Below are 61,347 nucleotides of genomic sequence, written 5' to 3'. Positions count from 1 at the left end.
GTAATTTGTGTCGGATTTGAACTCATGTGTAATTTGTAATGGATTTGAACTCTTTCTATGTCTTATGTTTCATGTGTAATGAATCGGATGTCTTAATGAACTCTTATGTCTAATGTTAAAAGTGTAAATGAACTCTATGTCTTATGTTAGAAGTGTAAAGAAAGATGAACATGTCTTTCTCGTTTGCTGGTAGTAAAAATAACCAAAATATCACAGGCTACTCAAGACTCACATGCTATTTACATGGGTTGTTTGTTTGTTATTATCACAAGATGTACTATAGTATCACAAGATATACTCAAGAGTCACATGGGTTGTTTGTTTCTTCCACAAGAAAACAAGATGCCATCACAAGATATATACTTCAAATATCACAAGATACATTTTTTAGTTTCTATAAATACTTCATCATCTTCTCTCATAACATATATTCAAATCATCACTCGTATGCTCACTTTAAATACATTTTCTTTCTTTTAAAATTTTAAATGGCTTCTTCTTCCCATTATCATTACCACAAAGATGATGATGATGATTTTGATAACATATTTGATGATTTTTTGGAAAATCCTGATCTTTTTCCAGAACCAAAAGAGCGAAAAAAACATTTTCGAGCTGTTGTTTCACCAAGTCGTACATATTCGTCAACTGTATCAGCTCCACCATCATACGCCAATTGACGAATTGTTGCGGTACATTTCTGGAGCGGAGATAGACTCGACCGTCCGACTGCATCTTCTGTTGGTCGAAAATACTCTACTTCTGTAGAGAGACGATTGACAATACTCAAGAACAATAGTTTGTTCATTCGAAACCGTCGCCGGAATAAATTGTGAGAGTATGTTGGATGGTCAGCACTCCAAGGTTTCAAGAACTCAACACTACAAAGCGTTGAAGCTCCCTCAAAAAGAAGCAGAACTTCAAACTTGCAGCTGTAACTGAGAAGATACAGTTTCTCTAATTGAGATATTATTTTTTGTATTTATTTTTTCTTCAATTTCTCGGTTTCTCTCGATAAAAATACGTTTTTTTGCTCTTTTGGTTCTGGAAAAAGATCAGGGTTTTCCAAAAAATCATCAAATATGTTATCAAAATCCTCATCATCATCTTTGTGGTAATGATAATGGGAAGAAGAAACCATTTAAAATTTTAAATGAAAGCAAATGTATTTAAAGTGAGCATACGAGTGATGATTTGAATATATGTTATGAGAGAAGATGATGAAGTATTTATAGAAACTAAAAAATGTATCTTGTGATATTTGAAGTATACATCTTGTTTTCTTGTGGAAGAAACAAACAACCCATGTGACTCTTGAGTACATCTTTTGATACTATAGTACATCTTGTCATACTAACAAACAAACAACTCATGTAAATAGCATGTGAGTCTTGAGTAGCCTGTGATATTTTGGTTATTTTTACTACCAGGAAACGAGAAAGACATGTTCATCTTTCATTACACTTCTAACATAAGACATAAGAGTTCATTTACACCTTTAACATTAGACATAAGAGTTCATTAAGACATCCGATTCATTACACATGAAACATAAGACATAGAAAGAGTTCAAATCCATTACAAATTACACATGAGTTCAAATCCGACACAAATTACTCATGAGTTAACATGAGTTCAAATTACACAAAGCCGAGAAAGACTTCAAAGAGTTCAAAGCCGAGAAAGAGTACAAATCCATTACAAATTACACATGAAACTAAAACCATAACTCATTTGATTTACTTAAACATGAGAAGCATTCCTATTAAAACTAATACGATAACCAGTACACCAACCAAGTATTCAAAGCCATTGGTAAACCTTGATTTCTTCTTAGCTAACTCACACACCATCTTCTCTACCGTATCCAGTTTCTGCTGAGTCTCATAGTCACTCAACAAGGCTAGAGCTTCTACCTTTTCAGCCAATTGAAGCGTGTGTATATCCATGGATCTCATCTCCTCCATAACCGCCACATCCCACCATTTTCATACATGGCACTCTCCATCATCAACATTATCACAAGTGTAATATTTTCTTCCCGGATCATTTCTAGTGTAAGATGTGGCTAGAACAGGTTGACTACCACAATAGCATGTCTGCGGAAATTCAAACTCAACCTTGGGTTGAGGAGGATACTGAACCGGCTCACCATAATTGTACCTTATCTCAGCTTGGTCTCGACGTATAAGATCTTCTGTCTCGCTGTAGATACTGTCAGCTGTCTCCCCACCATACTCCTCTGATTCAGAAAGCTGGCTATAGCTATAGTCATGTCCCATGTTCAGCTACTAGTAACAACTATTGGAGTTCAAGTGAAAGTGAATTACCTTGTACTTTCGACGAAATGGTTCTTCTTCTTTGACTTGTTAATTATCCGGGTTATTGAGGGCCAAACGAACCTCACCTAATAGCAGACTCACAATCAAACGAAAAAACAGATATCAGTTTCATCAAATAAGTAATGATTTTGCAGAAAAGCTAATTAGGACATTATTGTTTCAGAAATACTGGGCCAGGAGCTTATTCTTCACAATTTCTTCAGCCTCACTGAGTTGATTTTTTTTTGCAAGGAGAGCGTCTAGTATGGCTAGCTTAGACAGCTTTTCCTTCATCGTTAAATCCTCCTTCTTCATTTCCCAAATGCTCTTATACTCATCAACAGTCTTCCCTTGAGTTGTATTCCTTCTTGCTTTTGCAGCCTTGATACCTTCAGGGCGGGTCTCATTATCACCAACATTGACAGATGCTTGGGAACCTTCGACACAATCTTTTCTCTTTGAACTCCCACTAGCCTTAGGAGGGTTAAGGTTAAGCCATTTCTGGTCATACCTCAACACACACCATGCATGCTCAAGGTTAAACTTGATCTTGTGATCAGAGTAGAAGATGTCGTGAGCCACCTTGAGAACATCATTGTCGTTTTGACCACTGCAATTTGTCTCTCTGCGGCTGCATATGCGCGACAGAACTTGTTGGTTAGATCATTTATTGTGTGCCACCGCTGCTTCAAATGTTTATGCTCCATCTTTGCACCACCGTCTGTACCATGAGGACTTGCAGCGAAGTATTCACCAACTCTTTTCCAGAAGTTCTGTAACTTTTGTTCATTGCCGACAATAGCATTCTTGGATGTGTTAAGCCAGGCACTGATTAGCACCTCATCATCAGCTGGTGTCCATTTCTGTCTCTTCCCACGCTCCGCGGGTGTGTCTTCAGGTGGAGTTGGAGCCTCAGACTGTTGTGAACTGAAAGGAGGGATTTCTGATACTCCAGAATGAAAACTCTCATAAGGAAAGTTTCCATTGAGAACACTTTCGTGTTCACTGTTAAGAAGACCTAAATAGCCAGAAAACTGGCTATATGGAATCCTTGAAGCCATAGCACTAAGAAGAGAGAAGGGATTATAGAAGAGAAAGGGAAATTGTTTCGGGTTTTACGAGAGAAGAGAGAAAGAAGATGATGGAGATTGAAGGATAGCTTGAGGGATGGTTGGTGTTTAATAGGAACTGTAATAAGTAGCAACCATAATGACCTAACCATAAACTACAAAAGTCAAATCAGAGTTATTACACATCTCGTCAATCATACTATACGATTCAATTCACTTACTTTCCATTAAAATAAAACAGGATTTGGTTGCAAACAAACTAGATTATCATCTCACTACATCAAATAAGACAGGATTTGGTTGCAAACAAACTAAACTATACATACAAGATTACATCTATGAAATTAGAGTTCATGCCTATCAAAGTCTAATCAGAGTTACTACACATTTACACAACCAACCTTTACAAGTGCATGAAGTTACACAACCAACCATGCCTACCAAAGTCTAATCAGAGTTCATGCCTACTCGTTTTCAAACCGACTTATCAATTCATTAAGTGGAGCTACTAGTAACAACTATTGGAGTTCAAGTGAAAGTGAATTACCTTGTACTTTCGACTAAATGGTTGTTCTTCTTTGACTTGTTAATTATCCGGGTTATTGAGAGCCAAACGAACCTCACCTAATAGCAGACTCACAATCAAATGAAAAAACAGATATCAGTTTCATCAAATAAGTAATGATTTTGTAAACAATATACCACAAATAATCACACAGAACAATATATTTTACAACTTCACCATACTCTCTCACAGACTAGAAAGTCGATAATATATTTTCAAAATCCTAAGCTACACTAGTTTTCACTATATTTTACACAAACACCAAACAGATAATCAGACACGGCAATCATAACCAAATATCAACACACATCACAAAGACGATTCAAAATTTTGAAAACCCTATATTTACAACGACAAAAAAATCCTCATCCAAGGAAGTAGATCGACAACGACAACAAAATAGATACAAATACTCAATACGGTGGAGGAACACATACCTTCTTCCCCTTCGTATTCAGTAAAACGCTGTCGGTGAGACAACAGATCCTCTGTATTGCGTTCGAAATCAAGGAGAGGAGAACCGTCGAGACCGAAGCGCCGTCGAGACCGAAGCGCCGTCGAGACCGAAGCGCCGTCGAGACAGAAGCCCCAGCGAGAGAGAAGCGACGTCGCGAGAGAATCGCCGTGGAGTGAGATCCGCCGTCGAGAGTGACAACAGATCCTCTGTACTGCTTTCGAAATCAAGGAGAGGAGAACCGTTGAGACCGAAGCGCCGACGAGACAGAAGCCCTGGCGAGTGAGAAGCGACGTCACGAGAGAATCGCCGTGGAGAGAGATCCGTCGTCGAGAGAGAATCGCACTGTCAATTGCCTTCTCAATCGCCCTCGCGAGATAACCGACACACACAAACTGAAAGACAGATTCAATTCTATTTTGCCCTAAAAATCATCGGCCATTCCCAACCTGACACGTGCCTCCTAAGGACGACCACCAGCACATCTTAACTAAGAAACATCCCAAATATAATTCGGTCTTTTTGATTTTCTTTTCGACCCAATAATGTTAAGGACGCGGTACTTAGACCGCGATAATATTGCTCTAAGAGCTGGTTCTTAGCCGAAAAATGTAAAAAAAAAACAAAAAAATATTAAATCATGAGTTAAGAACCCCAAATTAAGAACCCGGATTAGAGCTTCGTCAACGTCGGCGGGTAAATTAGTAAAAAGATCCAACATTTCCGACGTCAAAATACAATATCATCCAGCTCGATCGCAACATCTTCGACCCCATGTAGCAACATAATTCAGCAACTATTTTCTTTCTGTTTTGATTTTTCATAGCTCATATTGCTTGAATTAATAGATTTGATGCGAGATTGTAAGTTCAAATGATAGAACTTGAAGATAGAAAATTATCAAACAGGTTTTATCTAGGCCGGATCTGGGCCAAGCCCATTGAAACATTGGTCTTAGACCCCTAAAAATTTTAGAGAATTTTTATATGGGTAAAAGCCTCCAAATCATCACAATTTTTTTTTTTTATAAATGTTCTTAAGAAATGTTTAAGGCCTCCATATTTTCAGATCCGGCCCTGTTTATTACTTATATTATAAAGACATGAAAACATAATTCATGTCGATACATCATGCTTATACATCTTACTCATATCATACTCTATTATTGTTTTGGTTGAAGCCATATTTGAATTTCGGTAAGCATATTGCTTATAATTTACTTAAGTAAACATAAATTATTTACGAAAAACACTAAACAGTATAAAGTACCAAATAATTAACAATGAAACATATATTGTATGTTTTATTAAGGTAGGGCATAAACGATAGCTAATACCAACACAACATAAAACGAATACAACTGCGCAGTTGTATTCGTTTTATGTTGTGTTGGTATTAGCTATCGAGCATGCTCGTATAAAACTATATATAAAAACTTGAGATTTAGGAGACTAGCAGGCAGACGAATCAAACTAGTTTATGGAATTAAAAAAGAGTATAACATATTCAGAAAAAAAGTCTAATCAACGCAAATAAACGCAAAGTATGAAAACTGTCTCTCCTACAACAGCCTAATACTCTGAAAGTACTCCGAAAAAACCATTGTTCTCATACGCCGACCATGCTTGAACTCATCGCTTCCCTTTACATCAACCTTAATTTTTCTCAAACCATTCGTGTTGGGATTGTAAAGTATAACACTAAAGTCATGCGAATAGTACCTTGGTGCCAAAATAAACTCACCCGTGTGAGTAGAGCCATATATGCTTAACTTAGATAAAAATTTCCAAGATTCAATACTAAAACTTTTCTTCAACCATCCAGGTTCTCGAGCAGCCTGATCTATAACCCACACATTAAAGGTATCTCCGCTGGTGTTAGTAGTGGTTATGGCTACTTTCCCCTCATAGTTTATCAGAGTGCAATCCTCACCTAGACGTGACATGTCTGAGGATAGCCTAGTAAGAAGATCCCACTTTTCATACCTCAAATCGAATTTCATCAAGCACAAGTCAGCGCCTGTTTTAGCAACAAAGTAAACAACACCATCTATGCACACATAAGCGTTACAGCAATAACGGTGTGGAATGCTACATTCTATTGTTCTCCATGAAGACTGTTCATCAGCTCCCAATGTGAGTACTTGATATTCATATCGTGAATGGGGTTTAATACCGTCAGGCGATTTTTTCGTCATGCATAATATTTTGTACTCATCATTAACTGTATCATACCCGAACAAACTTTTGGAGACGCTCATGATGTTTTTGACCTTTGGTAAAGCTATGGACTTACCGGTACTAGGGTTACATATGAGTTTCTTTTCGCCATATCCAAGCCTCATCAAGCCGTTAGCATAATGAGGAAGGCAGGGAAAGCATTCAGGATCTTCACGGGGGCATTTAACACGTGACAGAAAAGTCGTTGATGACGAAGACGACGAGAAGAAGAAGTAGCAATATTGGCGTTGACATGGTTTAGTTCGACCAATGAAACAGACTAGGAGACGAGGCTGAGACGAACAAGACCTGGTCTCGAATGATTTGATGAAATCTCTATTGGTGATGAGATTTGCCCATGACTTGGATACTAGAAGAAACCTAGCTACCGATTTCGCAGGCAATCTCCTGATAATCTCCATCACTAGGTGTTGAGGGATTTCATCAGAGTTACTCTTTCTACACTTCTTCAATTTCTTCTTTTTGCTGCATGTGACCATCATGATTGTTCCCAAACCCTAAATGTCCGTCTCTCTGTCTACTCGTAGTAAAACTATAAATAGGGAGCCAATCGTTTTGAAAGAAACCCTAAACATGCCCACAGTATTGTTAATGGGCTTGCCCATCTAACCCAAGTAGACGAGAGATAACCGATTGAAAATATTATTTCTTAATTCTTATAAATGTTTTGCCAGAAAACATTTGTTTCTAAAAATTATATTTTATATTTCAGTTGCATTTTATAATTATGATAAAATATATCTTCAAAATCGTTCCTTAATTTTTTTACTTTTAAAATTTTTCTTAAATAAATACTCCATTTGTTTCATTATAAGTGTCATTTTGGGTTTGTGTACACAGATTAAGAAAACAATTAATTTTGTATATTTTCTATATAAAACACAATTAACTATACACCTAACTATATTTTAACTAATAGAAAAATAAATTTCTGAATAAAATTAATAAATTTTGCATCGAAAGTCGAAAACAACACTTATTTTGTAACGAAAAAAATTTTCTACAATGACACTTAATATGAAAAAGATAAGTATATTTTTAGAGAAATAAAACTTTAATACATATAGACACATTTTTAACTACATAATAGTCAAAAAAACTTTAATTTAAATAATATCATAACTTTATGAAAATATTGCAAAAATTAAAATTAATAAAACTAATTTTCAAGTTTCATGAACAAAAAATGTCAGTTTTAAAATAAAATTTGGATATATTAAAAATATGCTTAATAAGAAAATTTCTATAAAAAAAGAGGAACACATTAGAAATAAACATATCTCAATTATAAAATTCTCTGGTTAAATAAATAGGAGGAGAGTATCTGTAATGGGAAAAGCTTTTTATTAATGAAACAAAGAAAACATAAATAGCACTACAAATCCACCACTGGTTTATAAATAAACTAGTGGACATGAGAAGGTAATGATAATGATAAGTGCCAACAACTAAAATCCGAAACCGAAAAGTAGAAAAGATAACTTGAGCTAAAGAAATAAAAAGTAACCAAAACTGTGGCGGTTTCTTTAATTAGTTTGCTCAAGCTTTGCCGTTAGCTGCAGCAGCAGCTGGTGGGTTAAGCTCATCCCAAGCCTCAATCCATGTCACCATGGCATCTGCAAGCTTGTCAAAGTACGGGTCTAAGGAGCTCAGCTTCTCCTTGACCATCTTAGAGAGCTCAATGTAGCACTGCTGAACAGTGGTTGCTTCCTTAGATAGCTTTGCGTTCTGGAAGAAAGGAATAATCTCCTCCTGCCAGAAGATTCCCTTATATTCCTTCTTCAGGTTCACAAACGGGTTGCTCGCTTTGCTGTGGTAAATGTATGGCAAACCGGTCTTCACTCCCAACCCCAAGTGGTCACAGATCACCTTGATGCACCAACCAGCCCACATACCGTCGTAGCGACCAATAGGCTGACCATCACCCATGAGACCAAAGAACATAGCAGGTCCAATCAAATCACGGTCGAAAGCCAAGTTCATACCGCACATTGGGAAAAGCGTTCCCTTTGGGATGGTCATGACAGCATCCACATACCTAGTGTTCCTCTCCTTAGGCTTGACGAGTTGGGTGGGGGCATCGTAATCAGGGATGTTGAGCCAGAGACCATGGGAAACAGCAGTGGTTACACCTTCACGAAGACTGAAAGGGTATCCACGGACGAAGTCAGCGCCTTCACGGTAAGGATCGTACAAGGTGTTGAAGAACAATGGAGTCGATGGGCAGAGAAGATTCTTGATGTGTTGCTCAAGTGCGTTCACTGCTTTCCCAGATGGATCCTTCGCAACCTATATACAATACACACACATCAATGAAAATGCATGAACGAGACAAGTGGCTAAAAATACATATCTAGCCATTAGTTTTCCACAATACCTCAAAAAAAAAAAAACAGAACGTGAGAAAATAAAAAGTTTCAGACACACAGATCATACCGACAACAATGTAGTCAACTCATCAGAGATCATGTTTGGTAATACATTTGGAAACAGATGAAGATTTATCAATGGGATACAATAAAACAATGTTCTAAAAAAATTGGTCTAGTCAGCTTCAGACGAATCAGTCATAGCCAAAACGATGAATTATGCGATTTAAATCGGTTTAAACCGTTCTATATCGGTTAAAAACAATTTAACTCCATTTATAATAATATCTAGATATATTAAATCAAACAACAGTGTTAGTTCAAATCCAAAAATTGGTCTATTTTTTTTTTTTTTGTATATATAAATGTTTATAAGTCATTAAAATAATTTAATAATTAAACAAAAAAACAAAAATATATAATATAAATGTAAAAAATATAAAAATAAATCAATATTTTGTTAACTCAATTAACCAACTGGCTGTAGCTACATTGCAACAAAACAATGAATTGCACAATCTACCTAACTAATCAGACAAGGACCATCGACTTAAACCTGAGATCCGTCACGTTTAGTGAATCAATTACTTAGATCTACCACACAAAGATTCGAAAACTTACGAAGCAATCATCATCAATGGTGAAGATATACTTCTTCTTAGACACCATGTACCCAAAGCACCGACAAGCAGAGTCCTTGAACGAGATGCAAGAGGCTTTCGGTCCGAGGATTCGGTTAATGTCGTTCCTGTTGTAGAGCTCGTAGTCGTAGCCTTCGGGAACGTGAATCTTCTTCGTTGGATCTCCGTCCTGGACGATGATGAGATGGTACGGCTGGAGAAACGGCCTCCACATCTCGAGGAAATCGAGGTTACGGATGGTGGGAATGACGATGTCGAGCTCGTCTTTCAGCAGCGGCGTCGGGTTCACCTGGAGTCCGACGGTGTTCGCCGGGTCAACCATGATTAAGATGAGATCGGATCGCGTCGGTGGATTTTAGATGTGTTTTGTTTTTATCTTTTGAGGTTTTGAAACTATAGAGTGAATGAAACTGGTGCATGTGATTTATACAGATCTATTCGACACGTGTTGGATTGAGACTCGTTTCGTAGTGTCCCAGTCATAAAAGCGGTAGGGCTGTAAAAAAGTTTCTGTTCCGTCTTTTGATGACCTTTACAGTTCGGTTTTGTAATAATCTTGGTAATTAAGTTTTTTTTTTGGTCAACAATATTGGTATTATTATAATATGATTTTTAGATATTTTTATAAATTATTTATAGATAATTACTAAGCTAATATGTTATGATATCAAGAACAATTAGAAGAGAATATGAGAAATTTTATTTCCTAGTTGACAAAAAGGTTAATTATCAGATTTCAAGGGTGAATGATATATATGTGTGTTTAATCCATTGTAATTTAGATGTTCAAAAAAAAAATCCATTGTAATTTAGTGTTAAATCACAATTTTTAGGTTTCTAAACTGAAATTAATTTTCAATATATTGTCAACTTCTAAAATTAATTAAGGCTAGTACAAAATTTGGTTTCATTTTTCCTTCATTTAATTTCAGATTTAAATTGTTGTTTCCGTTTAATTTGGGTTTTAATATTTACAAACTTATTGTCGAAAATTAAAACGGTGAAGGGTCGTGAAACATTTAATATAAGAGAAATAACTTAGGATAGCATTAAAAAAAATTTGTGTCACAAATATAGACTCCAAGGATCAAAATGACCAAAATGTTTCATTAAAAAGGTAAATATACACTTATACCCCTAGGGTTAATTAATCCAAACTTTAGTGTTTAGAATTAAGGGTGGAGATTTGGGATTGAGGTTTAAAAATTTTATAAAATAAAAAATAAATATTAAAAATTTGAAAATAAAAATTTTAAAAATAGTTTCAAAAATATTTTCGAAATACAAAAAGAAAATTTGAAAAAAAAATAAAAAAAATTCAAAACAAAATTCAAAACAAAAATTATAAAAAATTTTGAATTTGAAAACATATAATCTAAAACTATAAAAAAAATTATTTTTTTATTATTTTTTATTTTTATTTTATTTATATATATATATATGGTATTATGATCATTTTACTTATTAAATGAAACATTTTGGTCATTTTTTTCTTGTGTTCTATTTTTGTGACTAAAACTTAAAAATTATCTATTTAGGAGAATTGCCGTTAATATAATGCATTGAAAAGTTGAACTACATTTACATTTGCTACCAAATTAATTCGTATGTAGTATACTTTGTTTAGAATTACACGGTAGACCGTTTGCGCTGATCAAATGAACGTAGCTCTAAGAAGCTGAACAGTAAATATTCTTTGTTGACTTTAATGTAATGACTGTATTTAGGTTGCAAAGAAGGTTTCAATCTTATAACACATGTACACAACTAAGAACAACTAATATGAAAATGTAAACTGACAACTTTATAAATGCTCTGTTTTACTTTGCATAACTGCATGCGGGGCGAGTCTGGGAATATATATGGTAGCGTGCCATCTTAAATTGTTCAACATTTTAACTTCCATTTGAGTTAAAGTTCGTATATATTCATAATGTACACGTGTAACAAGTACAGGGACATAAATCATAATTGTCAACGAAAAAGGTACATAATCATAATTCTTTATTGGTTTGATTTAGATTCGAATCATAAATTACCCATATTTTTAATTTGTCAAACATATTCTCGTTCATTCTAAACATATATCTTATATTATATTAAAACAGCAGTGTGACCCATTGATAAAAGTTATGTCCAACTTATAATTTCAACAATATATACCATTTTAATATAAAGACATCAAAATATATATTTTTTATGTAACCACCACTTAAATGGCCTAATAATCGGTAACCACTTTTTGTAACCATCCATATATCTTTTTTTTATGTAACCACCACTGTTTTTATTTTTCAAATCCCAGCAATTTTTTCGATTACGTTCATGTATTTCACCGAACTTGCTTTTTTTTCCCAACTTGCTTTTTTCTTCATGTGAAAATAATATCCTCATCATCCTCAATCTATCGGGAAAGCCTTTCACGGGTATTAGATAGAGCTTTCTTATGAAGACTGAATCAAGAGATGTTGGGCTTTCTTCAAATATGTTTGCATATATCTGGAAGAATTCGTTGGTGCCTCTGTGAAAGAATATTGCAGGATTGCTTTGCTGAAGTCCGGTGGTGGCGCTGCGACGGTTCGTGAGAAGAAGGACACCGCTTGCGTCTTTTTCTTTGCACAAAAATAGGTTTTGTTTTTGTCATTGGATGATAAATTAGGTTTGGGCTTTTATCTTTCAAGATGTATTTGATGATATATGGGATTCGTTAAAATGTCTAAATGCTTCTACTGCTATGAGCTTTCATTTTAAATTTTTAATAAAATAGATATACGACAAAACAGTTTTGTATATGTTTTAGCATCATGAGATCATGTATATAAGTTTTTCTTTTTCTTTAACATCAAGATCATGTAGATAAAGTTATTTAACATCAGACAACAAACCATTTTATATGTATTTATAAAAATATCTATTCTATTAAAACACAAGTATGACCAATTGATATATGTTGAGTCTAATAATTGTTTTTCTATGTTATCAAATCTAAAAAAATAAAACATAATACTTTTAAACTGAATTGAAATTAAAACTGTATTTCCATAACTACCATCTATTGGTCAAGACATGTATTTTGTAACCTCTTTTCCATAATTACCGATGACCACACCACTTCTTTCTAATATTTATAGTAGGCAACTGTTATATAAATGATAATAATTATTCTTTTCTTTTGGGTTTATATCAAAATTAAGTTTGCTTACTTCCTTTCAACAGTATTCTATCAAAATTTTCTTTTGTTTGTTATTGGATAATCTGAACCTTTTTCTTTTTAGAATTTTAACCTTTTATTTTATTAATATAACACATTAATTTATATAATTATGTATACAGTTACATTATTGACATATCTTTCTATAATTGTATGCTAATTATTCCTTATAATCTCGATTAAAAAGTATAAAATTTAATTTTTATAGCACAGACACTTTATATTTGTTAAGAAATACAAAATAAAAACACTTATTGTAGTTTCATTTTTTCACCTTTAATATTACGAAAGAAAATATATACTATTTTCACCGACTATTAAAATATAATATTTAGTTATAATAAAATTTGGTATATTTAATTATTTTAACTAATTATAACTTACACCTCACCTAAAAAAATAGGATTTATTCAACTAGACATTAATTTTTTCAAATTTTAAATATTTTACGTAGACATTAAGTTTATCAATTAACAAAAAGCAAGATGTTAAAATAGGGTTTAGCGGTTTTAATAGAAATAAACATTTATATAAACTTATTTAGTTTAACGGGATTGAAATAGGTTATTCGATCAAAAATATTTATTAAATGTTATATTATTCTATTAAAATAGCAGTATGACCAATTAATAGAAGTAGGATCCAACTTTTTTATTTTATTTAAAGAGTCATTATCTATTAAGTAAATAATATAAATGTAACCCACTAACCCCATATTTCTTTTTGTAAGTGAACCCACTAATTCTATATTTTAGAATTAGTTTTGCGCTTTAAAGTAACATGGTTTCTATTTACATTGGATCACAATTTATAAAACCCATTTTATTTTGTTAAATATGATTACAAAGAGAAACACAATTACAAAGAAAAGTATTAATATGATTATAAAGAAAAATATAAATATGAAAATTAAATTTTTTTAAAAAAATATAAACAAAAAAAAACCCGCCCTTGTAAGGACGAGTCAGAATCTAGTAATTAAATAAAACAAAATGAAATTTTCTAGGATAACATTTTTTAGTTTATTTTCACAAAAAATAACAATCAATGAAAAAAATAACCAAAATAAATTTAATTAAAGAATAAAAATATTTTTTTACCCTATGGTAAACTAATTTAGACTTAGTATTTAGAGATAAGATGTGAGGTTTTGAGATATTATTTTAAATTTTAAAAGTAAAAAATAAATATTAAAATTTTCAAAATAAAATGGAATTATTTTGATCATTTTTTTTTCTACAGTATTATTATGTAATAAAAACTGGAAAAAAAAACTATCTAAGAGAATTGTCCGCACAAAATTGATAAAAGTTTGAAGCGCAATCCTAACGACGTGTACCGTAATCCTTACGTCGTGGTCGTGGACCGCTCGTCGATGCACGTCGTGGACTCGTGTCTATGATTATTGCATAATTCACGTAACAATTGTATAAACGAGAGTACATGCACGTAGGTGATGCCGTGTATAATTTTTAGTTTAATATTAATGATGCATTATTATATTTGATTCTATTCTGATTTGCTTTTTTTTAGAAAGTTCTGATTTGCTTTATAGATTACAAAAATATCATAATGAAGAGTTGTAAATTTCAAAGCATATATAAGAATGTGAATTCCATGGAAAAATATGTAAATTAGAAACAAAAACAGATTTTATGTATAATAATATTTTTAGTATTTATCTTGATTGTGTAATTATATTTTAGTGTTTATCTTAATATTTATTGTTTATATGAAATAAGTTTATTAACTAATAAGAAATATCTAGTTAGGCTTTATCATTGGTCCAACCATGAAACCTCCAATTTTAAGAAGCTGAGCAAGTTTACTTCCCTCAAACAACTTTTAAAGATTATGCTAAATTGTTACTATTTCAGTTCCGGAAAGTAGGATGTTTTGGATTTATTTTTTGTTCCAGAAAAAGAGATTTTGTGTAATATTAAAGCAAGTTACAAAAAAATATTTTGTGTAATAACCTCTGTTCCGGAAAGCGACGTTTGAGCATGTCACATAAATAAAAAAACAATGAATGCATTTTCTTTCCAAACATTTGTGATTAATGTTTTGCTTATTTCTACACCTATAATTGTCGGAATACTTGTTTTCTTATTTTTTTAGTGGTTGCATTTAAATCATTTTGCACACTTTGGGCTTTTGTTTTTTCTTTGTGTTTTTATAAGTTAAAAATAAAAAGAAGTTGATATGGAATTGAACGTTATCAAAAATATTTGTCTTTATTCAAAAAACATTTAAGTAAGTCATCATACATATCAAATGCAAATTAACTGAGTTAATTTTATAGAAAACATCATTAATTATACTATTTCTGTTCCGAAAAGTATGACGTTTTGGATTTTTTTTTTTTTTTTTTTTTCTTTTGGATTTTTCTTTGTTCTACAAAGAAATATTTTGTGTAGTATCATTAATGTTGTTTTCTATAAAAAAAATTTAACTTAGTTAATTTGCATTTGATATTTAAGGTGACTTATTTAAATGTTTTTTTGGGTAAAAACAAATATTTTTGGTAACGTTCAATTTCATATCAATTTCTTTTTATTTTTAATCTTTTTTGTTTCAAAAGCGCAAAGAAAAACCAAAAGAAATAATTTTGGCTCCACTCTAAAAATTTTGCTTTGCAAAAGAATTATAGTTTTGACTTCACTCTATAAAATTTGCTTTGCAAAAAAAAAATAGTGTTGCCTTCATGTTCGAATCATATTACAAAAGTGTAATGGTTTCTAATAAGTTATATTCACTTTTCAAAGAATATGAACAGTTAAGAAGTGTAAAAAAAATATATATTCCTGACAATTCTAGGTATAGAAATAAACGAAACATTAATCACAAATGTTCAGAAAGAAAATGCATTTATTGTTTCTTAATCTATGTGAAATGAGGTAGTAATTGAACTCGGGAGTGATGACGACGTAGCGGTAGCAATAATGTGCTTGATGTTTCACAAAAAAAAAGGCAATAATGTGCTTGATAATGATATAATGATTGTGAAGACGGTGGTGTAAACGAGAAGCAATTATAAGCAAAACGAGACTCAGTTTTGGATGGTAGACAACACAGTCACACACACACATATACTATGTTTTGGTTGAAACTGTTCGCAAATGGGATTTTATTATTATAGTGCTATATTCAAAGTTGTGAAGCTTCTTAACTCAAAGCAGAAGACCATGATCTAGAATTTTATCTGCTGTAAGAAAACACTCCAATACGCAGAGTTGAAAGAATGATTACAATAACGGAACTCAGACTGAAAGAATGGTCCGATTGTCAAACACGGAAGCTCCCAAATAACCGAGAATTGAATCGGGTTTATGCTTACTATTCGAGTTAGTCTGAAGGAGAAGAACCAACGAACAGTAGTGAGGCTTTCTCTAATCTTCTACTGCACACAGACGCTCTGAAAAAAAAATTCAAGCAAGTGTGAATATGTCAGAGAAGAAGCAGTAAGCATTGTCAAAAGAAGAATCTCCAATGATACTTAGGTATAAAGGAAAGGTAATATTACTTAGATATTCGTAAGTCAATATCATTGACGTTCCCCAAGCGGACATGCTGAAGAATCTTGGACCCAAACCCCTATAGAATCCTTTCCACCCATCTTGTGCTATCAGATCCTTCACCACTTGTTTCGCTGATGGTCTATTTTCTTGGTGTCCCATTACCTGAATATAGATTTACAGTTTGATTATTCTAGTTCCCATATATGTACCGGCAGTTCTCTGACTGAAACCCACATAGCTTGTTAAATTCATGAAAGACGTTTTTGATTATGAATGGGAATAGTTAATACCTGCAGCCGCGTTTTGATTGTATCCAATGGCGTTGTGATTGAGGAGGCTGTTGCACCGGCGATGATTCCTCCCAAGGCTTGGACAAGTACTATTTTTGACTGACTAGGAGGAACAGTAGCCTCCGAGTCACTACCATAGCCTAAGAGTCTGCACAACAATAGCAGATGGTCATTTCTAATTCCATGAAAAACTAAAAGAAAGTTCTCGCAGTCAAACTAAAATGAAAACTATCATCAATATATCACAAAGTTAATGTCTAACCTCCAGATAACACGCTGGCTTGATCCATAGCTGGCCCACCAAGCAGCACTCGAAGGAGAATAAGTCATGACAGACAAGCCAAACCCTCTGTATAATCCCCTCACGCCATACGACTTGATGATTTTTGTTGCAACATCAATACCACCAGTGTACGTAGCATGACCTGAGTATCCTTGCACCATCAACTTCTGACTAACCTGCAGCAAAACAGAAGAACATTAGCTTTAACATTCACACCTTCACCGCAAAGCAGTACTTGTGGGGTGTGATCATACTCACAACATCAATAGGAACAAAAACGGCCTGCGAGAAAAGAGAAGCTGTCATCCCCGCCATGCCATTAGCAATAGCAGCTTGCGTGGGCTCACTAAACTCAAAGGGCGCAACCAACTTAAAAGCCGAGATCTTCGTGGTCTCCAGAGCAGTGAGGAATATGATCCTCGCAGGTACTGCGCCTGTGATTACAGTGCCGAAGCCTCGGTAGAGACCAGGAACGCCGTCGTTCTTGAGAATCCCTTTGACCACAGAGAAAGCGCTTTTCTCAGCAACGTCTTTGGAAGCGACTTGAAGGCGTGTTTTGACAACGGAGACAGGGTAGAGAGCTACTGTAACGCCAGTGAAGAGTCCAGCTCCAACCACGTAAAACCTCTTCTTGTCAAGCCTGAAAAGTCAGAGAGAGCACCAAAATAATAATCAGAGGTTAGACTGAAAAATTCAAACAACTTCTCTGTAAGGTAAACTTAATGAATAAAAACTTGTATGATTTTTCCATTAACAATTTCTTTCTAGGTACATAGGTGGCAAATCGGACTTAAAACGAAACAATTTTTTTTTTTTAAATAAGTTTAGAGCTTTTTTATTTTTTGTCAGCATCCATTTTTAAAATCAAGGGCTAGGTCCGGCCGGGTCTGATCTACATGAGAAAAAGAACACCACTGCTTCTCGCTTCGCCTCGTCCGCGAGTACGGACGTGCGGCTAAATCAATAATCCTCTATTAAGTTACAACAGACTATGGATTTCTTGAACATTGAATAGTATGATTAAAATAGGTGAATGGCTGCGAATCTGAAATCGAGCTTCTCTTTAAAAGCAAGGAGCCATTACATTCACCAAATGTTTCCGTCAAAACAAAATCGAGATATTATTCGTTTCTAATTTCGGAAAACAAATCCAGCAACGAGGCGATTACGAGAGAATCTGGATCGAAACAATTACACAGTCTCGGACCGATTTATATGGGAAAAGGGAAACGTACTTGTCCCAGTTAATCTCGGTTTGTACGAAAGGCGCGGCGCGAGGACTCGGCGGCGTGTTCATGACTCTCGGATGCTGCGGCGGCGAGGGCGAAACTAACCGATCTATCTGCGATTCAGGAAGACATCTGCTGCATCCAGAAGACGGCGAAATGAGATTTCTGATTTGCAGATTTTCTTTAATTGGAGGCAAGTTCAACAAAGTACAGACTCTGGGATTCGTCAGGAGAGAAGTAATAAAACTTTCCACGCATAGAGGAGAATTTTTTAAAACGCAGACGCGCTTTTAACTCAACTTCAGCGTTTGGTCAGCAGCAAACTTTTTTCAGATTCCAATCAAATACCCTTGCAGATTTACAAAATGTGTCGTATGTTTTACAGTTTTACTTTTGATGTATCAGAGAACTTTTTCACATAAATCAACTGATGTTAGTTCAACTTCCTACCAATGTTTTAAAAACCGGACCGGATACCGACTCGGCGTACTCGCTGGTTCACTCGTCTGACCGGTTCAACCGGTCGAGCCAGGTTTTTTATTTATTATATATATATATAATCATATATATAAATCATCTAATGAATAATATCTATAAATAGTATCAAAAATAGAAATAGAACAACTGAATCTTGAATACATAATCAACTAAATGAATACATGACAAATTAAATTTAAAAAAATCTGTTGAAGAATGATAAAATATCTCAAACTTATTCAGTGGTATCATTTCATCTTAATGCCTCCACCTCCGCTCTCTTTCCGACAAAAGTCACAAATCAAATTTCTCTTTCCATTCTGCTCAGTGCGTTCTGTTACATGTCTCCAAGCTATGTCATCTTTTTGATGTACTGAACGTTGAACAAAAGAATAATACATTAATATTGTTATATCAAATCTTGCGGTTAAAGAGAATCAGTGAATCAAACGATATTTACTTTTTCTTACAATTGTGCAGTCCCAAAATCTTATAACCATGGAAAATTCAGATGATGAGAGGATGGTGTACGAGAGACAAAGAGAAGATGTTTGGGGTTTTTTTTGGTGAAATTATTAAAAAAAGGACGACTATTAAGTATTATCAAGGATTAGCCTAATATAAAACCCTAATTAAAATTTAAAATGTACTAGAACCGGATTTTAGTGTCGACCCGGGTTACTGGTTTCGCCGGTTCTGAACCGATTTTTCTGGTTTTTATCTAATCCGGGTTTTGAACCGAACCGGACTCGGCTTACTTAACGAGTCACGGTCGAACCGGTCCGACCGGCCGGTCCGGTCTGGTTTTCAAAACCTTGCTTCCTACTGTTGTAAACTCAAGGATTAGAATGTAAGTTCTTTTTATTAATCATAATATATGATACTTTGTATATGAGAATTATAAAGAGATAAAAAGAAAGACATAAATATGGAAAGTTTACAAATACAAAGAAAATAAAACTAAGGAGGTGTTATTGGTTTATATATTTTGATTGATTTAAAAATTCATATAGTATTTATAAATCCAAGTAAAATATGCAAATTTGGAGGTTTTCCCTCAGATTTGAGTCTTTATATTTTTAACTAAAAAATCCAAACAAATCCATTCAAATCCATTATTAAATCAAATATATTAGTAAATCCGTACGATTGAATAACATTTGATTTGATATAGAATTTATGAATCATTAAACCAATAACACATGATTTTAATACAGATTTAAAAATCATAGAACCAATAACACTAGATTTAGTTCGGATTTTCAAATCCATTAAAATATAACGACCAATAACCCCTACTAAGGTTTCCCCTTCTCTCTAAGTCTAAGCCGCCTCTCTCTCTCTTTCTCCTGCTGCTGCCTCTCTCTCTCTCTCTAGGTATTGGGCCGGTCATGGACCGGACCGGTTATGGACCGGACCGGTTATGGACATCCACAATATGATTTATAACACTCCCACTTGGATGTCATAACCATACAGGGATTGTAATACGCTTTAGATGTTGCCTCATTAAAACCTTACCAGGAAAACCCAGTGCGACAAAACCATGGTGAAGGAAAAAGAGTACAACACGTATACTCCCCCTGTTCTGAACATCACTGGAGATCTTTCAGTCTACGCATCCCAATCTGACGCGTGAACTTCCTGAACGTGCAGGTAGGAAGTGATTTGGTGAACATGTCGGCTTCTTGCACTCGGCCATCCCACAATTTGATCGGGCATGTTGGGCCATCGACCTCAACCAGACACACTCGCGGCTGGCCTCATGTATGGCCAATATTTCCGAATGGTTCGAAGATGTGGCCGCGATCGTCTGCTTCATGGAACGCCATGATATGACTGTACCTCCATGTGTAAAGATATAGCCTGTCTGTGATCAAGCATTGTGTGGATCTGATAAATAACATGCATCAGCAAAGCCAACTAAACCATCTTTGTTATGGTTAGTATAAAATAGACCCAAGTCTTTCGTTCCTTGTAGGTAACGAAGAACATGTTTAATCTCGTTCCAGTGCCTTTGGGTAGATCATGAGCTACATCTAGCTAATAGATTACGTATTTATCTAGCCTTGTATGGCTCGCCAAATCCGTCAAAACTTTATGGCACTTAGACATGGCATTTCGGGACCAAAGATCTCCTCATTTTCTTCATTAGGGTCGAAATTATCTTTTCTAAACTGAGGAACCTTATAATTATGGGACTTGTCAATTCGTAAGCTTAGTCCATATCAAACTTCTTGAGCACGTTATCTATGTATGTCATTTGATGCATAAGGATTTTCCTTTCAAGGTGCTCAATGTATAATCCAATATATAATCTTATTTTCCCAAAACCTTTCATGTTGAATTCAAATTCTTTCTTCATATATTCTATCTTTGGAAAATTTCTCTAGACGTTCCTAGGATATTCAAGTCGTTCACATAAAGATGTTCAATATTGTTCTCGAGAACTTGATGTGTTCGGTAGTTCGATACCCTCTGGAACTTTCACATAAATTTCGTTATCCAGTGGACCGTATAGATATGTATTTTATTTTCCAGACTTATAAGGAATCAGAATGTCGTTGCATCCACCACATAGGAGTATGTCTCATTTATAATTGATTCCAGGTCTTTGTGAGAACCTTATGCAATTTCGCCATTCTTATTATGTATTCTCACCAAAGACTTATTTATGTCCAACTGGTTTGACTACATCTCTTCTCTTAAGAGATTTCATATATCACGTCTTATAGCATTATCAATTTGCTTAATCAATTTCTCTGAGTAATTTCTCGATGTGCACTCTATGATAGACGTTGGTTTCATGATCCTTGCTTTTGTCAAGCTCTTTTGTATTCAAATATTATATCATCATCGACGTCGATATTATTTTACCGGTTCCATTTATAATCCAGACATGACATAATGCATTTAGAACATATTATTTTCAGGTACCTGATCTTTATTCATGGTCATGTCTAAGGTTTCCTTTGGACAACCTTAATTTCGGATCTGCCATTTCAATTGTATGCTCTTCTTATTTTCGAGTAATACATGTATGAAACCGTTTTATCTTAACTAAGTCCAATATCAATTTTATTAGAGCATAACTCGCTGGTATATTTCAGTTTGGGTCATCAAACATGTCTGGCAATTGACTTGTTTAAGTTATGAGAATGATTCATTCTTTGGACTCTTATTCTAAATTCATATTTGAAGATCATTATTCATTCTCGAAATCGTTTACAAGCTTATTATTTCTCTCTCTGATGTTGGATATACGGATTTATCTAATCCATGGCTTAGCCTTAATCATATCACTCGTGGCCTTATGTATTCTTATGGAGATTTATATCCAAAGTATACACTTAATTCAATTTCAGATCTCATCTTATAACTTTGTAGTGGAGCAACTTATTTAAGTTCTCTATATGGGAACATTAATGTTTGACCCTTTATCAAATTCATGGGAGAGTCTCAATTTGTTATTTGGCATTATGCGAACAAATTTTTCTGCAACTTATAAGGATTCATAATTTAGACAATAATTTTGAAAACATCATGCATTAAATAAATTAAAGTGTGCAACAAGTAACCAGAAATAAATTAAGTTTGATTAGATTAATAGAGATTTAAATTCGGCCAAGATAGATTATTCAAAAGACTTTGGCTAATGAATTTTGGCCAAGAGGATTCGGCCAAGATGATTTTACCAAAATTCTTTGGCCAAGAGATTCTATTAGTTTGACTAGATTTCATATTTGGCCAATAGAAATTTCAATTTGGTCAAGCTTTTGCCTTCGATCAAGGTCTTTTAAAGGTTGGTCAAGAGAATTTAGACTTTGCATTTGATTAAGATTTAAGCTAGGCCAAGCTTCTACATTTGGCCAAGGCTTTAAAGATCATGCGATTGTTCATTAGGCCAAACATAAGTTTCGACCAGGCCAACTCCGAATGGTTCTAGGATTCTTATAGATTTCGACCAATGAGTAATTTTATGATCAGATTTTAAGTTTTAAACAAGTGATCATGTCTTAAAATTTGGCTAAGATTTCATTTGGCCAAGGCTTTGAGAAACGATCCTACAAATGTTCATATGAACATGTATAGTCTTGGCCAAGCCAAATCCAAACAGTTTTAGGATTTGGTTATGTGTTTCAGATTTGCTAGATTTTTCAGCATATGATTCAAGGTTTAAAAAAAACACATATAGGCCAAGCAATGTAATCGAATCAAGTTTAGCATATGATGAAGTTTTGATCCTACGGCCAAGCTTTTAATCATGCGGATAGAATTTCATGCAATCTCTATGTTTTAAACAAGTAAGGCATCATTTTCAATCAACTAATCAGGTAGCAAATCAGATTTGGATCATGTGAGCATGTGACTGAGCAAATTAAATATAGGTTCCATGCTGCATGCAATCGGATTTTATCTTTAACAATCAATCCAGATTTTAATTTCTTAGCATGCGAGCTAGGCGATCAAACAAATAAGATTTTGGGTTTGAATCATGCGAATCAGATTTGGTTAAGACATACGATTCAGATTTTAAACATATCATGTGATCAAGCAACCAAATCAGATTTCAATCAATAGCATGTGATCAAGACAATTTCTATTTCTAATAGGATTTAATCATGCGATTTCAATTTCCCAGGTCTAATCGATTTTTAATCAATTAGCATATGAATAATTTCAATCTAATCATGAAATTTTATCCCTAGGTTTCATATGATCAAATTCTGGAATTCTAATTTAAATTTATTAAGTTTTAAATTTTCAGGAAATTCCAATAAACATGCGATCAGATTTTAGGTTAAATTTCAAATCCTAATTCTAATAGGATTTAGGCACAAGAACATGTAATTATTCTTAGTCTAATTATGCAACTTCAAACATGTATTTATGCATGAAAAATATCAAGTTATACAAGCATAAAATCGGCAAAGACAAAAACCCTAATAACTTAGGGGTTCTAGGTTTTAGCATGCAATTTCAGTTTTAATGTTTGTGTTTCGATTTCTAAAATTAAAACATGTAATTTCTATTAGAGATCAGATCACACAATTAGGTTTTATCAATCCTATCATGTGATTAACAAAATCAGATTTTAAACCTAAACATGCCATTTAATTTTCTATGTCTAGCATGCGATTTTAATTTTAATGTTTAGGGGAAAGTCTATATCTTTATTAGACAATAAAGAGCCCTTTATATAAGGAATTACATAAGTATGAAACTCTAATACAATATGGGCTAGGAAATACAAAGACATAAAAATATGGTCCTTTGAATATGGGCTTCCACCAGACCTTGGTTTATAACACTTTCCCTTGGAAGACCATCTCCGAAGTGGTTTCTATCAGTTCATACGAAATATACATGATGCAATCAATACAGTAATGCACAAACAAATCTCTCGGCCAAGTCAAAGATCAAGCCACACAGCTACTTGATAGAATCAATTCATTACCATCCTAGCATAAGATTCTAAGTGTAATTGCAATCAATCAATGTGATCAGTTTATGTATGAATGATGCAACAAGCCGCACGGCCAAGATATGATATGATCAAGTGATTTTAATTAAAACTATCAAGGCTATCAAAATAGGGTTTCAATCAATTCAATATCAAATTCGAGATTAAACAATCTTAGCAACAGTTCTAGGTGATCAAAACAATCAATTCAGATTCAAATTCAAACAATCAAAATGATTTTCAAATTAAGGTTTCGGGTTTCGATTTTGATCTTAGATCAAAGGAGTTTGATTTGAGATTCAAAACCATTAAGGATTTCGATTTTAATTGATCAATAGATCACAATCTCGATTAGGGTTTGGGGTATCGAATTTTTGAGCTTCGATTTACTCATTAGGGTTTTGATCTATTACCCTATGGTTTTGATTCATAAAGATTAGGTTTTTAGGGTTTAATTCTTGATCAAACAATCCAAATTCGATTATAGGTTCTTAGGTTTCGAATTACCTTTAACCTTAGATGATTGTTGAACTGGACCACCAAAGAGATGAACTGTGAGCTGATCGGGAACGGAACGCGAGCTGTCCAACATGCTGATCGAGTCGCGAGCTGAAATAGATCGAGTCACTTCTATCAGGTCGCGAACGTCTGATCGGGAACGCCTTGATCATCTGTCGCGAACGAGCTATGAACTCCTTTTGATCTGAATGGAATAGAGAGTTTGATCACACATGCATCTCGGCTTGAACTCCTTGTTGATATTAGACTTGCACATGAGTTGAGTTCGGTTAGAAAATCCTTGTTGGAATCGGATTTGGTTTCCAAAGCAAATCGGCGCGCACTGTATCTGTACGTTAGGGCGCGTCGGTGGTCAGATCGACAAGCGGTTTGCACTGACTGATTCGTCTCGGCAAGGGCTTCGATTTGATATCTTGATCGTTTTCTGGGTCCTCACGGTTTGGGAGAACGGCATCTTTGAAGTTCCGAAGCAGATTCCTTTTCGTTTAGGGTTTGATGATTTTCGGTTGAGTTGAAAAATATTTCGTGGGGCTTAGGGCTAGAGCCTATCGTGCTAATAACGTGTTGTAAACTTACGGATTAGAATCTGTAAGTTCTTTTTATTAATCATAACATATGGTGCCCTTATATATGATAATTATAAAGAGATAAAAAAAGACATAAATATGGAAAGTGTACAAATACAAAGAAAAAAAAACTAGGATTTCCCCTTCTCTCTAAGTCTAAGCCGCCTCTCTTTCTCTCTCCTGCGGCCGCCTCTTTCTCTCTAGATATTAGACCGGTTATGGACATCCACGATATGATTTATAACATCTAGTGTATTTTAGCACACTTTTTCCTAAATAACTTTCCCACCGATACTAACTGGTGTTAAAGACCAAATCCTATTAAAATAAAATAAAAATAGTCCGCTGTACATTAATTATTGTTCAATGATTCAATGGCCGTCAACTAAAATATAGGTAAACATTATGTGATCATATCTCAAAATTGAATTGAAAATGTTTAAAATAATAAACAAATGCTATACCAAATTAAAACAAAAAAAAAAAAATAGTGTACGACTTTTTATAGAGCTAATCTCGAGAAAAAATCTACCAACAAAAAGTGTCTCCCCCGAACAAAACGCCGTTCTTGACCTTTCGCCTCTACGAACCAACGAAAATTATACACGTGAACATTAACTAAGCCGGACCTCAATTGGGCCTATAGTATAATGCGCTTATCTTGGCCCATTGAAAACGTTCTTTGGATTTTACTATTATAAACCTCTCACTCTTTCTAAGAGCATGTTTCTTACAGAACCATAGACGAGACGAGACCAACATCTCCGATCATCTTTATCTTACAAAACTCTGTTTTCGACATTTATCTCAACACTCAAAATACCAACAAAAAAATACAGTCTTTGAGAACGATCAGATCAAATCACAAGCTTGAGATGAACACAACAAGAAGAAGAACCGTGAGTGACAGTGTCGAGAGAGAAGCCAAGTTCGCTCGTGCAGAGTTCGGTAGAAAAGGGTACGCATCTGGTGAAGGCAACATACACTCATCTCCATTAAAGTAAACTTTCCTCGGAAAAGCCCATCCCTGCTTGAACGTAAAAGTCTTTTCATCTTTCTGCAGCAACACCTCTGACTGAACATTCCCTGAAGGTCCCGCTTCCATCAAAAGATCATTGTAAAACTTCGTTCCAAAGAACATTCCTGTATCATCTGCACAAACAGATATCATATAGTGTCAGTCTTTCGATGTTTGGCTGAATAGTTGTAGTGTTCGAGAGAGAGAGAGAGGGATAGACTTACTTATGGATCCATAAGGGGCAACTGATTTGTAATCGAAGCTGAAAACTTGAGTCACATTGTTGAGATTTGGATGCTGAACTGCTAAAGTCCATAGCGTATGGTTCATCCGGTAATTGAAGTTTGTGATGGCTATCTTCACGCGCCAATACTCTTTGTAGTTAGTTTTAACGTGCCAGTGGACTCTAACGGGGCACATGTGGTGTGTGCATTGTAGCAACGGGGCGTTGTCTTTTCTCGGTGTGTTTAGACCTTTTTTGGTTAGAATCTTAGAATCAGCCCTGCAAGAAGATTATTGATAATGTTTAGAAAAGGAGTATGTATTTTAAGTGATTTGTGTTATCTTTCTGCTCACTTGACGCAGCTCTTTTTGTTCTCGCAACCACATGCACAAGACGGACAAGGAGTTATGGTGTCGTTGTAGAAAGAAGAGAAGGAGACGCAGCAACTTGGATGCTTTCTCGCTAGAAACTGTGAGTATGTGCACGTTACATTCCATGTCACTGCATAGGCAATAAGGTTGAGATGATGTTTAGAGATCAATGGTGCAATAAGCGGTAACTAAGCGGTTTATATAGACCTAGCGGCTAGGGGATAACAAATTATTATTTATTATATGTTTTAATTTTAAAATTTAATTATAAAATTAGTGTGATGAATTATAAAAAATAGATATACAAAAAAACGAAACTAGACAAACTTGTGTATTTAACTAACATTGTTAATTGATTCAACCGATTTACACCTATTTAGATTGAATTAGATTAATTTAGATCGATTTTAACTGGTTTGGAACAGCTTAAACCAATTCAAGATGCACAAATCGGATTTTAAGAAAATCGTTTGTTCATGAGATTTGTAGCCTCGACCAATTTTTAGAACATTGGTCATTATAGATGAATGATATATAGTGTACTTACTCAAAGCTTGGGTCTTCCTCCTTTTGTCAGTAGTGAGAAAAACAGTAGACGGCACTATTTTGGCAGGACCGCAAGTGTAGCCAGGCCCAGGACCAAGCAACGTGAAGTTCTTAGGAAGCTTGACAGTCTTGTTCGTAGTTCCAGCCAAACCAACACTAACTTGAAACTGTGACACAGCAGATGATGGATCTTGACCCCAAGCTCCAACCACACCGCCTTTGCAACAGTTTGAGAACTGTTGGTTGTAAGGAACACCCGGCAAGAGGTCAACGACTGTAGGGATTTTCTTACAGCAGTGAGGTACATTTCCTTTGAACTTGGAGCAGTCTCCTTGTTCTGTTGTCTGTGCACCGACCATTGACCAAATCACTTCTTTCTTGGCCCATGCCCAGCCTAGTGTCCAGCCAGGGTTTTGTATGTGCCGGTAGATTTGGAAGTTGTTCATGGTTACAGTTGCCTGCAAATGCATGTATAGAGATGGTGAGAGATTGTGTGAAGTTTCAAACACTGTGTGCACAAGCGCGGAGAGGGTTCTTACCACATAACCATCTGCTGTCCAGGACATGATGTCCCATTTTAATGTAATGTTCCCATTAGGATCCAATGGATCATAAGCAGCTGGTAGAAAGAAAAAAAGATCAGAGGATCAGAGATATAAGTTGATGTGGATAAAAATAAATATCTAGAACTCACATGATGTGCTAAAGATGATCATGAAGAAGAAGCAGAAGCAGAAGAAGAGCCTCATCTTCTGTAAATTAGTCTTTTGGGTCTGAAGATTGGCTTGTTTACCAACTTGTTGTTGCAATTCTCTAAATTTATACTTTCTTGTTTTCCCATAACTTTAAGCAATGTTTTATGGTGAATGATAGTATAACAGCAACAGAAAGTGACGTGTTCTTGTCCGAACACAACATCTCAACTGACTTTAAAATCTTAAAGATACTGAACCCTAATGATTCAGAGATGAGAAGTGAGAAGGTAACTTGGGGTTGAAGACAAAAAGAAAGTGGTAATGAGTCATCTTCTGAGATAAACATATCTCCAAACTTTACCATAACTATCTTCCTAAGCAATTATTTCATTTGTCCAAGTGTTAATTGCTTTCCACGTCCTTTAACCTCTGCACAAGAGTGAAGACTGATAAATTGTCTCATAAATGAAGATCTATAGCTCTCCAGTTGCAAAGGTTCTTTGATCAATGGGCTATATGTACTGTAATGAGCAGAAACTTTTCAAGAAGCTGTTATGATGAATAATCTACAGTAAGTTTCATGAAAGCTGCAACCTTTTCGTCAATTCAATGAATCCATGGGGAATACAACAACCAAATCGTTTTGACTTGGAACAATCATGTTCAGACAAGACAAGTGTTGAAGTGGTCCGAGACATTACCCCAAAATGGTGGAGATTCATAAAGCTGTTAAGTAAGTTAATTCTAAGCTTTACTCATCATACACAATAGATTGGATAAAGAAAGATTCAGATCCAGCAGCAAGATCCAGATGTCTAAATTAAGAAAGTTTCTAGCTTTGAACCATTGATAGACAAATCCTTTTGCAAGAACATAAGAAAATGGTCAAATCCAAAACAATCCTCATGAACATAACATTGATCACCACGAATAAGAAATAAAGTTACAATTTATTTTTACACTTTCTTCAAACGGTTCAAAATGCTGCAGAAACAAATCATTTGCCAGATCCAGATCCAAACAAGTAACCCAGAGAAGATCCTCCACCTGGTGCTGCATGAACCTTCGTCGATGGTCGTTCCTGTTTCTCAAAATCAACCAAAAACAAAAAAAAAAAACACATTTTCTTGTTTAATTAAGTTTTCGAATTCTAATTCTTACAAAACACAAAGATCTTTTCTATTATTATTATTATTACCGTGAGGAAGTTGCCACAGTTTTGTCCCTCTGTTCTGATGTAATTATTAGGGCTTCCTCTCACACCAGCCGACATCTGTTTCTTCTTCTCCTCCTCCGTCTTGGCTTTATCTCCGGTGGTAGTCGTTGGTGTTGTCGTGGTGGCGGTGGTGGGCATGTTCGGTTTGGAAACAGACTCACCGGATCCAAAAAGGTAACCGAGAGAGCTCTCTCCGGCGCCGCTGTTAACTCCTCTAGCTTTCCCCATTTCCCGGCGAGCTGATTCCGGCGCCGATACTCGAAGATCTAGCAATGTGTAACATTAGGTTAAAAAAAAACAGACCTTTAATATATTTGGATACTTGTGGAACACTCAAGAGTAGATTCGTTTCATTAGTTTTACCTGTTTCTGGTTTTTGTTTCCTCTTCTTCTACGATTAGGCGGAAGTCAACGCAGAGGGAGAAACAGAGGAACAAGGAGGTACAGATACATACATGTACATATGAATTTATACACACGTGTAAGACATTGTGTGGTGGTGAGAAAGACATGAACTTATGGTAGGCACGTGTGGGGGTTATTAAGTCGTTGGTGCATCACGTAAAGCCGTTTATTATTAGTGGAAGCACTTCGGTCCAATAGTTTGCCTAAGAGTTCACTGATGCTTGATGCTTATACACCGGCAGGTCCAGATTTCAATTTCCGGAGAAATCCGAAAAACGATTTATTAAACAATTATTCAGGCTACGGAGGAAAGGCTTACAAAGAATCTTCAACATAGTGCAAGTAAACTCGGTCATGCGTGATCTTCATAGGACGGCTCAGGTGATGCAGTTAGTATTGTCGGTTGTCGGATCGTCTATGTAATCTTTCTCATAATTGTAATATCATAATAAATCAGCTTTAAAAAAAAACCTTTTATTAACTTTTTTTTTTTTTTTATGTTTAAATATTTAATTGATTCATATGATAAAAAAGAGGCTTGAATCTCCAGAATAACAATGACAACCCACGTCGTTGTCTACGTTTTAGGTAGCTTATAGAGGCAGACCATTATGCCAACATGTATATTTTCTTATACTAGTCTATCCTTGAACATCCCTGTGTCCATCACATTATTTGCATATCTTAATGGAAGTTTACAGCTAAGAAGCAGAATGTGCAAGTAGTGATTATGTATTCTACGTTGACCAACAAAACAACAACTAAATAGACATCTTCGGAATATTTTTATCATTGAAAATTTGAAAAGTTGTTCAGTGAGGTCTTGGTAATTGGTAACAAACATGAGTTTAAGGAGATTGACTTTCATCTAGAATATCTTGGAAAGGCTTAGAGTATATTGGCTAGGTGAAAGAGTATCTTGAGAAGCTTGAAGTCTCTTAAATCTCTTCAACAGATTCTTAAACCAATTATTGCGAGTGAACCCAAGAGAGGCTTAGGATGAACATGCAAAGCCTCTAGAGTCACTCCCCTCTAACATTTCAACAACTTTGCTCACTGAATCACTGATGGACGGTCAAATGGATCTGTTTGAATACACCATAAAACCCACCAACACCATTTTCTTCACTGTGTTATCTTCTCCCTCGGTCATTTGATCTCACAGTGGTCATGGTTTCTTCCCTCTCAATACCTTTTTTTTTAACACATTTACTAAAAATGTTGGAAGTGTTGGAATGGGCTTAAGGCTCTAGAGAAAGTTAAAGGCAACTACACTAAAACATACAAAAGTAAGCCCAACGGTCTTTTGAGTTTCTTTAACTTTACTGGCCTGCTATTCCCTACAATTCTCATTATTCTTTCTTTATGTTTTTGTCTATATATATAAATTAAGGAATTAGGGAATATAAAATTTGAAGTTGATAAAGTTTATGTTGTTGTCAACTTTTCCTAAATTTCTTACTATTTATTCCATTTTAGTTTCTGATAAATAAACCCAAAAAGAGAAAAAAGTTTCCCAAAACTCTGACAAAGAAGGTAACCAGCCACAAGACTCGAAAGGGGCTGCGAGAGCCCATGACTTCAGGGACCATCACAGTGTACGATAATCATCATGATCTTGATAATGAACATCATCATCCTACGGACAAGATTTTCTCGTTGACGTAGATCTATCTCTAAGTGACGTTGAAGCATGGCAATAGACATGTGAAATACTTGATGGAACCCTCACTTTTACATCTGAATTTCCCTGCTACACTTATAAAAGAAATATACTATTTTATTAGCGTTTCGGATATTATATTTTAGTTTAACTCTATGGATAAATGAATCAAAAGATGACATTTTTTTAGGAACAAATCGAATGAGTTTAAGATAAATCGAAAATAATAAGAAAATGGCATCTTGATACTAGCTTATGGTTTTATCATTTAAACTTACAAGTTACAATCATTATTTGAATGATGTATTTAATATCCTTTTAGTGAGTGTAAACGATTTTAACTTTCCAAATGGCTCAAGTTTAACAAAGTAAGAGTCTGAATCTTTGTATCAAAAAGTTCAAAAAAAAAAAAAAAAAAAAAAAAAAGAATCTTTGTATCAATTTTAATAACTACATATATATATATATATAAACTACAAAGTGAAAAATAAAAATAATAAGAGAAAGAGAAGAGTTGCATCATTTTGGCTTAGATATTGCTTAGATTGCATCATTGTGTATTACTATATAGATTACTTTTTTTGTTACTAATTTATGAACTGAAAAAATGTCATGTTTTGGCTTTTTTTGTTACTTAAGTAACTAAATGAATTAATTAACCGAAAACCAAAGGAGATTAATTAATTAATTAAAGAAGTTCCCACGAACAGCAACTTGTGCGCTTTCTAATTTGCTTATGGATGCAGATAAAAAGGGAAAGCCCATATGATTGGAACACCTTGACGATTTATTCATTAACAAAAGTAACTTATTTGCTAATTAGCTTATTCATTAACAACTAGGCACGCAAATAAATTCCTAACCCTTATCTTAATTGGTACTCACTCTATAGAGTTACTATTAAAAGTTGATTTTATGGAACCGCCATTTTGTAAGAAAACTAGTTGTAGTTTTACATCAATTGTACACACGACGAATAACAGATGTATGTGATATATTTTATACAATTAAATACTTGTGATGTAGATTAAAACACATACGACATCCATTTTCAGCAGATCAAATCCCAGCAAACAAAATCAGATCGTAAAAGTGGAAAAGATTGTTTTAGCAAAAAAAAAAAAAACAAAGAGAGGAAAAGATTGCTTTCACATCATTATAGAATCCCTCGTAATCTCTAGACCGAAAAATGTAGATACACATCGCTGGTTTGGTTTAAAATATTTAATCTAATCTTAGTTAGTTACGAGCAAAATATCATGATATGTTTTTAGTACTTTCCAATAAGGCATTCTTCGTAGAAAGAGTTCGGAAAATTGCCATGACGGAACAAATGATCCGATTGGTAATGGCTGTACTTTTAAAATTTTTGTTGTATAAAAAATCTGTAGACTTTTGGCTGTAGCTTTAGATTTTAGTGCTGTAGAATTTTATGGAAAGCACTAAAAAATTACTTTGGATATTTGGCTTTGCAGAACACTTGTACAGCTGTAGGTTATTTCAAGAGCTGTGGCTTCAAAAAAAAACTTAAAGCTTGATTGCTCTGAATTTGGTGTTGTATAAATAAATAGGACTGTGGACAGCACCTACAACAACTACCAATCACCCCCAAAAATTCAACATAGTTATCCCTATAATATAAAATCATTTTTGTCCAATTTTTTTGTCTCTTTTACCCTTTCCATTTTTTAAAACTAATAAAATAAATAGTTTTATGAATCAAAAAAATATATTAAATATAAACAATTGATAAAACACTCATATACACAAACTAGTATTATTTTTTTGTTGAAAAAATTGATAAATTAAAATTTTAAATTATGTTCTACTAAAATTAGAACTCGTCTTCTACATAAAATGGGGTAGTAGAAATTGAATTTCAGACTAAACAAGTACATCTATTTTTTTTAGAACGAACAATATACTTTTACTTAAATTTCTAAATATGTGGAATGCGAACTCTACAAATTGTAAAGCTCGTTACTTTTTTTTTTTTAATGCAGTTTCTACTTTTATGAGGTATTCTACAATAGTAAGAATGCGGAATCTAAAAACTACTCATACGGCTACATAAGGTAGAATTTGCTTATGAGATTTTGTATTCCTTCTACGGTTGCAGAAAGTGTCTTCTACGGATATGAAAATCTGGTTTTGGTGAAAATTATGGAAATTTCAGTTAAGAAAATATTCAGGATATTCTAACTTCCAAACTTGTTAAATGTGCATTTTTTTGAATTGTCATGTGAAAGTAGGGACCCTGCTTAACCCATTGCATTTCATGGGCGTTAGTCAACACCATTTGCTGTTTTGCAACCAGTGGCGTGTTATTAGGTCTACCTGGATGCTTTATGTCATGTTATGCTTGTAGTGTTACCGCAGATCGTTAAGAGCCGAGTACAATTTAGACGTAGAAAGTGGCTCAGATATTCAAACATGTGTACTAACGTTCTTTGATGAAAAGTATATATAAAAAAAAGTTACATCACTCGGATTCTACATCTGGAAACAAAATGGTAATAGCTAAGGATACTACTTGATTCCATAGGCAGACAGCTTGTTTATTCTTCTACATACACAGCTGAAGGATAGAAGATCGATGAATCATGTTTCACTCCTGTAAAGTTTTTTAAATGGTCACAAGATGAGGAGCTCCTGATCGAGGTAGGACACAAGAGTATGTTACATACTTTGCACTGTCCACAAGCACGACAACAAAAACTCAAGACAGTATTTTGGTCCCCCAATCATCCCATCGATATCTCCATCACCACCTTCTCTGGGATCAACAAGCACTGACACAACCATTGATGAAGTGGGCTTCATTTCTTCGCTAGAGCTGTTTCTTTGGTGCTCTTTGGTGAAGTTATAATCTGATCCTGGGAGTGAATGGACAGCCCACGAAGGGTTCTTATGTTCTTTCCCTTGTGCGTGTCAGTGGCGTTCTTATTGTGTTTAGAAGAGACGTTGGTTTCTGGAGATGCAGGTATAATGGCGTTGGCTGTTGGAGATGCAGGTATAATGGCTCCGAGGTTGATGAGACATCGAACTGAAACACTTCAGTGCACATCCATGAGCTAAATATCGGCCCTACAATTGAGTCATTAACGAAAACATGTTACTTTATATTGAGCACAAAACCCCATAATACAAGCCAAAAGCTACTATGCCTATAGCTTCTGCAAGAAAAAGATGGAAGTCACTTTGATATCAGTAACTATTTAACATGTTACACATTAGTGCTTACTATCTAGCATCTAACTGGATTATGTTATGCATCTACTCTTAAACAAAGATTAACTGAAGGCTGGAAGGAGAAAGTTTGGTGTTTACCTTAGGTGCCAGTGATGTAGGACACGGACGAAGGGACTTCACCAGAAGGGAAGCTCGATTTCACCGTAGAAGACACAATCGCCTTCTTGATCGCTTCGACAGAGAGAGAGAGAGAGGCGGAGAAACCAATATGGCTAGGGTTACGGGAGTGTTGTTCCCTTTTTTTGTTTTAATTTTTTTCTTTCGCCTTTTTATTATGTTTTTCCTTTTTTCATTAACTTTTTAAAATTCAGTTAAAGTTTTAAATTTTGATTAATTTGATTAGTCAAAGGGTTAGTTTTGGGATTATGAAAAAAAATATATTATAGGGACAATTTCATGTTGGTTTTATACCGTAGGGATAACCATGTTAAATTTTCATTTTGTTTTCGCAATTTTTCCAAAAGAGTTTGGTACTAGTGGGCAGATTCGGATTTGACATATGTTTAGGCAATACCAAAGTGGTTATATTTTTAATTGACATTAGACCCGCTCACCAAAAAACTTCAATGCTGGCTCATATCTTAACCAACGTTTACGTATACGCTTTTTGAGTATATATGAAGGAAGCACCATATTGCCATGTGCATGCATATGATGAGGACCTATTATACATTAAATTTTAACCTAGTTGCCAAAGTTGCATGCATTGATTTGGTAACTTTGTTTCTTAGTTTCCTTTTTAATCCATGAACCATAACATTAATAATGTGCCCAACAGTAATGGCTTGGTTCAACTTCCAACCAATGCACATTGATAAAATCTGTTAGTAAATACTTCATTTCCAGTATTATTTCCTTTATCAAATGGACACTAGCCAAAAATAACAAATTATATTGTTATATACCATGTCAAGATTTATAACATTGAGAAAGATTTATAACATTGAAGATAATCTGAGATCCAGCCAACTGAAGTTATAAACTGTTTAGTAAGAATAGGAAGAAATGAACTAGCACTGTCTTGAATCGTTAAGTAACTAATTAGTTTATCGTTTTTTCGTTGTTACTTGCCAACATTAGCCTTCCGTTTTTTTGGGAACATAGAGTCCTCTTGGCGAGATGGTAAATCATTTCTTGGTTTCGAGGACTTTGGATGCACGATTAAATATTACCAATATTTGCATGATACCAAAAACGGAGAGACTTATAAGGATGACGGAACTGAGGCCAATTAGTCTCTGTAATGTAGGATATAAAATCATTTCTAAGGTCTTGTGTCAGCGTTTGAAAATCTGTCTTCTCTTATTCATTTCTGAGATTCAATCGGCATTTGTGGCAGGAAGATTGATTTCTGATAATATTATTATCGCCCAGGAAATGTTTCACTGATTGCGGACCAATAAAGCATGACAGAAAAAGTATATGGCAATTAAAACAGATATGAGTAAAGCATATGATAGGGTGGAACGGGATTTTATCAAGGCGTTATTGCAGAAAATGGGGTTTGATCTTCACTGGATTAAATTGATGATGGAATGTATTTCTTCGGTTCAATATTGGGTTCTTATAAATGGTCAACCACGTGGCCTCATTGTGCCACATAGGAGTTTACGTCAAGAAGATCTTTTATCGCCTTATTTATTTATTCTCTGCACTGAGGCTTTAATTGCAAATATAAAAAAAGCAGAGAGAGGGCAACAAATCACGAGAATGAAGGTAGCTCGAGCTTGTCCATCGATTTCTCATTTGCTTTTTGCGGATGATAGTCTTTTCTTTTGTAGAGCTCAAAAAGAAGAGTGTCAAACAATCCTTAGGATTTTAAAGGAATATGGGGCATTTTCAGGGCAGCTAATAAATTTTGATAAGTCTTCCATTCAATTTGGATATAGGATTGAAGAATCCGTTAGACAGGATTTAAGGGATATTTTGGGTATTCAGAATTTTGGAGGAATGGGATCATACCTAAGTTTACCAGAAAATCTGGGGGGATCAAAGATCCATGTTCTTAGCTTTGTACAAGATCGTTTAAATAATAGAGTCAATGGGTGGAATTTCAAGTTTTTCACAAAAAAGGGAAAGAAAGTGATTATTAAGTCAGTGGTTACGGCATTACCAAATCATACGATGTCCTGTTATCGCTTGTCTAAAGCAACGGTGAAAAAACTCACAAGTGCGGTATCACAATTTTGGTGGAGTCCAGGGGGAAGTACAAGGGACATGCACTGGAAATCATGGGACAAGGTATGTGTAGACAAGGAGGAAAGAGGTTTAGGGTTTAAAGATATCACTGATTTCAACACAGTGATGCTTGGTAAACAGTTATGGCGTCTGATAGAGAAGCCAAACACTTTATTTTCTCGAGTTTTCAAAGGTCGGTATTATAGGAGTGCTTCACCCTTGGAACCGATTCTTTCATATTCTCCGTCATACGGCTGGCAGAGTATTGTTTCTGCTAGATCTTTGGTTAGCAAAGGACTAATCAAAAGGGTGGGATCAGGGTCTTCTATATTTGTATGGAATGACCCTTGGCTCCCAACCACTCGCCCCAGACCAACTAATAAAAATGAACACAATTTATACTCGGACCTTACAGTAGAGTCCCTCATTGACTCTACCCCGCGAACTTGGAATTCAGAGGCAATTCGGACTTTGGTGGATCCTCAGGATGCGAAACTAATAGAAAGTATTCCACTAAGCATGACTCAGCATGTGGATAGAGATGGATGGTACTTTACGAAAAATGGTAAATATACGGTCAAATCAGGATATCAAGTAGAACGGATTTATCCAGATAGAGAAAGACCATCACTACTGATTGGGCCAACAATTGATGTCTTGAAGGCTTACTACTGGAAAATACGGTGCCCACCAAAGCTAAAACATTTTCTATGGCATAGGCGTGGGCATTTTACCCGGACCCGAAGACCCGACCCGAAAAAACCCGGTTCGGGTAGGAACCGACCCGATCAAATTACCCTATTGGGTCTTGTTGCAGAGGACCCGCGGGTCTTGGACCCGACCCGACCCAAACCCGAAACCCGATGGGTACCCGAATTAATAATGTAAATTAAATAAAATGCATCAAGGGAGAATCGAAGACGGGTTATTCGTCTAATGAACATCGGGGTCAACCACTAGGAGACAACAAATTGTTGTTGTATCTCGCATAGTTTAATATATATACACATTTTAATATAATAAAAACACAAATTTTGAATAAAATTTCGAATATTTTTGGATATATAAATATTTTCAGATTTTTTTTGTATTTTTAGGTCTTTTTTAAATCGAAACCAAACCGAACCCGACCCGAAACCGAACCGAATTCGAACCGATAAATTTTAGTTACCCGAATGGGTCTAACTATCTAAGACCCGACCCGACCCGGAACCGAAAATTTGAAATTATCCTATCGGATCCTAAACTCTTAGACCCGAAAGACCCGGACCCAGAAGGACCCGATCCGAACCCGACCCGACGACCCGAATGCCCAGGCCTACTATGGCAATTAGTGACAGGGTGTATAGCGGTGCAGAAGAATTTACAAGCAAGGGGGATTCAAAGGGATATATGTTGTGTAAGATGTGGAGCTCCTGAGAAATCGATAAACCATGTATTTTTTGAATGTCCTTCAGCTCTTCAGGTTTGGGCTCTTTCGAAGATACCATCAAATCCAGCTTTTTTTCCAACGAGTTCCCTCTTCACAAACATAGATCATCTTTTCTGGAGAGTTTTCCCGCAGATGGAGGATCACTAGTTTGTATGAATAATATGGTACATCTGGAAAGCTAGGAATAATATAGTTTTCAGTAATTTGGATATGGACCCTATGGATACGCTAAAATTGGCTGAAACAGAATCCACGTTGTGGGCTGAGGCACAAGTAGGGAATGACCAGAAGACACCACCACCAATAATAGATACAGTACTGCCGTCGATCCCAGGAAGATGGTGTTTCACAGATGGCTCGTGGAAAGAGGGCGTTAATTTTTCAGGACAAGGTTGGCTTAGTACTTTGGAAGGTTTTGATGGATTGTTGGGGGCGTGAAATGTTAGGGCTAGTCTCTCGCCTCTTCATGCAGAGATGGAAGCGCTATTATGGGAAATAGAATGCATGAGGAATTTACGTCAATTTCAGGTTACGTTTGCAACGGATTGTTCTCAATTGGTGAAGATGGTTTCAGAACCAGATGAATAGCCAGTTTTTGCAAATTATTTGGAAGATATCAAGATCCTGAAAGAGAGTTTCACCCGATCAGAGATCATCTATGTACCATAAACGCAAAATTCAAAGGTGGATGCGTGCTAGAAAGCAATCATTTTTCGTCGTTCACATGGATGCAGATCACCCAGTTTGGTTTACAAAGCCAGTATAAGTACGTCTGTATTGTTGAGACAAAAAAACAAAAAAAAACAAAAAAAAAAGAGTCCTCTTGGCGATGGTCATCACAGTATTTATACGGGTTGACCTAATTGTTGTGTAACGAAAAATATATGTATATAGTTAAAATTTAATCGAATCAGTAATCACTAAGTCATGCCGAAAAAGTTAGAGATAAATATTTTAAAACGGTCTCACCGAATGCATTTCTATGACAGAATTTATGACTTTGTCTGCCTATTTGCACACACATATAGGACGCAAGTATCACTTTTCCCTTGTATTTAGCTATGTTTAACTCAAGTCATATCCACTATTTTTTTCCCAGTAAGAGCGTGATTAACACATGCACAGTTTTGTAGGTAAGTATTTTTTTTTATCTGATTAAAAAATTAAAAATTAAAAATTAAAAAATGCACCAATTGCAGATTACCACGTGTCAATGGAATCCGCGAACAGTGTAAGAATTGAAGAAATATCAATCCTTATTATGTGGTTTGTGTGACCAGTTTTTACAAAAAATTGAGATCCATACCACTAAAAACCCTCTAATATCCCCTATGATCCTGGTCTAAGTACACTTTCTATTCATTAAAGTTGATGTGTTGCATTTTTCATACGCACGTCAATACCCACATCTAAATGGATTTCGTTTTCACCAGTTTAATTTGAATAAACCTTCTACAATACTATGATATCCTATCATATTTTCAGTCTATAGTCTAAAGATTAATCAAGAAATGACATGTGAATATTGAACAGGGTTATGTCATTTTTTGTTTAAACAAAATTCTCTAAAACATTGATTAACATTGATTTTAGAGACGAAGAAAGAATTAAAAACAAAACTCGGATTTTCAATAACATACTCCCTCTGTTTCATATTAAATGTCCTTTTGATTTTGTGCACACATATTAAAGAAACAATTAATTTTGTATATTTTCTATATAAAAACACAATTACCTATACACCTAACCATATTTTAACCAATAGAAAATAAATTATTGCATAAAATTAATAAATTTTTACATTGAAAATCGAAAATGACACTTATTTTGTAACGAAAATTTTTTTCTACAACGACACTTAATATGAAACGGAGGGAGTATGAAATAAATGGATCATATATTATATACGCAGTATTATATGTGTATGTGTGTGGTTAGCTCTTTACAATATATGAAGACGTCGTGAACGATTATATCCAAATTGAATTTTAGATCAAGAATCTGAATAAACCGATATTAAAATGTGAATATTAATCCATTTTCACCTTCACCTTGGTAACTAAATATACCATGCCTCAAACTCTATTTTTCTTACTTTATTTCTAAAGAATAAAAATATTAAGATTGATCAACGAATATTAAATTTGTGCTAAGGGATACTTAATTACAGAAAGGTCTCACGAGTGTGAATACATGTACGTAGGCAACATTACAAAGAGTATAAATGTATATAGTGCATGTGAGTACACATTACATAAAGTCATAAATGATACGTGCATGTAATGTTGCTCGTCAAAATCGAAGGGGAAGAAACCTACACTTTAAAGTTTAAATCAATAGTGAAACTATACAAATTATGCCCTTTTACAAATTTTGGAAAGTTAGGTAAGTGCAATCCTGTAGCGATAGTGGAAATGAAATTAAAATGGATACATTGATCCTATCATAAAAGAAACCACACTATGAGGTTTGGTTTTTATTTGAAATCAAGTACTCACAATTTATATATTAGTATACTATTTTCAATTAAAGTTGATTTTATTTACCTTTTATCCTCGACTGCATTTGCCAATTATTTTGTTTAATTACCAATAACAACACTACCTTTGTTTTGTTTCAAATTGGGTAATGGATGTTATTTAATTTTTGTATTTTGTTGGTCATGCCATATATTGACATATGTCCTTTTATTTAATATAATTGATTCGTTAAATGGTTTAGTTTATAATTTTACATTATGTCATAGTCATAGATGATGCATGGCGTGGTTAACGTGCGATAAATGTACCGATTTGATGGACAGCGCAAACAAACCAGCCTGGAAAAGCATATTACAAAGACAAAATAAGGTACATGTTCAACTTAATTCATACTACATTTTCTCAAGTTTCTAAAACACCTCAAGAAAAACGAAAAGTATATTTCATACAAGAAAGAAATGTCTTTCATATGTTTAAGTAATGTATACCTAATTATTTTAATTAGAAGCTCGTACGTATTTAATTTTTTTTTTTTGTCACGATGATAGATATTCTGCGTTCCAAATAACCGATAAAATCACTTTAAACAAGAAGAAGAATCATAAACACGCTTGACAACGACTAACGAGACTCTAGATATGTGATGATTCTTCGTTCCAAACTCTCACTAATTGCCCCATGTGAAGCATATTCCTTGGTTACTTCCAAGGCCACAAGCTAGGTTCTTAGAAAATAATTATATAAACTAAATCAAATTACAAATATAAAATAAATAAGTAAGTTAACAAACCCCACCTTATTCACAGCACATAGTTGAACAAAGGCACGTGATCCTCCCAAAAGGTGTTTAACTAGTACATCTCATGACGTATACTCTCACATCAATATTTAGAATCTAAATAAAACAAAAACCAATAATTAAAGACGTTATTCTACCTCATAATACAAAGCTTAAATTCCTCAAACATTAGTATTCTTATGAACAAAGTTATTGACTTATTACACTTTTCAGAAACAAGCAATCTAGTGCAAATGTATATATTTTATTCGGAGATTTTTATACTAGTGTTTGATTATAAAAAGTTTTTTTTTTCTGTTTGGTCAATAAATAAAGTTTCGTTTAATCGGAAATACGATAGTATATTACCCGTTGTAATAACAAGAATAATAACATTGCCGTAAGAATTCATTATATGGTGTGCCAGTAGTTGAATGTTTGAAAATCAAGATGCTATGTTCACCAAAGCTCACATATAAAAGTTGTTACATAATATCATGATACATTGGATACACATGAATACATGCTTTGTCGCATACAGTCTACACATACATTTTCAAGTTTGAACAAAATTTATGATACACCATGAACAAGAAATACAGAATAATTATGTTGTATTTTTATAAATGATAATTCAAATAGATATAATTATATGTAATTCCAAATAGTTAGGATTATAAAATAGCCCGAGAAATTAACAGCATTAAAATAAGTATTTTCATCTTCAAGAATCAAATTATATTGTTTGAGAAGCCCGAAGAAAAGCAAAGAAAAAAGATTATTCTTTCATAAGACCCACCAATCTCAGACCATGCAAGCTTTCTTCCAGTGCACCAATCCACCTTCTTGCTAAACAATTAGATAAAATTTTGTCTTTGACCATTAGTTTCCTATTATCTTTTTCTTTTTCCTATAGGCTTTTCAATTTATGTATTTATTTGTTGTTGATAAGAAAATGTATTTATTTGTTGTTGTAACTAAAAAATATATTTATTCATTTTGTTTAAAATAAAAATTCTGCTGTCTCTCTGACAAACTCCACATGCAGATGTAAAAGGGCACCAAAGACTTATGAGACCCACCCACATTATTTTGTCCACATGGATGTGTAAGGGAACCTCTTTTTCATTTACTATTTCCTTTCCCTGTTCATTAATTATTATTTATAATGTCCCATTAATTATCATTTATAATGTTAGTGACTGGACCATCTAATTTGTCTTTTAAAAATTAATAAGAGTATACACATTCACCATTGATACAAAAAAAAAGAAATTAAATACTATATATATATATATATTAATTCTGTAACTGAATAATCATATAAATCTTCAAAAGTAAATGGATTTATCCAATATCATGTGTCTTGTTAGATAAAATAAAATAAAGAAAAAAAGAACTTTAGTTTGGTCTTCTTTTTTTGGAGCAAAGGTCTGTGCTTTCATGTGCCTCACTTTCATCAGAGAGACAGAGATGCATAAAAAATACATACCTCATTATTCCCAAGCAGATTTTTTTCAGTGCATTGTCATAAAATTTTATTTTAAATATTAAAAATTCAATTACATTCTCTTACAATGTATAAATCTACGGATACACACGTATACATGTACACGCATGTGTATATAAATCACACAACCGATGTTATATATGCTTCACGAGCTTCTCCATATAATTGTAGAGAGCAGTTTTGCCTTTTACAGATTCATTTCTCTCAAGACAACACAAAGGAGAAAAGAAAACAAAAACTTTTATTTTCTCCTTCTCTTCTTTCTTCTTCAAGGAAACCATCCAAGAGAACAAACACAGAGAAACCTAATATCTTGTCTGGTCATAACTTCACAAAGTAGCTTTACCGTTGTCTAAATGCTGGGTTTTACGCTGTCCTCCTCTCTCTTCTTCTATTTTCAATGAGACACATACCAAAGGAGAAACCTGAAACTGAATATTTTCAAGAACTGTATATGAGAAAATAAAGAAGACTAAACCTTATACGAACCAGACCTAAGAAGATGTCGGCGAAGCTTTTGTATAACTTGTCAGATGAGAATCCAAATCTAAATAAACAGTTTGGATGTATGAATGGGATCTTCCAGGTTTTTTACCGGCAACATTGTCCTGCGAGACGTGTTGTTGTAGCCGGAGATGAGCTCAGGTCTCTGCCTTCAGGTAACATTTTTCTCTCTTCAAGTCTTTGCTTGCAATGTTCTCTCAATTCAAAACCTTTTGAAAAACAGTTTCAGAGAAAAGTTACTCAACACAAGACACTGTTTTTGTATTCTAGTTTCTAACTAAGATCCTTCAGGACCACAATGATGAAAGAAACCAAAGCTCTAGAACATGACTTTGTCTATAGATGGCCACTGTGTCTAAACTCTCTTTACTTGAATATGTTGCAGGGAAAGCAATTAATAATGTTTGTGACACCAACGTTGAAACGGTAAGAGTCTGTAACCAGTAGATAAATTATAATTCCATGGAAAAAAATGGATCTAAGAAAGTGAATTTTACCTGAATTGCAGGAGAAGAGTAAGAAGAAGAAGAAGAAACAGAGGGGAGTCTCCTCTGAATCATCATCTAGGCTGTCCTTTTCTTCTTCACCATGCTCCTCAAGCTTCTCGTCTGAATCTCAGTTTGAACAACACGGTTTGACGCAAACGAGTAACGGTGAGAATCCAGTAAGAGGTGGTTTAATGATGTCGAGTGGTTTAAGGGAGCTTGTGAGAAACTCCATTCACAAAGAGACCAGAGCCAGAGATGAAGAAGAATCAGCAAGAGCTAACGCGTCTCTTCTCAAAGAATCATCACCAGCGCGGAGAGTAGTGAAGCTGAAAGACAGTCCTCGGTTCTCTTACGATGAGAGGGAGACGAGAAAGACAGGCGCCAAGTTCAAAGAGACGCCGAGGTTGTCATTAGACAGTAGATCGAATTCCTTTAAGAGTGCGAGATCTAGCTCTTCACCAGAGCCGCAAGAGCTTGTAACGGGCCATCACAGAAGAACAACGTCGAGTATTGTTGCTAAGCTGATGGGTCTTGAAGTCATTCAAGACGAGTGTGTTACTGATCAGGTCAGAGAGAACCGCTTCTGCGACTCCCCCAGGCCAACTCTACAAAAATCAAGAAGTTCCGATTCAATCAAGAAGACGATGATGCCTGCCAAGTTTCCTATGAAAGCAGCTGAGGCTGCAACTACGCTGACGGTTTATGGTGAGATACAGAAGCGACTTTCGCAGCTTGAGTTCAAAAACTCAGAGAAAGATCTCACAGCTCTGAAGCAAATACTCGAAGCAATGGAGACGACGCAGAAGTTGATGAGCAAAGATGATGACAACAATGGCTTGAGTTCAACCAATTTTATGCAGCCAGTTCTATCTGCAACGACAAGATCTTCGTCTATAGTGGTTACGAAAGCAGCAACTGCTTCAGTTTTCAACGACACAGGGAGATCGAGTTCAGCCTCTTCCTCGCCACGGAGTGTTACTTTACCAAATGTCAAGGTTACAAACCTGAGGCAAAGCCAGAGAGTCACTCCGAGGAAGCAAAGCGCCATGGATGTGACTCCAAGGCTGGGAGTTTACAAGGGCCAGACAGATTCACCAACAAAAAACACTGCTACCAGAGCGTTGCAGTCCAAAAACGAGATGGCCAAGAGTCAGAAGCCTAGTGTCAGCCCAAGAACACAGCCGAAGAAGCTGGGGTTCGAGAAGCAGTCTAGACCAACGTCTCCAAAACCAGAACAGAACAAGATCCAAAGACAACAACTTAGTAGGCAACAGACGGAATCAGCCTCCCTAAGAAGAAAACCTCGCGGCAGGCAGCAATCAGAAGACCGTTTAAGTGATGAAAGCAGTCTAAGATCTGACAGCAATGTAAGCTCGGCTTCTAACCTTGACAGTGAGGTTACAAGCAGATATAAATATGAAAGGAACATCGACTTCAAAGAGCAGCACACACAAAAACAAAGGGTATAAACTTTTCTCCTAACGCAAATTCACTTCTAATACATGTTTCACCGAGTCCATCTGTTTTATCAATGCAGAGTCCAGAGATGAGGTCGTTGCCAAAACCTCTGAAAGTTACGGTGGAGCAACCTAGCCCCGTTTCAGTTCTTGATGTAGCCTTCGATGAAGATGAGTCACCATCCCCTGTGAGGAAGATATCCGTTGTCTTCAAAGGCAAGTCACTGAGGAACTACAAAGAAAATTCAGACATAATCAATTCGGCTAAACTGCAACTTCGTTGATTTGTTTATAGTTCTCACCTTTACTCTTTCTCTTGCCACAGACGATGATTATCTACGTTCTGAAGAGTCCCAGTGGATGAACAAGCACAAAGCCTTACGTAGATCGATTGTGTGGCCTGAGAGTAACGGGAGTCTAGATCAGTCAGATGCTGAACTTAATGAGGGTATCATGGAAGAAGGTGCGGAAGTAAACACTGGTGACCACAAGTACATCTCAGAGATACTGTTAGCATCCGGGCTTCTAAGAGATATCGACTACAGTATGCTAAGCATTCAGCTGCACCAAGCACACCTACCGATCAATCCTAGCCTTTTCTTCGTCCTGGATCAGAGCAAGACCAGTAATGTGACTCAACATGACAAAAAGCACAGAGGCATAGGATTCGGACAACAACAGACGGCGAACCTGATAGAGAGAAGCAGGAGGAAGCTTGTATTTGACACCATAAACGAGATCTTAGCTCGCAAATTCGCAGCAGAAGGGTGTACAAAGCAACCATACATAACATCATCAATCAGCCAGCTAAGGAGGACAAACAAGAGTTCAAAAGGGAAGGAACTTCTGGAAACTATGTGTTCAGAGATTGATCGATTACAAGATAACTCAAAATGCATCTTGGATGAGGACGACGAAGACCTCATTTGGGAGGACTTGCAAGGTCAAGGCATGAACTGGAAGGAGATTGAAGGAGAGACGCCAGGGTTGGTGTTAGACATTGAGAGGCTGATCTTCAAGGACTTGATCAGTGAAGTTGTGACAAGCGAGGTTGCTGCTTCTCCAGGAATGCTCAGTGGGAAACCCAGACAGCTTTTCAATTGCTAATATGCCTAATTACTTAGAACTGTAAATGAGGGATCTAAATAATCCATTTTACAGAGTAGAAAACATTTGATTTCTTGGTTCTGTGAACCCTTTCTTGTATTCTCTTCTTAACTGTCTTATGTAAAAAGACTCAACCCAAGATAAAGCTCAATGATGTGAAGACCAAACACCACACTCCTTCCAACAATTCTGAATTAAGTTTGAACTATCAACTCTGCCACACCTAAAGGAACATCAGTTCTCATCTTAAAATAGGATATATATATCCATTTGAAAAAGAATGTTTCAACAGCAAATGATGCTAAGGACCATACACCAGTTTGAGTCAGTAAGAATCTCTTTTCCTTAACGAGTCACGTATTCAATTGCAAACTATCACTAAACTCAAGAGGCAATAATGATATTCCGTCTACAAATTCTAAAATGACAAAATACCTATTTTACATTTGTGTCAATGGTTACTGGCTCTTCTTCGAGTTCTACATTTTTCTCCCTCTTGTCTCCATCCTCTAGAAACCAACCCTTTTCCTCTAAGCTCTCCTTTCTCGTCCAACGCACGGGGGTCGCCTTTCGAGTCCCAATCTTGAAACGGAGCAACGCGCGTTGAGTTCTCCCATCATCATTTTTCTCTACTCCATCGGTTTCGCCTAATCTGCTCTTGTCTTTGATCATACTGGATGGAGCAAACGCCTCAAGGGGCGGAATGTGATGGCTCTTGTTGGTTTGCTTCTCAGGAACGTGGCCGATGCTAACTCCCTCATTTGTAAGCAGTGACGGGCGAAACACACGTGGCACGTTCTTCTCTCCAACCCAAACTGGTGCAGCAAGGAACGGGTTACATTCCGGTTGTTCCTCTGATGGTTTCTCAACTTCCTTTTGATCCATGGATTTCTGAACCTTTAACCTATCAACCTCAACAGACCGCTGCAATCTCGGCAAAGACAATCCGTTCTCTTTACTCTGCACCTCTCCTTGTATTTTGTCAACACTAGTCTCCTCCTCCAACTCGTTAGACACTTTGGTTTGGGGAAAAGCAGGAAGCCAAACTGGAATATGCTCATCTGGCAGCTCAGCTCCAACCTCAGTAAAGCTAGGAGCTGGTCGTTTCCCTCTGTTAAAAGGGAACCGAGGAAGAGAGTAAACAAAAGGCACCTCCTCCGCTTCCGCTGTATAACGTATAATATCCTTAACCACACTGGAGTCAGCAAGACAATGGTCAACATCAGGAGCACCGTTGAAACCCAACCCAGACCCCAAATCCTCCAGAGCTTGAACAATATCCAGAGCATTACCTTCTACTCTACCAGCCATATTAGCATAGAACTGCGTCGTCTTCCCAACGCTTTGAATGTACTGTATCACTACCTCGGTTAGCGTCTCGAGCGCAGTCTCATGAAAAGAGCTGAACCTCGCACCTTCGCGTGCATGCGACTCCTGATAAGAGGTGATCTCGACCCCCTCGCATATCTGCGCCACGGCCATTCTAGCGAGCGCGTAGGCGAAATCACTGCCACGAAAAAGATTGCCTTTCCCACTTCCTCCACCCTCCCCGCCTCCTCCATTGGTCATATTCAACCTTTCTTACAGCTTTGCACAGAGTAGTAACATGTAGAACCATCCTCTTGAATCAAAGTTGTTTAACTCATTCCCCCCACAAACACGACTTCTCCTCTCGATACCTTAAACCGATGAAAGAGAGAAAAATTCAGCCAAGATTACAAATTTAATAAAAACCCGTTTGGCCAATACATTAAATTTGGATAAAAATCAATTCTTTCCCAATAAGAACCAACCAATACTTGCTCCCAGCAAAACCCTAGAAACTCAGCGAGTCGAATTCACGAAGAGGGGCGCCGATTAAAAACGAATTCGATAAATAGAAACTGAAATACTTACCGGAGAAGAAGCCTTCCCCGCCGTTAAACCTCCGGAGCAGCAGAATCGACAAGGAAGAAGAACCACAGAGACTCGGAACAAAACCTTAGCGAATTAGCGAAATTGGGAGGGAGATTTGTGGATAATGGAGATACCAAGAAACCCAATTGAAGAGAGGAAGGCGCCAAATTGTAGGGCTACGAATGCGATTAAACCCAGCTTAAACCTCACGATCCAGAGAGAGAGATGTATTGGGAGTGTGAGAGTTTCGTCCTAGCTTTTTATAAGCGGAAGCAGATGAATAAAGGAAAGAGGGAGTGATAAAGTCACGGCCGAGCACGTAAAGATCCCGTCACAGATCTCCAGTATATTGACACGTGTCTTTTTATTTTTTTTATTAACATTCTTTTGGTCCAGTTATATTATACCAGATCCAATGTAAATGAAACCACCCAAAATAAGAAGAGTGGGAAGGCTTTGGGCCCACATTAAAGATCTAAATTGAAAATGCAGAAGCCTGAGTAAGGCCCATATTAAAGATCCAAGGCCCAAAATCGATACTCGTCAGACAGAGGTTAGTTTCGGAATTTTAGTCAGTTTGCTTAAACCCTTGTCGAATTAGAGAACCTAGTTTTGTCTCCCTTCCTCTTCCTTGTCTGTAAACTAGCGCTACTGTAGAATTTTAAGAGGCAAAGATGGATGGAGAAGGAGAAGATGCATCTAAAGTAATTCACGTGAAGTTCGTGACGAAGCTTTACCCTCCGTTCAAAGCTCCGGTCAGCTCCGTAGTTATCCCTTCAAATGTCACTCGTCTCGGTCTCTCTTCAATCGTCAACTCTCTCCTCACTCTCGGTAGACCTCTCTCTCTCTCTCTATGCACCTTGTTGCTTTGTTAATCTTGTCTTTTAATCTTGTTTAATCAAATCCAAATTCGGTTTGTGGTATGAACAGAGAAACCTGAGGCATTTGACTTCTTGATCGATGGGGAGCTTATTCGAATGTCACTCGAACAGTTCCTTCTCGCCAAGGGAATCTCAGCGGTAATGTTTTTTAATTCCTATTTCCTAATAACATCCACTGAACACAGCAAATTGGTGTTTGATAATTTTTCATACTTTAATTTAAACGTCGGTTCTTTGTTGCAGGAACGAACTCTTGAAATCGAGTACATAAGGGCTGTTGCACCACGGAAGGAGGAGAAACCTTCACTGCATGATGACTGGGTCAGTGCCGTTGATGGTTCTTCTCCCAGGTAGCTTCTTTTGCTATGTGTCTACTGCAATTACTAATGTGATGTAGAAGGGTCCTCCTACATGTTTTTCGATTTTCTCTCTTTTATATCAGCAATTTAGTTTAGAATGCCATATCACTGTTGTTGGGATTATTCTTCACCTGTTGCTTATTTGTTTTTGCTTAAAATTAAATAAATTAGGATCATTTTGTTTCAAAAAAATAATAATAATAAAATTAGGGTGATCAGTATGAATTTAAAGGATATTAATCATTTGTTATTGTCTGTAAACATTGTGTAAGTGGCTGTCTTGACCTCTGTTCGTGTCATTTGTAGGTTCATTTTGACTGGATGCTATGATGGTTTAGGAAGGTATGCATCTGCTTATGTCTTTTCATATTGCTGTGTCAACATTTGCAAGAATCTTAGATTTTTAAGCTTTTTACTCTGATAAGGATATGGAGCTCTCCTGGATCGTGTACACACATTTTAGAAGGCCACACTGGTGCAATCTCCTCTGTTGCTTTTGTTAACTCCCAAGGTATGAGCACATCGTGAGAAATCTATGCTACAAGTTCACCTTATTCGCTCATATAATATCACTTCCTTACGTTTAATAGTCTATCTTATGATTTGTCCCATCCAGGTGGAGAAAGTGTCACTGTAGCAACCGCCTCTAAAGATCGGACATTGAGATTGTTTAAGGTAAAACATGGTAATAAAATATTTAATCAAATGTAAACGTTCCGGTTAACCAAAGTCATCTCTTCTTTTTGTATAAATAAAGGTTGATACAGCTGAATCTGGTGACTCTACTACAAGAGTCAGGGCTTACAAGATACTGCGTGGGCACAAGGCGTCAGTGCAAAGCGTTGTAGCGGAGAAACACGGGAGCATGGTTTGCTCTTTCTCCCTTTGCGCTTAACTTGTGTCTTCTTGATAGTGAAAGTACTTTGTATTTTTATCATACTCACCTGCTGTTTAATGTGATTTAGGTTTGCTCAAGTTCATGGGATTGCACGATCAATTTATGGAACACAGATGAGTCTGAGTCAGAGTTGTCAGTATCAGGGAAGAAAAGAAAAGGGAATAATCAGGCCGAGGAGGCTCAATTAGAGGTACCCTCAATACAAGTCTGGATGATATGCATTAGGCCTGCGGTTATTACCTAAACCGAACCAACCTGAAAAGTTCGGTTCAGTTCTGCAACTAAAAAAAATTTCGTTTTTGGTTCTGTTCGGTAATCGGTTAGTCTGGTTTTGTAAAAAAAAAAAAAGTACCAATTTTAACCCAAACTCCGAACTGAACCAACCAAAATTTGAATTAAAATTAACCGAATTTTTTTGAATTTTATTCAATTTAAACTGAAAATTTAACCCAAAAATTTTTGAAACCGAACTAATCGAGAACCAAGCCGGATTTTTTTCGGTTCACTTCGGTGAGATTTCGATCGACCCAAACGAACCGAGTTCCCAACTAACTGAAGAAATAAAATCCCCAGGCCTAATTATGCAAACTCTTTTGTCTGCTCTTCAGATCAAGAGGAAGAGACTGTTGTGTTTCTCTCAGTTGAAGTATCTAATTGCAATTTTGGATATTGTATTTTCTTACAGGGAGAGGCGGTGACTACATTTGTTGGACATACACAGTGCGTCTCATCAGTTGTTTGGCCAGAGGAAGATGTAATTTATTCCTGTTCATGGGACCATTCTGTAAGGAGGTGGGATGTTCCGACAGGGAAAGATACTTTGAACTTGGTATGCCTTCTCACACTCCTTTTAAATTGTTTTCATTGAAGCTTAGGGACAGTTTTGTGTTGTGTCAAAATGTAGTACTGTGGAAAAGCTCTCAACACGGTTGATGTTGGAGGTGAAGGTTCAGCACTTGTAGCTGGTGGTGGTTCAGATCCAGTCCTAAGAGTATGGGATCCTCGTAAGCCTGGTGAGAGAGATCTATAATAAGAACACACACAGAGTCAAAATATATATTAACAAGTTAATTACACGGTTGATTTAACTCTCTGCGTTTCTGTAGGAACATCTGCTCCAGTGTTTCAATTCTCTTCACACTCATCATGGATATCCGCCTGTAAATGGCACGAAAGCTCTTGGTTTCACTTGCTCTCAGCTTCCTATGATGGCAAAATCATGCTCTGGGATCTCAGAACAGCTGTAATTACACGCACACACACACACTCCTTTTCTTAATAACCTGTTGTTTACATGCTTTGAAACTAATATTCTTCCTTGATTTGCAGTGGCCTTTGTCAGTGATCGACACACATAAGGATAAGGTAAAAGCAGCACACGATCTTTTCTTCTCTCTCCTACTCTTCTTTTTCGTTACTCAAACAGTGCAAAATATTGGTTTTTTGTTAAGGTATTATGTGCGGACTGGTGGAAAGGAGACAGCGTAGTGAGCGGAGGAGCAGACTCTAACCTTCGAATCTCTTCCGGAATCTCAATTTCTTAAAAAAAAGGTCTGAAAACCCCGAAATCTTTCGACTATTTTCTTACATGAAATGTTGTTGAAACAAAACTGTACTCAGCTTCTTATAAAAGGTGTGAATTCTAAAAGCTTTCGATTATTTGTTTTCTTATATCTAATGTGGTAAAGAAAGACGAAGATGATGGATCAAAGGATTCCGATCCTGGAATGAGACTGTTGTAAGTTCTGCTAGAGAAAGCTTACTGAAGGTTTTGTATACTCTTTTCATATTTTGAAATGTTTGATTCTGGTGGGAATTAACGTTATTTTTGTATTGTTTAAGAGTACTGATTATTTTTTTTAAAAAAAATTGAATTTACTTGTTTTGTATGCCATACTGAATAGCAGCTATGTTATAAATTGATGCATCAACTGAAACTATTAGGTTATAAATTGATGCACCAACTCAAACTATTAGACGAGAAAGAATAAGAAAATTAGGACTACTATTATTGTAAGGATCACTTGTACATGTGACATCTATGTAATATTATGGCTAGTTACTATTTATAACTTTTTTATTCGTGGACAAATTGTCACCACTTTGTTGCATAAAAGACTTTTATTTCATTTCGACGTTTCGGGAAAAATAAAATACAAAACAACCATTTTAAATATCATTTAAAACATCATAATAATCCCCTAGACTATATTTGCGAAGTGATTTTGCCACATGTCATTTCTACAATCAATTTCACAAAACAAATATGAAATGACTATTGAAATTGATGACATTGCTTCCGGAAAAATATGACATGTATAATTTCATTTAATGTTGATTTATATTTTTGGCAACTTATTAGAATACGGTAATAATTCATATATTACATTTAATATTGATATTTTTTTTTGGTAAACTTTTTAAAAATATGGTAATAGCTCATACATCATCTATAAAATAAATATATTCATATATAACACTTTAAATTTCGAAATATTATTATTTTGTATACTTATACAATTTGTATTACTAAAGCTTTCAATTTTTTTTACAATTTCTTAAGAATTTAAATATCTAATCATAAGATCATTAGTCTTATATATCTACAAATTTTATAATATTGTTTAGGTTAAATATTTGAGAATTATATAATTTTATATTAATTTTATTAGCTTTATACAAATTGATTTAATATATATCAAATCTATATTAAATATTAGTAAGAAAATAGTAAAATCTATAATATTTAATAAAATTTATTTTTAAATATAAGTTAGATTTTAAAAAAAAATTACTGCACCATATGCACATGGTGCAGGAAAACACCTAGTTAACATATAATGGACTAGTAATCTTATTGTAAGGAACCATATGTATAAAATATTCTTTGTGAATGGTGTAAATACAATATTTAAAGAAACGAAAATAAATTAATTATTCTTATTCATTATCTTAGTCACTATTTAAAGGCATTAAAGATACAATATTTTTTCCTAAAGATAGACACTAAAAACAAAGGATTTTTCCAACTAAAAATTAATCTTGCCATCATAAGTTTGATTAAACTGCCAATTAGATGGAGCAATATTATTAAACTTTAAACGTTTCCCATCACTTGTAGCAACCAAAAACGACAAACTCTGTCCGGTTAACACCGTATTCGTATCCCAAACCTGTGCCCAATTCCTCGTCATCTTAATCCAACCAGTCTTCGAACCTTTCACCTTAACCTCAACCACAACACCCACACGTCCAACGTTGAAAACAGTAACCATCAAGAAGTAAGGATTCCCAGCTAACTGAAACTTGACGCCACTCTTTTTCGGACACATGACTCGTCTGTACTTCACCGGAACGATCCCTGCTTTGTACTTAGCGATCTTGAGAAAGATCGGTAGCGAAAGATCGAAATGTTTCCGTGGCGGATTGCACCAACTACCATCTCTATAGTTCGGTGGGCACCAGTTTGTAGCTGTAACGCGTATAGGTCTTGCTCCCTTGATGCACGACTGTGGAGCATTGACGCATATGATCTCATAGCAAGCACCGCGCGTGGTTCCGTTGTGGAATAAAGCTGTGCTTAGAGCCGTTGTCGCTAAACCGTAGGATTGCTCAAAGAGACTGCCGTACCCACACGCTCCTTCTGGTTACGTTGGTTGATAAACATAAACTCATATTAGGTCTAGATATTGATAGACCAATGAAATACCATATGTTATATTAATAATAAAAGAACTGCATGCACACACACAAGCACGCATGATAGATAGTATCTCCAACTATACTCTATTTTTACACAAATGTGATTTTGAACAAATCTCTTGCAATCCTACTCCATTCTCCATTTTATAATGTGGTAAAAATGAAATTACTCAAACAATGAAATAATTATTTTATTTTTACTCTATTTTATTCGTATCATTTCCATTATGGAACTACTCTTTTAAATGCAAAAATGAAGTGATACATTTTATATGCTTTTAAGATGCTTGATTTATATAACATACCCCTTCAAAAAATTCCGTTTTTCTTCTTCTAAACCGTATATTTAAATTTTGAATTACTCACTAGCATTTCTAACAAGTGAAAAGGAAACTGAAGTAAATAAATTTCGATAAATAAAAAACACATACGCATAGTTTCTTGACCCTTCCTGCCCCCATAAAAAGTGGCATGAGCATCGACCCATCCGTTTTCTGCATTAGTGGCAGCAATGGTGCTCATGAGTAGGTGACACACGACGGTCAATAACACTATAACCACCGTAAAACTACGAGCCATTTATGTAGGGCAACGTAACTAGTACAATAGAGGAGAGGATCAAACTGAGAAGATATTAGATATGTGAAAATCTGGAGGTAAAAAAGAGGTGTTTAGTTATAGAGGTGAAATTGCTCCAATGTATATTTCTATATATTCTTCTAAACTAGAGATTTTTATTATAGAGGTAAAATTGTTACAATGTCTCTACAATAGAATTTTTCTATTTTAGAGAAAAATATGGAAGAAAATAACTTCTTGTCTCTAAACTTAATGGTGAAAATAACATATCTATATATTTTCCTTTATAAATAGATGAATTTTATTATAGAATTTTATTATAGAAGCATACATTGGAGCGAATCTAACTCTATAATAGAATTTCTCTATTTTGGAGGAAAATATATAGATGGAAATAGAGGTTGCTTAGAAATGGTTTAGTGTAAAGATGGATAATGTATAAACCATTTAATTATATGTAACTCATTTAAGAAAAAATATGTATTGTTTTAGAAAATCTCAAGTATATAATATAAAAATAGTCTTTGTTCTAAATTTAGATTTCGTACACGTGGACATGGGAAGATCTACTTAATATTACTGCTAATTACTCCTAAGTACGCATGAGACGGATCGGATATCCGGGCAATTTTAAGATATTCGGATCCGGATCCTTATCCGGCGGATCCATAATTTTATTATCCTTATCCGGATCCGGGGTTCTCGGATATCCGGGTGTCGGATATCCTTATAAAAATTGTAATATCCGGCGGATATCCGGATCCGGATTTGGATCCTTAAAATAAATAAAAAATAATATTAATATATAAAAAATATTAAAAATAATTTAAAATAAAAAAAATATATAATGTTTTAATTTATTTCTATGTATAATATTACAAAATTTACATAAAATTTATATATACTATTATAAAAATAAAATTATATTAATAAATTAATTTTTATATATAGACATTACTATTTTTGAAATAGTTATTAATAAAACTTACGGATCTGGATATCCGGACTAAAAAATTAAGGTATCCGGATCCGGATCCGGCTTTGACGGATCCAACATTTTACTATCCGGATCCGGATTCGGCCCCTCCGGATATCCGGATTTTCAAATCGGATCCGGATCGAATCTCGGATCGAATCTGGATCTCGGTTAAAAGTCTCAGGCCTACTCCTAAGGAGTACTTTTTCACAAACCCATTTTGAGTTTCTTATGTTTGCTTTCCTTGAACAATTTGGCATCAATTAATTGCAAAATCTCAACTTTCTTTTCTATCCCCTAGATATTATTTGCCAAGTGATTTTGACATATGTCATTTCTATAATCACTTTCACTAAATAAATATCACATGTCATTTGATGACATGATTTATGACTAAGCGTGACATGGACAATTACATTTAATGCTTATTTATATTTTTGGTAAACTTTTTAGAATATAGTATTAATTATACATCATCATTAAAGTAAATATATTCAAATATGACATTAAATAATATAATAATAAAAATATAATAATATTTTACAAATTTCGAAATATTATTTATTTCTATTTTTTATAATTATACAATTTTATCACCAAAAAGGATTTTTATTTTTCTTACAATTTTCTTAAAAAGAAATTTTTTTAATCGCAATATTATTAGCTTCTTTTATGTTTCTACAAATTTTAGAAATATTGTTTAGTTATACTCTTTGATAATTATACAACTTTTATATCATTTTTTAATTAATTCTATCCAACTTGATTCATATATTTTATCCAAAACAAATAGATAAAAATATTTCTAAGAATATAATTTGAAATATATGCATATTTATTTTTAAATATACTTTAAAAATAAAAAAATATTTATTTATCTTAATTTTATGTTTAATTAAATCAAAATTTATATTAAAATACTAAAAAGAACATAGTAAAATAGAAAAGAATAATAAAATTTTGTTAATAAATATAATTTAAATTTAAAATTTTTATCATTGCACATGTTACAGTAAACACCTAGTTTAGACGTTAACTGGAAAGTAGAGGTGTAAATAACTGTTTTTCTTCAAATCTGAGACATTCCCTAAAACAGGTAATCAAAATCAGCCTATAATGGACTAATATGTAATATTATCATAGCCACTATAAAAACATAACGTTGGATTATTGCATAGCCAGTTTAATCACACTACTCTTTTGTTATATGCTATGAGTTTTAAACATTATATATTTCTTATATATATTGTGAAATGTATCACGGTAAAAAGAAGTAGCAAGTCCATTTCTACCGTTATAAAACTCGTAAATTACACATACTAGATGTAGGATCTCTATTGGCAAATCATCATCTTTCACATAAAGCCTAATTCAGCAAAGTAAATGGAACTAATTATCTTTCAAATATTAAATGGCAAGTCTTATAAATATTTTATTTCTAGTTTCTGTCAAAAGATAGCATTCAAAGAGATTTTTCAAAATAGTTTTTATTAATCAATAAAAACACTAAATTATCATACACAGCCATGATGACAAAGAAAAAAAAATCTCCTCAACCATAGATACTAGACCTAAATTCTAATCACTTAACATTAAACTAAAATGTATACATATTTTTTACATTTTAATGAATGCTATTTTGCAACTTTTTTAAGTCAACTATCCATATAACTAAACCAAGTTTTGATCGGAAGATGAAATGTTTTGAATAGCAACTCTATCTGATTATGTTTGGTTTACTTGAAAAAAATACTACGCCTCTATTTCTAGCTTCTTTCACTACTGAATCAACATATACATTTCTGATCTTGGAGATATGTCAGGATCAAATTCACACTTTCAAAATTATCATGTAAAATGCAAAACACATTTATTTCCGAGATAAAAGCCGTCAATGAACCAATTTTTTAATTATATCCATTAAATGTAAGTAGTTGCTCTCCATTCGGATTGTAGGGATTTAGATTGGATTTTTTTATTTCATGAACTATTTTTAACAAAAACTTGATTTATTTGTATATATTAAAATTATATATGCATTAATCATGTTGCAGGTTTAGAAGAGAGATTCACTGACTTATGATGTGAAATACATATACAGTTTAAACTTCTATAAATTAATAATGTTGGGATTACACCAAAACTATAATTTTTTTTATTAATTTATAGAGATATTAATTTATCGATATACTAATTGAATCAAAAATTCAATTTGGAACTATAAAATTATATTATTTTATAGAGATTTTTAGTGTATATTAATTTATAGAATATTAATTTAAAGAGGTTATATTATACTTAGATAATCTAAATAATGTATTTGTGTATAATATAAATGTTAGAAAAGATCATTTAAATATGGCCGATTTCTATTTTGGCACTAAGAGAGAATAAGGAAGCATTGTCGTGGATATAAGAAATTTAGTTGAATATATAGTTGATGAAAATAATTAAAAATTCTAAAAAAATGATATTTCCTTGTAAATAACTCAAATAAGGATTATGTTATGACAGTAGAAATTTCCTTAGTTCAGTGGTTTGACTAAGAGTTCATCAATGTTTCTATACCATAAAGTCTAAATGCGAAATTATGCAAATTAATGTATAAAATGTTTACAAAAGATCTGCAGCATATTTCACAGTAACATTTCTCAGTGATTCGTAATAACATAATTAAAAATAAGTATAGATGACGACAATAGTTATGTTTTCTATAGGTACGAGCCGGGCCTGCACCAAATAGGTAAAAACCTAACCACCGAAACTACCCCTGCTTACTTACCGAGTGATAACTGCCAAAATCAAGTAATAATCGCGAGGGTATAAAGGTAGTTTGGAGCTGGGCGGAGTCCTGATTACGGAAATAACCGAAACTACCCCTCCTCACCTATCGAGCGTAAATGCCAATCAAGTAATAGTCGAGGGTACAAATATAATTTATTAAATCAGGAAAAATTACAGTGTGAAGAATGTCTTCTTACTTTACCCGCCAATTGCATCTCTCTCTCTCTCTCTCTCTCTCTCTAAATCTCCCCTAATTTTTTTTTCTTTTCTCAATCTAGGGCTCAAAATCTCTCTTATGACTGATAGAACTTCCTTCAAATCCCCTCAAAGTCCACCGTTCATCCTCGCGACTTCCTCGAAATCCGGTATCTAGAAACCCTGATTTTCGAATCCAGCTCGATCCGAAGATGAGCAATCCCAGCAGCTCCGGATTGGGTTCAAGCTCGAGTTCGACTCAGTTCGGGATTGGTTTGGCTAATACGGCGCAGTCGGACGTTGCTTCTCACTTGCCGCTGCCTTCCCTACCCATATTCTGCGGCGCGGCTCAACCTGGCGAGCTCAAGCTCTTCGATGAGGTTGCCGAAGGTAGTAGTAGTGGCAACAGGTCGTTGAATCGCGCCGAGATTCTCTCGCAGTCCAGGAGAATCGCGAAGATGCTTGAAGAAACTGACGTTTCTTACCTGTAAGTGAATCTATCTCGTCTTCTTCCTCCAGACTCGAAAATCTGAAACTAGTTAGAGCGCTTTCTCGATTGGATTGGTGAAATCAAGTGCGATTTGGCTGGGAATCTTAGATATGGAAGTAATGATTCGTTGCTGATATTGTAAGTTGATTATTGTTGCTTTGATGATTAGATAAGTTTGCGTCTACAGGTTTTGGCAAATCGAGCAGTAACATTTGGTTATGTGCGGTTTAAACCCACGGCTAAACTTGATTTAAGTATCTCTGAGATTTAGATTGGGGTTCTTTCCTTCAAATGTGTGGTAGAGTAGTTGTATGGATAAATGATCTCTCTGAACTAGCGTAGCTTGGCTTATTTTAGGTTTGTGGAGAATTTTGCCAAGGTAAAGTTCTTTTCATGATTGTAGAGCTCACCAACTTATATCTCTGTGATTTAATTTTGCAGGGATCTTAGAAACGAGGCTCAGGAGCTCAATTGTAACTCTGAGGAGCCTTTTCAGTTATATGACCAAGTTCTACGATGCAATCCTGGAGCATTTGAGTATGCTATCCCTGGTAAATGAAATCTTCTCATTTTTTCCCTTTTTTGTCTGAATTGTAGGGTGTTACAGATTTTGAGAAAAAATATTGAGAAACATTTGGGAAAGAAACCTTTTAAGTTTTAGAATTTTCAGTCCGCACTTAAGATACCTTTAATGCTTGATGCTAGCAGTATCTTCCTTCCTTTCTCACCCCATTCAGCTGGTAGTGAACCTCTATGCTATGCTTAACTTGTACTGAGCTTTAATAGTTGTTTGGTTGCTCTGGGAAAACTTGTTATTGCGCCAGTGTTTGATAGAATTAATATGTTTTTTTTTATTATTTACTAGAACTTTCAAGTTTATCAGGTCCGACCTGTGATCCAGTCTGTACCAATGAAGAGACTCAACAGAGAACTTCCGAGCCAAGTGTTCGTGTCAAGATTCAACGACAGGCAGATCATCATTTAGCTAGGAGTATCCAGCCTGAACCAGTGAAAAGGGTATTACGATCAAATCATGTTGAAAATCATAGTTGGCATCCTGAACCTTTGATAATCCAGTCACCACGAGATGATATTGCAACTCATGACTCTCGACCTGAAACGATCACCATGAATGTAAGATCGTCATCACAATCTTCCTCTATAGTGGGTTTCTTCTGTGCCGTGGACATAACTGGATTAACTTGCAGGATTCTGCTTCCAAAAAGTCAACGGGCAAGAAGAAACGTAAAGATGGCGCTGGCCCTGGCGCGTCTTCAGTTCAGCCAGATTCATCTGTGCTTCAAGGTCTGTCTGTCCCTTTTTCCTTGTTTTCTTTTGCAGTTACCCCTACCAACTAAATAATAATAGTTTTCTAATGCTTGTTTAGAGTCCATCGTAAATAGCTTTTGTGAGATGCTGGAGGACTTCTGTGGCAAAGCTGAAGTCCCTGGTGATGATAGGAATGAAGCAGAGTGGTCGTCAATGCCTGTTGATGAAGTTCGTGTTCTTGTAACTGAATTGATGACTATAAGGTCTAAAATGCTTTTGCATATGGTACCTGTTGATATTCTATCGAGGTTATTGCACACTCTGGATCATCAGATACATAGGGCCGAAGGCTTGTCCATTAATAGTGAGCATGTGAGTAATTTTCTGTTTGGATCTCTCTATAGGCGCCTCTCATGCTTTACATGGGATCGATTTCATGTTGCGCTCGACGCATGGACTATTTTATCGAACAATTTAGCTTTTCAATCAAAGTTGTTCTTTCTGTGTTTGAAGTATATTTTCTTGGACTTGCAAGAATGCATTAATGTTTAGCTCTTTTTCATGTGTTAAGTTATCACGTTTAGTCTTATGAAAGTGGCAAATATGTATTTTTCTTTTTAGCTAACATTTCCTGGTGCAAAAACATTTCAGTCGGATTCAGATTCATTGGCGTTGGTTCTTGGTGCCCTTGAGTCGATCCATGCATCGCTTGCAGTGATGGCCAACAGTGATATGCCAAAGCAGCTCTACAAGGAAGAGGTGATTGCTTCTTAAGTGT

General features: G+C 35.1%; 11 protein-coding genes across 13 annotated transcripts in view; 3 read left to right on the top strand and 8 right to left on the bottom strand.

Moving 5' to 3' along the window:
• Nucleotides 1–2,501: 2,501 nt before the first annotated feature.
• LOC106323192 (glutathione S-transferase T3-like) lies at nt 2,502–3,382 on the bottom strand. The gene is made up of 2 exons (XM_013761347.1): nt 3,003–3,382; nt 2,502–2,952 (listed from the first exon to the last, which is right to left on the bottom strand). The coding sequence occupies exons 1-2, from the start codon at nt 3,380–3,382 to the stop codon at nt 2,502–2,504; spliced, it is 831 nt and encodes a 276-aa protein (XP_013616801.1).
• Nucleotides 3,383–5,940: 2,558 nt separating this feature from the next.
• LOC106326275 (F-box protein At4g11590-like) lies at nt 5,941–7,102 on the bottom strand. Its single transcript, XM_013764293.1, has one exon. The coding sequence runs from the start codon at nt 7,049–7,051 to the stop codon at nt 5,972–5,974; it is 1,080 nt and encodes a 359-aa protein (XP_013619747.1). The 5' UTR covers nt 7,052–7,102; the 3' UTR covers nt 5,941–5,971.
• An 869-nt stretch (nt 7,103–7,971) lies between these two features.
• On the bottom strand, nt 7,972–10,074 carry LOC106321340 (UDP-arabinopyranose mutase 2). The gene is made up of 2 exons (XM_013759630.1): nt 9,641–10,074; nt 7,972–8,939 (listed from the first exon to the last, which is right to left on the bottom strand). The coding sequence occupies exons 1-2, from the start codon at nt 9,980–9,982 to the stop codon at nt 8,190–8,192; spliced, it is 1,092 nt and encodes a 363-aa protein (XP_013615084.1). The 5' UTR covers nt 9,983–10,074; the 3' UTR covers nt 7,972–8,189.
• A 5,907-nt stretch (nt 10,075–15,981) lies between these two features.
• On the bottom strand, nt 15,982–18,477 carry LOC106322749 (solute carrier family 25 member 44-like). The gene is made up of 6 exons (XM_013760876.1): nt 18,198–18,477; nt 17,221–17,602; nt 16,942–17,138; nt 16,680–16,827; nt 16,395–16,551; nt 15,982–16,286 (listed from the first exon to the last, which is right to left on the bottom strand). The coding sequence occupies exons 1-6, from the start codon at nt 18,257–18,259 to the stop codon at nt 16,261–16,263; spliced, it is 972 nt and encodes a 323-aa protein (XP_013616330.1). The 5' UTR covers nt 18,260–18,477; the 3' UTR covers nt 15,982–16,260.
• Nucleotides 18,478–25,893: 7,416 nt separating this feature from the next.
• On the bottom strand, nt 25,894–28,175 carry LOC106322760 (COBRA-like protein 4). Its single transcript, XM_013760887.1, has 6 exons — nt 28,070–28,175; nt 27,915–27,994; nt 27,377–27,833; nt 26,812–26,959; nt 26,460–26,737; nt 25,894–26,369 (listed from the first exon to the last, which is right to left on the bottom strand). Exons 1-6 carry the CDS (start codon nt 28,122–28,124, stop codon nt 26,080–26,082), a joined length of 1,308 nt encoding a protein of 435 aa, XP_013616341.1. The 5' UTR covers nt 28,125–28,175; the 3' UTR covers nt 25,894–26,079.
• Nucleotides 28,176–28,916: 741 nt separating this feature from the next.
• Nucleotides 28,917–29,757, bottom strand: LOC106322761 (protein SPIRAL1-like 4). Its single transcript, XM_013760888.1, has 3 exons — nt 29,650–29,757; nt 29,269–29,552; nt 28,917–29,151 (listed from the first exon to the last, which is right to left on the bottom strand). Exons 2-3 carry the CDS (start codon nt 29,512–29,514, stop codon nt 29,068–29,070), a joined length of 330 nt encoding a protein of 109 aa, XP_013616342.1. The 5' UTR covers nt 29,515–29,552; nt 29,650–29,757; the 3' UTR covers nt 28,917–29,067.
• Nucleotides 29,758–43,405: 13,648 nt separating this feature from the next.
• LOC106327106 (protein LONGIFOLIA 1) lies at nt 43,406–46,637 on the top strand. The gene is made up of 5 exons (XM_013765143.1): nt 43,406–43,643; nt 43,874–43,914; nt 43,997–45,439; nt 45,514–45,649; nt 45,759–46,637. The coding sequence occupies exons 1-5, from the start codon at nt 43,487–43,489 to the stop codon at nt 46,538–46,540; spliced, it is 2,559 nt and encodes an 852-aa protein (XP_013620597.1). The 5' UTR covers nt 43,406–43,486; the 3' UTR covers nt 46,541–46,637.
• Nucleotides 46,554–48,671, bottom strand: LOC106327107 (transcription initiation factor TFIID subunit 8). The gene is made up of 3 exons (XM_013765144.1): nt 48,437–48,671; nt 46,976–48,219; nt 46,554–46,763 (listed from the first exon to the last, which is right to left on the bottom strand). The coding sequence occupies exon 2, from the start codon at nt 48,107–48,109 to the stop codon at nt 46,976–46,978; it is 1,134 nt and encodes a 377-aa protein (XP_013620598.1). The 5' UTR covers nt 48,110–48,219; nt 48,437–48,671; the 3' UTR covers nt 46,554–46,763.
• A 370-nt stretch (nt 48,672–49,041) lies between these two features.
• LOC106324750 (ribosome biogenesis protein WDR12 homolog) lies at nt 49,042–52,432 on the top strand. 2 transcript variants are annotated; one of them, XM_013762727.1, is made up of 14 exons: nt 49,042–49,267; nt 49,367–49,455; nt 49,561–49,667; nt 49,983–50,018; nt 50,102–50,187; nt 50,293–50,351; nt 50,434–50,544; nt 50,642–50,764; nt 51,260–51,403; nt 51,479–51,587; nt 51,681–51,817; nt 51,904–51,939; nt 52,026–52,122; nt 52,259–52,432. In XM_013762727.1, the coding sequence occupies exons 1-13, from the start codon at nt 49,111–49,113 to the stop codon at nt 52,116–52,118; spliced, it is 1,287 nt and encodes a 428-aa protein (XP_013618181.1). In that variant the 5' UTR covers nt 49,042–49,110; the 3' UTR covers nt 52,119–52,122; nt 52,259–52,432. The 2 variants fall into 2 exon arrangements, with proteins under 2 accessions (XP_013618181.1, XP_013618180.1); XM_013762726.1 differs by having other exon boundaries at nt 52,026–52,125; nt 52,263–52,432.
• Nucleotides 52,433–53,597: 1,165 nt separating this feature from the next.
• On the bottom strand, nt 53,598–54,937 carry LOC106326316 (expansin-A23-like). Its single transcript, XM_013764325.1, has 2 exons — nt 54,708–54,937; nt 53,598–54,217 (listed from the first exon to the last, which is right to left on the bottom strand). The coding sequence occupies exons 1-2, from the start codon at nt 54,853–54,855 to the stop codon at nt 53,604–53,606; spliced, it is 762 nt and encodes a 253-aa protein (XP_013619779.1). The 5' UTR covers nt 54,856–54,937; the 3' UTR covers nt 53,598–53,603.
• Nucleotides 54,938–58,852: 3,915 nt separating this feature from the next.
• The window catches only part of LOC106327020 (nipped-B-like protein), a 9,604-nt gene continuing 7,109 nt past the window's right edge, over nt 58,853–61,347 (top strand). Inside the window, exons 1-6 of one of the 2 annotated variants that reach the window (XM_013765018.1) lie at nt 58,853–59,297; nt 59,742–59,851; nt 60,166–60,434; nt 60,509–60,605; nt 60,688–60,941; nt 61,221–61,328. In XM_013765018.1, the coding sequence (XP_013620472.1) occupies nt 59,023–59,297; nt 59,742–59,851; nt 60,166–60,434; nt 60,509–60,605; nt 60,688–60,941; nt 61,221–61,328 (1,113 nt within the window). In that variant the 5' untranslated portion in view covers nt 58,853–59,022. The remainder of the gene's footprint in view (nt 59,298–59,741; nt 59,852–60,165; nt 60,435–60,508; nt 60,606–60,687; nt 60,942–61,220; nt 61,329–61,347) is intronic. The other variant, XM_013765019.1, reaches the window with a different exon arrangement.

This window comes from Brassica oleracea, chromosome C2 (genome assembly GCF_000695525.1).
Source record: "Brassica oleracea var. oleracea cultivar TO1000 chromosome C2, BOL, whole genome shotgun sequence".
In the NCBI taxonomy this organism is placed as follows: Eukaryota; Viridiplantae; Streptophyta; class Magnoliopsida; order Brassicales; family Brassicaceae; genus Brassica; species Brassica oleracea.
Note: the sequence above shows the minus strand (reverse complement) of the source record. Positions and strands in the feature narration are given on the sequence as shown.

What these genes read in the sequence shown, in the direction of transcription:
- LOC106323192 (XM_013761347.1), bottom strand. Translation starts at nt 3,382, where the DNA reads ATGGCTTCAAGGATTCCATATAGCCAGTTTTCTGGCTATTTAGGTCTT. An exon ending in CATAAACATTTGAAGCAGCG is followed by an intron (nt 2,953 to 3,002) that starts GTGGCACACAAT and finishes GCGCATATGCAG; the next exon opens with CCGCAGAGAGACAAATTGCA.
- LOC106326275 (XM_013764293.1), bottom strand. Translation starts at nt 7,051, where the DNA reads ATGGAGATTATCAGGAGATTGCCTGCGAAATCGGTAGCTAGGTTTCTT.
- LOC106321340 (XM_013759630.1), bottom strand. Translation starts at nt 9,982, where the DNA reads ATGGTTGACCCGGCGAACACCGTCGGACTCCAGGTGAACCCGACGCCG. An exon ending in CCATTGATGATGATTGCTTC is followed by an intron (nt 8,940 to 9,640) that starts GTAAGTTTTCGA and finishes TATTGTATATAG; the next exon opens with GTTGCGAAGGATCCATCTGG.
- LOC106322749 (XM_013760876.1), bottom strand. Translation starts at nt 18,259, where the DNA reads ATGAACACGCCGCCGAGTCCTCGCGCCGCGCCTTTCGTACAAACCGAG. An exon ending in TTTTTGTTCCTATTGATGTT is followed by an intron (nt 17,139 to 17,220) that starts GTGAGTATGATC and finishes GTTTTGCTGCAG; the next exon opens with GTTAGTCAGAAGTTGATGGT. An exon ending in ATTGACTTACGAATATCTAA is followed by an intron (nt 16,287 to 16,394) that starts GTAATATTACCT and finishes TTTTTTTTTCAG; the next exon opens with AGCGTCTGTGTGCAGTAGAA.
- LOC106322760 (XM_013760887.1), bottom strand. Translation starts at nt 28,124, where the DNA reads ATGAGGCTCTTCTTCTGCTTCTGCTTCTTCTTCATGATCATCTTTAGC. An exon ending in GGACAGCAGATGGTTATGTG is followed by an intron (nt 27,834 to 27,914) that starts GTAAGAACCCTC and finishes ATGCATTTGCAG; the next exon opens with GCAACTGTAACCATGAACAA. An exon ending in TGCCCCTTATGGATCCATAA is followed by an intron (nt 26,370 to 26,459) that starts GTAAGTCTATCC and finishes CTGTTTGTGCAG; the next exon opens with ATGATACAGGAATGTTCTTT.
- LOC106322761 (XM_013760888.1), bottom strand. Translation starts at nt 29,514, where the DNA reads ATGGGGAAAGCTAGAGGAGTTAACAGCGGCGCCGGAGAGAGCTCTCTC. An exon ending in ACTGTGGCAACTTCCTCACG is followed by an intron (nt 29,152 to 29,268) that starts GTAATAATAATA and finishes TTTGAGAAACAG; the next exon opens with GAACGACCATCGACGAAGGT.
- LOC106327106 (XM_013765143.1), top strand. Translation starts at nt 43,487, where the DNA reads ATGTCGGCGAAGCTTTTGTATAACTTGTCAGATGAGAATCCAAATCTA. An exon ending in GCTCAGGTCTCTGCCTTCAG is followed by an intron (nt 43,644 to 43,873) that starts GTAACATTTTTC and finishes AATATGTTGCAG; the next exon opens with GGAAAGCAATTAATAATGTT. An exon ending in GATATCCGTTGTCTTCAAAG is followed by an intron (nt 45,650 to 45,758) that starts GCAAGTCACTGA and finishes CTCTTGCCACAG; the next exon opens with ACGATGATTATCTACGTTCT.
- LOC106327107 (XM_013765144.1), bottom strand. Translation starts at nt 48,109, where the DNA reads ATGACCAATGGAGGAGGCGGGGAGGGTGGAGGAAGTGGGAAAGGCAAT.
- LOC106324750 (XM_013762727.1), top strand. Translation starts at nt 49,111, where the DNA reads ATGGATGGAGAAGGAGAAGATGCATCTAAAGTAATTCACGTGAAGTTC. An exon ending in CAACTCTCTCCTCACTCTCG is followed by an intron (nt 49,268 to 49,366) that starts GTAGACCTCTCT and finishes TGGTATGAACAG; the next exon opens with AGAAACCTGAGGCATTTGAC. An exon ending in ATGGGATCCTCGTAAGCCTG is followed by an intron (nt 51,588 to 51,680) that starts GTGAGAGAGATC and finishes GCGTTTCTGTAG; the next exon opens with GAACATCTGCTCCAGTGTTT.
- LOC106326316 (XM_013764325.1), bottom strand. Translation starts at nt 54,855, where the DNA reads ATGGCTCGTAGTTTTACGGTGGTTATAGTGTTATTGACCGTCGTGTGT. An exon ending in GAAGGGTCAAGAAACTATGC is followed by an intron (nt 54,218 to 54,707) that starts GTATGTGTTTTT and finishes CAACGTAACCAG; the next exon opens with AAGGAGCGTGTGGGTACGGC.